This window comes from Salmo salar, chromosome ssa16 (assembly GCF_905237065.1).
Source record: "Salmo salar chromosome ssa16, Ssal_v3.1, whole genome shotgun sequence".
Lineage (NCBI taxonomy): Eukaryota > Metazoa > Chordata > Actinopteri > Salmoniformes > Salmonidae > Salmo > Salmo salar.
In genome coordinates this window covers 8,142,536-8,214,624 of record NC_059457.1, presented here as the reverse complement: position 1 = coordinate 8,214,624, position 72,089 = coordinate 8,142,536, and the positions used below count along the sequence as shown (strand labels likewise).

Below are 72,089 nucleotides of genomic sequence, written 5' to 3'. Positions count from 1 at the left end.
TTTTGTCAATTGTCTTTGCTTTATTATTGGTATGTTTGTTTATTTGTAATTTGGCTTATTTGACTATTTTAAAGTTAACTTGGGTTAGTTTAGTTCAGATTGCCAAATTTTGTTTGAGGGGATATTTTTGGTTGGGCATATATTGTTGGAGAGAGCATTGAGAGCCATGTGTTCTTTTGGTTCAGTTAGCTTGGTAGCTAAATTTGGTTAACAATTCACTCTGGGTTTTTGTTCAAGTGGGAGTCCTCTCCTGTTCAGGCTTATCAGCGAGTGTCAATAGGAGGCTCGTGGTGTTTTTGTTTTAGGTGGTAGTGAACATGGGTAGAGCTTCCCTTTTCCTTATCCCCTACATCGGCTCGGGAGCACCTCCGTGGTTATGGGGGGGCCGCCAGTTTCTGGTTGTCTTTTCCACTCCGCTGGTTTTGTGTGCATAAAACCCCACCACATGTGACTGCACGAAGACCAGGGCCAGTTGGTTAGTTGTTTTTGGAGGATAGTGGGGTGTGGCTCCTGTCCTTGAACCCAGACTGACAGCAGGTGAGTTGTGTTTTTTTTGAGCATTTGTAATAGTTGTATTGGTTGAGGAAAATGTCTTCCATTCTGAGTGGTTTTGTTCAAGCTCCTTCAGAGGTAGCCTTAGTGTACTAAGGAGCAGTTAATTGAAATTGCTGAACATTATCAGATTGAGATTGTTGATAAAAAAAATTAAAGAGACTGTTAAAGCTAAATTAACCTGTTGGGGATAGGGGGCAGTATTTGCACCCTAAAGTTTCTAAAACTGTTTGAATGGTGTCTGTGAGTATAACAGAACTCATATGGCAGGCAAAAACCTGAGAAGATTCCTTACAGGAAGTGGCCTGTCTGACCATTTAATTGGCTTCTACACTCTCTTTATTGAAAACTGAGGATCTCTGCTGTAACGTGACACTTCCTACGGCTCCCATAGGCTCTCAGAAGGCGGCAAACCAGTGAATGATGTCTTTGCAGGCCCTGACTGAAAAACATTAGAGCATTTGGATAGTGGTCGATCAGAGGACAATGAGGCTGAGGCGCGTGCACGAGGCGACACCATGTTTTTATTTTCTGTCTGAACGTAAACAGGGTTTCCCGGTCGGAATATTATCGCTTCTTTATGAGAAAAATAGCATAAAAATTGATTTTAAACAGCGGTTGACATGCTTCGAAGTACGGTAATGGAATATTTAGAATTTTTTTGTCACGAAGCGCGTCACCCTTCGGATAGTGTCTTGAACGCACGAACAAAACAGAGGATATTTGAACATAACTAAGGATTATTTTGAACCAAACCAACATTTGTTATTGAAGTAGAAGTCCTGGGAGTGCATTCTGACGAAGAACAGCAAAGCTAATCACATTTTTCTAATAGTAAATCAGAGTTTGGTGAGGGCCAAACTTGGTGGGGATCAAAATAGCTAGCCATGATGGCTGGGCTATCTACTCAGAATATTGCAAAATGTGCTTTTGCCAAAAAGCTATTTTAAAATCGGACATAGCGATTGCATAAAGGAGTTCTGTATCTATAATTCTTAAAATAATTGTTATGTTTTTTGTGAACGTTTATCGTGAGTAATTTAGTAAATTCACCGGAAGTGTTCAGTGGGAATGCTAGTTCTGAACGTCACATGCTAATGTAAAAAGCTGGTTTTTGATATAAATATGAACTTGATTGAACAAAACATGCATGTATTGTATAACATAATGTCCTAGGGGTGTCATCTGATGAAGATCATCAAAGGTTAGTGCTGCATTTAGCTGTGGTTTGGGTTCATGTGACATTATAAGCTAGCTTGAAAAATGGGTGTCTGATTATTTCTGGCTTGGTACTCTGCTGACATAATCTCATGTTTTGCTTTCGTTGTAAAGCCTTTTTGAAATCGGACAGTGTGGTCAGATTAACGAGAGTCTTGTCTTTAAAATGGTGTAAAATAGTCATATGTTTGAGAAATTGAAGTAATAGCATTTCTAAGGTATTTGAATAACGCGCCACGGCATTCCACTGGCTGTTGAGTAGGTGGGATGATTTCGTCCCACATACCCTAGAGAGGTTAAAGCAGAGTCTTATGGAAATGGGTGTTTTTTTTTCGGGTCAATCTGCTAGTAGTGAAGGTACAAGTTCAGTCTAGTACTTCATTAACTTTTGAGCAGCAGCGGGAGCTGTTGCGAATGCAGTTGTAGATAGAGCTATTGCGACATGCTAATAGACCAGAAGGACTACCACAGTTTGATGTTGCACGGAATCTTCGTTTGTTGCCTAATTTTGATGAGTCAGATCCAGACACATACTTTGTTTTATTTGAGCGTATTGCGGAAGCTAGAGCTTGGTCTGATTTGGACATGACTATGTTGTTGCAATGTGTACTTACAGGTAAAACACGTGAGGCTTTAGTATCCCTGGTAGATGGCAAACAAAATGTTTCGATCAAGATCTTAAGAGACACTGGAGCTTTAGATTCTTTTATTCTGGAATTTGTTTTGCCATTCTCTAAGGAGTTTGATACTGGCAGATGTGTAATGGTACGTGGTATGGGTTTAATTCCCTTCTCTTCTCCTTTACATGAAGTTACCTTAAAATGTGGTCTGGTAGAGGGTGATGTTGGGGTTAGACCCCAGTTGCCAGTAGAGGGAGTCCACATGATTTTGGGGAATGATTTGGCAGGTAGTAAGGTGTGGGCAGATGGAAAAGTAAACATCTTTACGAAGTAACCTTCAGTGTCCCCAGCAAGGGTATCTCCAGATAGCAACTGTGTATCTCCTGAGATATTACCAGTTTGTGCTGTTACCCGCGCTGCCTCTAGTAATAAGGTTGAGGGTAAGCCAGAAAGTCTTGAGTTGCCAGTCAAACTCCAGACAGAACAGTTGACTAGTTCTAGAGATTCATTGATAGCTAAGCAAAAGGCCGATACTACCTTGGCTGATCTGTTTGATAAAGTTGTTCCTGATTCAGTGGTGAGGAATAGTGCTCAGTGTTATTTTCTTCTTGATGGGCTGTTGGTTAGGAAATGTGTTCCACACTATGATCAGGGTCTAGGAGAACCAGTCTTCAAATAGTTGTACCTACTACTTAGCGAAATAAAGTGTTGCAACTTCACATGGTGATGTGGCAGGTCATATGGGTGTTCATAAAACTTATGATCGCATACTCCGTTATTTTTTTCTGGCCACGTTTAAAGCGGGATGTATCTCAGTTTATTAAAACTTGTGATACGTGTCAGCGCACAAGCAAGCCAAACCAGGTTGTAAAGCCAGCACCTTTGTATCCAATACCAGCCGTAGGGCAACCTTTTGAGCATCTTATTATCGATTGTGTTGGGCCTTTACCACGGTCCAAGTCAGGTCATAGCTACTTATTAACCTCTCTAGGGTCGGTGGGACGAAATCGTCCCACCTACGTAACAGCCAGTGGAATCCTGTGGCGCGTTATTCAAATACCTTACAAATGCTATTACTTCAATTTCTCAAACATATGACTATTTTACACCATTTTAACCTCTCTAGGGTCGGCGGGACGAAATCGTCCCACCTATGTAACAGCCAGTGGAATCCCGTGGCGCGTTATTCAAATACCTTAGAAATGCTATTACTTCAATTTCTCAAACATATGACTATTTTACACCATTTTAAAGACAAGACTCTCGTTAATCTGACCACACTGTCCGATTTCAAAAAGGCTTTACAGCGAAAGCAAAACATTAGATTATGTCAGCAGAGTACCCAGCCAGAAATAATCAGACACCCATTTTTCAAGCTAGCATATAATGTCACAAAAAACAAAACCACAGCTAAATGCAGCACTAACCTTTGATCTTCATCAGATGACACTCCTAGGACATTATGTTATACAATACATGCATGTTTTGTTCAATCAAGTTCATATTTATATCAAAAACCAGCTTTTTACATTAGCATGTGACGTTCAGAACTAGCATTCCCACCGAACACTTCTGGTGAATTTACTAAATTACTCACGATAAACGTTCACAAAAAAACATAACAATTATTTTAAGAATTATAGATACAGAACTCCTTTATGCAATCGCGGTGTCCGATTTTAAAATAGCTTTTCGGTGAAAGCACATTTTGCAATATTCTGAGTAGATAGCCCGGCCATCATGGCTAGCTATTTTGACACCCACCAAGTTTGGTACTCACCAAACTCAGATTTACTATAAGAAAAATTGGATTACCTTTGCTGTTCTTCGTCAGAATGCACTCCCAGGACTTCCACTTCAATAACAAATGTTGGTTTGGTTCCAAATAATCCATAGTTATATCCAAAATTTTGTTCGTGCGTTCAAGACACTATCCGAAGGGTAAAGAAGGGTGACGTGCCCGGCGCGTTTCGTGACAAAAAATTTAAAAATATTCCATTACCGTACTTCGAAGCATGTCAAACGCTGTTTAAAATCAATTTTTATGCGATTTTTCTCGTAAAAAGGCGATAATATTCCGACCGGGAGTCGTTGTTTTCGTTCAAAGACTGAAAATAAAAACATGGAGTTGTCTCGTGCACGCGCGGGCCAGTCTCATTGTTCTCAGATCGACCACTTACCAAATGCGCTACTGTTTTTCAGCCATGGCCTGCAAAGTCATCATTCAACGTTCTGGGGCCCTCTGAGAGCCTATGGGAGCGTTAGAAAATGTCACCTTACAGCAGAGATCCCCTGTTTTGGATCAAGAAGGCCAAGAAATGGTCAGAGAGGGCGCATCCTGTTTGGAATCTTCTCAGGTTTTGGCCTGCCAAATGAGTTCTGTTATACTCACAGACACCATTCAAACCGTTTTAGAAACTTTGGAGTGTGTTCTATCCAAAGCTAATAATTATATGCATATTCTAGTTTCTGGGCAGGAGTAATAATCAGATTAAATCGGGTACGTTTTTTATCCGGCCGTGAAAATACTGCCCCCTATCCGTAACAAGTTAACTTTGTGGAGGGGGGAGAAGAGGAGGTAGTTAGGGTTTCGGATGAGGTTTTAAGGTCGGTTGAAAAACTCCCAGACTTTGCAAAAACCTTGGGGTTTTGGTAGATCCTTTATCCTCTGAGAAACGTGATGATTTGGTAGCTCTTATTAGAAGCTACCCTGTTTTGTTTTCTGACACTCTATCGAAAACCCACTTAATTGAGCATGACAGACATCGGAGATGCTACGCCTATCAAACAGATTTTGTGTATCTGAGGAGAAGAGACTGCAATTGGACGACGTGGTCGTCTACTCAGACTCCTTGGAGGAGTATGTCTGGAGGGTGCAAGCCCTGTTCGAAAGACTGGTGTGGGCCGGGTTGACTATCAATTTGGAAAAATGTGAGTTTGCCAAAGCTACAGTCACATACCTAGGCAAGGTTGTTTGTCAGGGTGTTTTCTGTCCCGTGGAAGCCAAGGTTCAGGCTGTGAAGTTCCCACAGCCCTCCACAAAGAAAGAACTGATGCGCTTCCTGGGAATGGCGGGGTACTACCGTGCTTTTTGTAAACTTTTCGGTAGTAGTGTCCCCCCTGACCAATCTGTTGAATGCAAAGGCTGAATTTCTCTGGTCCACCCAGTGTCAAGTGGCATTTGATGCAGTTAAGGCTCTTTTGTGTTTGGCACCCGTGTTGGTAGCACCAAATTTTGGGAAACCTTTCAAATTGCAGGTAGACGCCAGTCAAATCGGTGCTGGGGCTGTGCTTCTCCAGGAAAATGATAACAATGTTGAGTGTCCAGTCAGTTTCTTTTCCTGGAAATTTAAGAAGTATCAGCAAAACTATTCTGTAATTGAAAAGGAGGCTTTAAGTCTCATTTGTGCTTTACAGCACTTCGAGGTCTGTTGGTTCTGGTTTAACCCCTTTAACTGTGTTCACTGACCACAACGATGCTCGGTCCCGTGCTCCTTTAGCCTAGTTTATATTTTCTTTCTGTTGACCCCTGCGGGCGGTCTGCGCCTCTTTCCTCTTAATTTGCTCCCCAGGTACCAGGGCTGCTGAGTTTGAGGACGGACAGTCAGCTAGGGGACACGGGGCTACTACTAGGAGCCGGGACTGGTATCTGTTTTTTTGTTCTTTTTTGGGAATTTTGGATTGTTTTGAGTATGTTGGGTCGTAATTTGGATTGAGGGTGGGACCCTCATTTTAAGGAGGGGGGTGTCACGGCTCCTCCTCTGCAGTGCAACGGCGGTTCCTCCTGCAGGCAGAGGAGGGTCATTAGTGATTGGAGCTGGCCTGATTGGAGCCACCTGGGTTCAGGGTATAAAACTGCTCCACTAATCGCTCTCTCGCTCTCTCGATCCTGTTTTGTTTGTTCCTTTGTAGGTTTATTTAGTTTCCACTCAGTCATGTTCACACCTAATTCCTTTTTCTTTGTTTAGAGTTAATACTTTTGTTTTACAATAAAGAACCTTTTGAATTGGCCTCTACCTGTTGATGTCCCCTCATTTTTGCCACAGGCTGAGTCGACCTGTGACAGTATGAATACTTTCCGAAGGCAATGTATTTTATACAATATTTTAAATGAACAGTTGAAGTCGGAAGTGTACAGTGAGGGAAAAAAGTATTTGATCCCCTGCTGATTTCGTACATTTGCCCACTGACAAAGAAATGATCAGTCTATAATTTTAATGGTCGGTTTATTTGAACAGTGAGACAGAATAACAACAAAAAATTCCAGAAACGCATGTCAAAAATGTTATAAATTGATTTGCATTTTAATGAGGGAAATGAGTATTTGACCCCATCTCAATCAGAAAGAATTCTGGCTCCCAGGTGTCTTTTATACAGGTAACGAGCAGCTTGTGACCTGTATAAAAGACACCTGTCCACAGAAGCAATCAATCAATCAGATTCCAAACTCTCCACCATGGCCAAGACCAAAGAGCTTTCCAAGGATGTCAGGGACAAGATTGTAGACCTACACAAGGCTAGAATGGGCTACAAGACCATCGCCAAGCAGCTTGGTGAGAAGTTAACAACAGTTGGTGCGATTATTCGCAAATGGAAGAAACACAAAAGAACTGTCAATATCCCTCGGTCTGGGGCTCCATGCAAGATCTCACCTCGTGGAGTTGCAGTGATCATGAGAACAGTGAGGAATCAGCCAAGAACTACACGGGAGGATCTTGTCAATGATCTCAAGGCAGCTGGGTCCATAGTCACCAAGAAAACAATTGGTAACACACTACGCCGTGAAGGACTGAAATCCTGCAGCGCCCGCAAGATCCCCCTGCTCAAGAATACATATACATGCCCATCTGAAGTTTGCCAATGAACATCTGAATGATTCAGAGGACAACTGGGTGAAAGTGTTGTGGTCAGATGAGACCAAAATGGAGCTCTTTGGCATCAACTCAACTCGCCGTGTTTGGAGGAGGAATGCTGCCTATGACCCCAAGAACACCATCCCCACCGTGAAACATGGAGGTGGAAACATTATGCTTTGGGGGTGTTTTTCTGCTAAGGGGACAGGACAACTTCACCGCATCAAAGGGACGATGGACGGGGCCATGTACCGTCAAATCTTGGGTGAGAACCTGCTTCCCTCAGCCAGGGCATTAAATGGGTCGTGGATGGGTATACCAGCTTAACAATGACCCAAAACACACGGCCAAGGCAACAAAGGAGTGGCACATTAAGGTCCTGGAGTGGCCTAGCCAGTCTCCAGATCTTAAACCTCTATGGGACCGGCGGGACGAATTCGTCCCACCTACGTAACAGCCACTGCCATCCTGTGGCGCGATTTTCAAAATCTTCAAAATCATATTACTTCAATTTCTCAAACATATGACTATTTTACAGCCATTTAAAGATAAGACTCTCGTTAATCTAACCACACTGTCCGATTTCAAAAAGGCTTTACAACGAAAGCAAAACATTAGATTATGTCAGCAGAGTACCAAGCCAGAAATAATCAGACACCCATTTTTCAAGCCAGCATATAATGTCACCAAAACCCAGAAGACAGCTAAATGCAGCACTCACCTTTGATGATCTTCATCAGATGACAACCCTAGGACATTATGTTATACAATACATGCATGTTTTGTTCAATCAAGTTCATATTTATATCAAAAACCAGCTTTTTACATTAGCATGTGACGTTCAGAACTAGCATACCCCCGCAAACTTACGGGGAATTCGCTAACATTTTACTAAATTACTCACGATAAACGTTCACAAAAAGCATAACAATTATTTTAAGAATTATAGATACAGACCTCCTCTATGCACTCGATATGTCCGATTTTAAAATAGCTTTTGGTGAAAGCACATTTTGCAATATTCTCAGTAGATAGCCCAGGCATCACGGGCTCGCTATTTAGACACCCGGCAAGTTTAGCACTCACCATAATCATATTTACTATTATAAAAATGTCATTACCTTTTGTTGTCTTCGTCAGAATGCACACCCAGGACGTCTACTTCAATAACAAATGTTGGTTTGGTCCAAAATAATCCATCGTTATATCCGAATAGCGGCGTTTTGTTCGATGCGTTCCAGACACTATCCGAAATAGTAAAGAAGTGTCGCGCGCTTGGCGCAATTCCTGACAATAAAATTCAAAGTATTCCATTGCCGTACGTGGAAGCATGTCAACCGCTGTTTAAAATCAATTTTTACGTCATTTTTCTCGTAGAAAAGCGATAAAATTCCGACAGGGAATCTCCTTTTCGGCAAACAGAGGAAAAAAATCCCAAAGGCGGGGGCGGTCGGGGTCACGCGCATAAGCTAGTGTCTCTTGATGGGCCACTTGAGAAAGGCGATAATGTGTTTCAGCCTGAGGCTGGAATGACGACATTCTCTTTTTTCCCGGGCTATGAGAGCCTATGGACGACGTGGGAAGTGTCACGTTAGAGCAGAGATCCTTAGTAAATGATAGAGATGGCAAAGAAGTTCCAGAAATGGTCAGACAGGCCACTTCCTGTAAAGGAATCTCTCAGGTTTTGACCTGCCATTTGAGTTCTGTTATACTCACAGACACCATTCAAACAGTTTTAGAAAATTTAGGGTGTTTTCTATCCATATGTAATAAGTATATGCATATTCTAGTTACTGAGTAGGAGTGGTAACCAGATTAAATCGGGTATGTTTTTTATCCAGCCGTGTCAATGCTGCCCCCTAGCCCTAACAGGTTTTAATACCATAGAAAATCTGGAGGGAGCTGAAGGTTTGAGTTGCCAAACGTCAGCCTCAACCTTAATGACTTGGAGAAGATCTGCAAAGAGGAGTGGGACAAAATCCCTCCTGAGATGTGTGCAAACCTGGTGGCCAACTACAAGAAATGTCTGACCTCTGTGATTGCCAACAAAGGTTTTGCCACCAAGTATTAAGTCATGTTTTGTTGAGGGGTAAATTACTTATTTCCCTCATTAAAATGCAAATCAATTTATAACATTTTTGACATGCGTTTTTCTGGATTTTTTGTTGTTGTTATTCTGCCTCTCACTGTTCAAAGAAACCTACCTTTAAAATTATAGACTGATCATTTCTTTGTCAGTGGGCAAACGTACAAAATCAGCAGGGGATCAAATACTTTTTTCCCCTCACTGTACATACACCTTAGCCAACTACATTTAAACTCAGTTTTTTCACAATTCCTGACATTTAATCACAGAAAAAATCCCTGTCTTAGGTCAGTTAGGATCACCACTTTATTTTAAGAATGTGAAATGTCAGAATAATAGATTTATTTCAGCTTTTATTTCTTTCATCACATTCCCAGTGGGTCAGAAGTTTACCTACACTCAATTAGTATTTGGTAGCATTGCCTTTAAATGTTTTAACTTCGGTCAAACGTTTCGGGTAGCCTTGCACTAGCTTCCCATAATAAGTTGTTTCAATTTTGGCCCACTCCTCCTGACAGAGCTTGTGTAACTGAGTCAGGTTTTCAGGCCTCCTTGCTCGCACATGCTTTTTCAGTTCTGCCCACAAATTCTCTATAGAATTGAGGTCAGGGCTTTGTGATGGCCACTCCAATACCTTGACTTTGTCGTCCTTAAGCCATTTTGCCACAACATTGGAAGTACGCTTGGGGTCATTGTCCATTTGGAAGACACATTTGCGACCCAGCTTTACCTTCCTGACTGATGTCTTGAGCTGTTGCTTCAATATATCCACATAATTTTCCCTTCCTCATGATGCCATCTATTTTGTGACGTGCACCAGTCCCTCCTGCAGCAAAGCACCCCCACAACATGATGCTGCCAACCCCATGCTTCACGGTTGGGATGGTGTTCTTCGGCTTGCCAGCATCAACCTTTTTCCTCCAAACATAACGATTGTCATTATGGCCGAACAGTTATATTTTTGTTTCGTCAGACCAGAGGTCATTTCTTCAAAAGTACGATCTTTGTCCACATGTGCAGTTGCAAACCGTAGGCTGGCTTTTTTTATGGCCGTTTTGGAGCAGTGGCTTCTTCCTTGCTGAGCGGCCTTTCAGGTTGTCGATATAGGACTTGTTTTACTGTGGGTATAGATACTTTTGCACCGGTTTCCTCCAGCATCTTCACAAGGTCCTTTGCTGTTGTTCTGGGATTGATTTGCACTTTTCGCACCAAGTACATTCATCTCTAGGAGACAGAATGTGTCTCCTTTCTGAGCAGTATGACGGCTGCGTGGTCCCATGGTGTTTATACTTGCATACTATTGTTTGAACAGATGAACGTGGTACCTTCAGGCGTTTGGAAATTACTCCCAAGGATGAACCTGACTTGTGGAGGTCTGCAATTTTTTTCTGAGGTCTTGACCGATTTCTTTAGATTTTCCCATGATGTCAAGCAAAGAGGCACTGAGTTTGAAGGTAGGCCTTGAAATACATTCCCAGGTACACCTCCAATTGACTCAAATTATGTGAATTAGCCTATCAGAAGCTTCTAAAGCCATGACATCATTTTCTGGAATTTTTCAAGCTGTTTAAAGGCACAGTCAACTTAGCCTCTGACCCACTGGATTTGCGATACAGTGAATTATAAGTGAAATCTGTCTGTAAACAATTGTTGGAAAAATTACTTGTGTCATGCACAAAGTAGATGTCCTAACCGACTTGCCACAGTGACAGCACCTGTACCTTAGACCGCTGTGCCACTCGGGAGCCCCAAAATGAGTGGAAAACAAGTGGTTGAAAAACGAGTTTTCATGACTCCAACCTAAGTGTATGTAAACTTCCGATTTCAACTGTTTATACAAACAAATTCTTGTTTACAGTGACGGCCTACCCTAGCCAAACCCTAAGCCGGACGACGCTTGGCCGATTGCACCTCCCCATGGGACTCCTCATCACGGTCGGTTTTAATACAGCCTGGAATCGAACCAGGATCTGTAGTGATGCCTCTAGCACTGAGGTGCTGTACCTTAGACTGCTGTGCCACTCGGGAATCCCAAAATGAGTGGAAAACAATTTATGAGGGGAAAATAATTGAATAAATTGTAGAAAACGGCTGAAATGTAACAAATTGTGGAAAAGTAAAGGGGTATGAATACTTTCCGAATGCACTGTAGCTAGACATGATCACCTCAATGACCAGATAGCCATTGAAGTCAGAAATGTAGCCTCAGCAACAGCAAACACTCCTCCATAAACATTCTTGTGTAAGCGGAAGGTGGTTTGATGATGACGATTATGTGGTTTCCTCTCTACCAAATACAACAAATATTGTTATTTGCGGGAAGTGTGCAGCTCATTTCACTGTTAAATGGATCAGGCCTTTGCTGACAAGCATCTGAAATAACATAACCTTGTATCACGCTCAGACAGCCTTGGATATAGGTGCAGGTTGATGGCACTATAATTTGCCATCCTCGCCACGTACATAGGCTTACGTTATGTGGCCCTCAGATTGCAGGCCTCTCTAAGAGTAGAGCAAAGCAACTGGTGAAGTACTGCTCATTTTAGCTGTTATGGGCAGCCTATCTGTGTGGAGAAATGTGATTTTTCTATCCTGTTCTTTTTCTTTTCATCCAAGACCTTTGAAATATTTTAATCAACCTGTCTGGGATACGGGGCAGTATTTTCACGGCCGGATAAAAAACGTACCCGATTTAAACTGGTTACTACTCTTGCCCAGAAATGAGAATATGCATATTATTAGTAGTTTTGATAGAAAACACTCTAAAGTTTCTAAAACTGTTTGAATGGTGTCTATGAGTATAACAGAACTCATATGGCAGGCAAAAACCTGAGAAGATTCCAAGCAGGAAGTGGCCTTTCTGCGAATTTGTAGTCCTTCTCTATCGAAACTACAGTATCTGAGCTGTTACGTGACACTTTCTAAGGCTTCCATTGGCTCTCTAAAGCCTTCAGAAACCGGATTGAGGCGTCTCCTGTCTCTGGGCAGATAACAGGAGCACAGTTTGTCAGTGGACTGCCTGGTGACAGAGAGATTGGAGATGCGCGTTCACGAGACTTCGTCATTTTTTCTCTTCCTTTTTGAATGAATACAGCATTGTCCGTTTGGAATATTATCGCTATTTTACGAGAAAAATAGCATCAATTGATTTTAAACAGCGTTTGACATGCTTCTAAGTACAGTAATGGAATATTTTGATTTTTTTTTGTCTGGATATGCGCTCGCGCATTACCCTTTGGATAGTGACCTGAACACACAAACAAAACGGGGGTATTTGGACATAACTATGGATTATTTGGAACAAAAACATTTGGTGTGGAAGTAGCAGTCCTGGGAGTGCATTCTGACAAAGTGCATTCTGATGTCAGCAGAGTACCCAGCCAGAAATAATCAGACACCCATTTTTCAAGCTAGCATATAATGTCACAAAAAACAAAACCACAGCTAAATGCAGCACTAACCTTTGATCTTCATCAGATGACACTCCTAGGACATTATGTTATACAATACATGCATGTTTTGTTCAATTAAGTTCATATTTATATCAAAAACCAGCTTTTTACATTAGCATGTGATGTTCAGAACTAGCATACCCACCGCAAACTTCCGGTGAATTTACTAAATTACACACGATAAACGTTGACAAAAAACAATTATTTTAAGAATTATAGATGCAGAACTCCTTTATGCAATTTCGGTGTCCGATTTTAAAATAGCTTTTCGGTGAAAGCACATTTTGCAATATTCTGAGTAGATAGCCCGGCCATCATGGCTAACTAATTTGACACCCACCAAGTTTGGCCCTCACCAAACTCAGATTTACTATAAGAAAAATTGGATTACCTTTGCTGTTCTTCGTCAGAATGCACTCCCAGGACTTCTACTTCAACAACAAATGTTGTTTTGGTTTGAAATAATCCATAGTTATATCCAAATAGCTCCGTTTTGTTCGTGCGTTCAAGTCACTATCCGAAGGGTGACGCGCCGGCGCATTTCGTGACAAAAAAATGCAAAATATTCCATTACCGTACTTCGAAGCATGTCAAACGCTGTTTAAAATACATTTTTATGCTATTTTTCTCATAAAATAGCGATAATATTCCAACGGGGCGACGTTGTATTCGTTCAAACACTGAAAGAAAAAAATGCAGTCGTCTCGTGCGCATGTGCTCCAGTGTCATTGTTCTCAGAAGGACCACTCACAAACTCCTGCTGTTTTTCGCCCAGAGACTGGAGAGCTCTCATTCTACTTTCTGGCGCCTTCTGAGAGCCAATGAAAGCCTTAGAAAATGTCACGTTACAGCAGAGATGCTGTATTTTTGATAGAGATGCCCTAGAAGGAGAACAAATTGTCAGACAGGGCACTTCCTGTATAGAATCTTCTCAGGTTTTGGCCTGCCATATGAGTTCTGTTATACTCACAGACACCATTCAAACAGTTTTAGAAACTTTAGAGTGTTTTCTATCCAAATCCACTAATTATATACATATTGTAGTTTCTAGGCAGGAGAATTAACCAGATTAAATCGGTTACGTTTTTTTATCCGGCCGTGAAAATACTGCCCTCTATCCCAAACAGGTTAACCCTTTAGTTACTCATTCTACATGCTATATAGACCATATCCCTACTAGTTAAGTTTCAGGGTAGAATTATTTAATCATTACATTCAAACATATAAATCCCTTAACAATAAATCACTTACCTTTGAAGATCTTCCTTTGTTTGCAATCCCAGCTACACAACAAATGTTTGTTTTGTTCGATAAAGTCCTTTATATCCCAAAAAAGTCAGTTTAGTTGGCGTGTTTGATTCAGTAATCCACCCGTTCAACATGCAGACAAAGGAATCCCAAAAGTTACCAATAAACTTTCTCCAAACAAGTCAAACAACCTTTATAATCAATCCTCAGGTACCCTAATATGTAAATAAACAATACGATTTAAGACGGAATATAGTATGTTCAATACCGGAGATAAATGACGAAGTGCGCGCCTTCATCCACGCACGCCACAAGACTACAGTCCAAATGAGAGCCACCTTGAAAACCTTCAACTACTAACTCATTTTTCAAAAAACAAGCCTGAAACCCTTTCTAAAGACTGTTGACATCTATTGGACGCGATAGGAACTACAATCTGGGAGGAATTCCTTTGAATATCCCATCGACAAGCATTTGAATGGCCTGTGACCTAAATTAAAAAGATTTCCGGATGAATTCTCCTCGGCTTTTCGCCTACCATATCAGTTCTGTTATACTCACAGACATTATTTTAACTGTTTTGAAAATTCAGTGTTTTCTATCCAATGCTACCAATTAAATGCATATCCTAGCTTCTGGGCCTGAGAAACAGGCAGTTTACTTTGGGCACGTCAGTCATCCGAACTTCCGAATACTGCCCCCTAGCCTTAAGAAGTTTTAACAGTTGTATGGTTTCTACATGATTCTGTGTGTTCTTTCATAGTTTTGATGTCTTCACTATTATCCTACAATGTAGAAAATAGTTAAAATAAAGAACAACCCTTGAATGAGTAGGTGTCCAAATTTGATTCCTACTGTATATATACACTGGAAAATATATATAAACACAACATGTGAAGTGTTGGTCCCATGTTTCATGAGCTGAAATAAAAGATCCCAGACAAATTTCTTCACAGCCCTGTTAGTGAGTATTTCTCCTTTGCCAAGGCAATCCATCCACCTGAAAGGTGTGGCATATCAACAAGCTGATTAAACAGCATGATCATTACACAGGTGCACCTTGGGCTGGGTACCATAAAAGGCTACTCTAAAATGTCAAACAACAATGCCACAGATGTCTCAAGTTTTGTTGTAGTGTGCAGTTGGCATACTGTCTAAAGGAATGTCCACCAGAGCTGTTTTCATATTAATTTCTGTACCATAAGCCATACAATGTCATTGTAGAGAATTTGGCAGCACTTCCAACCGACCATGACGACCACATATATGGCGTCATGTGGGCGAGCTGTTTGCTGTGAACAGAGTACCCAATGATGACACTATACATGGTCTGTGTAGAGTTCCTCCACAATGTCAGTGTAGAATAAATGGGATGTGGAAATACCCTGATCCGTCCTCTGCTGCCGCCTTAACAGTTTATAAAATTGTTTCTACAAAACATATTTTAATCCAGCCTTTGTGATTTGGAAAGTATAGTAACTATTATTGCTTTAATTTATCTATCAAACAAAAGGGGTTTTGGTAGGTACTTTTCTCAAAACAACTTCATCTGGTGGATGGAAAGTGTCATTAAAATGTGTTTTCATATGGACGAACAGCTTGATACTTAAGACAAGGAAAAATTATGGATAGCTAATTAAAATGTAAAAATATCAACTATAATCTTGGCATGGAGCATTAGAATTGCATTGTTGTCATCACCGGGAGTCTGTGTAGAGCTGTTATTCAGTCAGTCATTCATTAGTCAGCTAACAACTAGGACACTTTTATGATATCAATGACAGACTTTGTATTGCTCACATTATACAGACACTGAATGGATCCTGAATGAACAGCAGAAAAATGTATATAGAACACACTTAGAGCAAAATATGGACTACACAATGGGCAGTGCTTTATTATTTACATTTTAGCAGACGCTCTTATCCACAGCGACTTGCAGTAGTGAGTGCATACATTTTGATAGTGGTCCCCTCTGGGAATCGAACCCACAACCTTGGCAAGCACCATGCTTTACCAACTGAGCCACATAGGACCTTTGCTTTATTATCACATGGTACCCTAGATGATAACTACACCAACTTTCCCACAGAACAAGGCGACCCATTGGAAAAGGTTAATTGAGTCATCATAGATTTAGTGTAAAATCAGTCACAGCAGCCTATTTTCCAGTTGGCCTCCATTCATTTCAGTGTGGAGGAACTGAATTGATTTTTCAATGCAATAAATATTGGTGTAATAAGGCCAACAGGCTGAAAATGTGTGTTACTGTGAGGAAAATACTAAAAGATGGCGCAGAGATGTGAGTTATACGTATTTAGCTAAATTACTAAAATGTAATGATGGTAGTAAGGTATGAGGTTAAGACGGGCTTAGGAGATCTTATACCTTTTGTTCTGAGATATCAGTCATTTAACATGACCTTCATGAATTGTGAAGCCTTTGTGCTTTTTTTAAATACATAAATGCATAACAATTCACAAAATGTGACATTAGCTGATGAAGATGATCTCATTGAACAAAACATATAACATTTACCAAATAAGTTATTTCCAGTAATTATTTAAAAAACTACAAAAATGCTATTTATTATCCCATAGGCTGTTGAACGAACCATGGCGGAGTTAAGCTTACAAAAAGACGGCATTACTCTTTCTCTCTATAGCTGAGACAGGGAACTGTCGATGTAGTGGCGCCCCCTGGTGGCCTTGACTGAGGGTGGGGGTCGCCCCCTTACCCACACCCTTCCTTGGGTTGCCCCAGCCCATGCAGGGAGCTGGCTGAATGCGTGGCGCCCCCTGGTGGCCATGGGCGAGGGTTAGGACCCCTCCGGGGGTTGCCTCCCCGTCACTGGGCCCTCTCTCCTTGGGGCAGGGAGCTGGCTGGATGAAGTAGCACCTCCTGGTGGACGCAGGTGGGGGTCAAAAAAGACCATAACAAGCATTTGAAGAAAGCAAGTGAAAATTACAAGTGTTAATGCATGTTCCTGGTAAGACGATTTGAACCTTTTGGCATTCCATATAGTAGAGCAGCAGACGGGCGGGAACGGTTCCTGTGGGCGGCACTTGAAGCGCGCATAAAAGGTGTTGCCCTGTAAAAAAAAAAAGCCATCAACTCACAATGTTCTCGCAATGAACTTTCATGCGCACGCTATGATGTGTGCATTTGGATACCATACAACAGAGCTTATTGCAGCAGTTTTATGCGGTTTGATATTTTTTTCCCTGTTTGGATACTACTGACTGGGGCATTGGATATGTGCACGCGGGATGATGAAAACCCCTTTCCTCCCCGCAGAAGTAAGATAAAATAGGGTTTCGAATACATTGGATTTACTCCTCTCGTTCCATATGAAGAAGTCAAAAGTAAGTTAACATCGGAATTGAACATTTCTTACTCACTTTCTTGTTATAGGCTGTCTTATTTTCATGTCCTTTTACGCCTGGTGCGGTGCGCGTATTCGAGTGGCAGGTGAGAAAACGAAAGGTGTGAATTGTCCTATTTCTGTCCATAGATTTTGAGAAGTGTACATAAATATCATTGACATGAAGCCCGTTCCTTTAGTGGTCAGCGTCTTTGGAAACGTTTAAGTTAACCACCTCACTCCCCATTTTTCCAATCCGGCCAAACAGAATATGCCAACGGTAATTATGTGTGGGTGTCCGAACCGATCAGGCACCTAATCATCCTAGATTTTCTCATATCGTATCACAGTAACACACAAATGACATTTAGTGGCCTATTTGCCTGCACATATCCCATGATGTGTGCAATGAGTGCGCCCCTGTTGAATTGTGTGCAATGATGTACCATCTTTTCGCGTGTAGGGCCTAATCGTTTTCCTTTCATGAAATCACTGTAGTTTGTGGTTTAAGGTTATAACCTTAAATAATAAGCGGTGATAAACATACTGTAAGTTCATGTCAGTATATGTACAGTATTTTGATGTGCCATGCGCTATGCCTATTGGTTTTTGGTTTGGGGGTACATGAGATGAAAGTGTAATACAGGCTATTGGTTTTTGCACACTATATATACACTGCATTAGGAAAGTATTCAGACCCCTTGACTTTTTCCACATTTTGTTACGTTACAGCCTTAATTCTAATATTGATTAAATTACTAGTTTTCCTCAATCTACACACAATACCCAATAATGACAAAGAGAAAACAGGTTTTTAGAATTTTTAGCAAATTTCTAAAACAAAAAAATATTAATTACCTTATTTACATAAGCATTCAGACCCTTTGCTATGAGACTCGAAATTCAGCTCAGGTCAATTCTGTTTCCATTGATCATCCTTGAGATGTTTCTACAACTTGATTGGAGTCCACCTGTGGTAAATTCAATTGACTGGACATGATTTGGAAAGGCACACCTGTCTATATAAGGTCCCCCAGTTGACAATGCATGTCAGAGCAAAAAAGGAATGGTCTGTAGGGTACCGTAACATTTCTGCCGCATTGAAGGTCCCTCAAGAACACAGTGGCCTCCATCATTCTTAAATGGATTAAGTTTTAAACCACCAAGACTCTTCCTAGAGTGGGCTGCCCGGCCAAACTGAGCAATTGGGTGAGAAGGGCCTTGGTCAGGGAGGTGACCAAGAACCCAATGGTTACTCTGACAGAGATCCAGAGTTCCTCTGTGGAGATGGTTGTCCTTCTGGAAGGTTCTCCCATCTCTGCAGCACTCCACCAATCAGGCCTTTATGGTAGAGTGGCCAGATGGAAGCCACTTCTCAGTAAAAGGCACATGACAGGCCGCTTGGAGTTTTCTGAAAGGCACCTAAAGGACTCTGACCATGAGAAACAAGATTATCTGGTCTGATGAAAGCAAGATTGAACTCTTTGGCCAAGCTTGAACCCGATGCACCCCATCCAACCTGGCAGAGCTTGAGAGGATCTGCACAGAAGAATGGGAGAAACTCCCCAAATACAGGTGTGCCAAGCTTGTAGTGTCATATCCAAGAAGAATCGAGGCTGTAATCCCTGCCAAAGGTGCTTCAACAAAGTAAAGGGTCTGAATACTTATGTAAATGTGATATTTCCGTTTTATATATATATATATACATTTGCTAAAGTATCTAAAGTTTTTGTTTAGTCATTATGGGGTATTATGTGTATATTGATGGGAAGAAAAACAAAAACTATTTAATTAATGTTAAATTAAGGCTGTTATGGGGGAAAAGTCAAGGGTTCTGAATACTTTCCAAATGCTCATCTTTAGCAATGTTTATGTCATTTTTACATCAATGATGGGGAAAATTGTTGTACTTCAGTATTCTACACAGCCTCTCAACATCCTGTTTGTGAATAGCCTATCAATATTCAGGCCGTTTATTTATGTAGGTCTACAGTGGGGTCTGAAATTATTGACACCCTTGATAGAGATAATCAAATAATGACCATATAAAATAAATAATTCAAATCCTGAACTGTATTGTATGCTCAAATTGGGAAATAATTGTATACTAATACAATTGCGCCAGAGGGATTTTGTTTAACAAATAATAAAACATTCTCAAAGGTAGGGGTCAAAAATGACACCCACTAAAGATAAATTATCAATGAAATATTGAAGTTTAGTATTTGGTCCCATATTCCTAGCACACAATGACTAAATCAAACTTGTGACTATATAGACTTGTTGGATGCATTTCCAGTTAATTTTGGATGCGTTTCAGATTATTTTGTGCCCAATAGAAATTAATGGTAAATAATGTATTGTCATTTTGGAGTCACTTTTTTTTATTATAATTAAGAATACAATTTGTTTCTAAACACATCTACATTAGTGAAACCATCTCTTTCTCTGAGCAATTGTATAAAATAATACCATTTACCCTTTTTATTTGCATACAACACAGCTCAGTATTTGAATTATTTATTTTATACAGTCATTATTGCTCATCTTTATCAATGGTGTCAATAATTTCGGACCCCACTGGGTGTAGGCTTATGTATGGCAATGTATGTATTATGTCTAATGTACAGTCTCTTTTTTTGTTGTTGTAATTTCAACAGTGAAACAATAGAGTAAAATACTGTTATTAATGTAGATTGCACTGCATTATAGGTAACATTCGGGAAAAATACTGTTAACTTTAATTGGAAGCCAGCTGTAACAATTACTCAAACACTTTCTTTACAGTAATAGCTTATGCCTACTGTAGATTAAAATGATCCGTTTCAGGTGCCAACCTCATGCTGTCGAGTGAGACACATAAAGCTCAGACTATTTTAGTAAATATCTTCTTGAAGCGTCTGTGGTGGAAGAATATTTTCAGCAGCTGCTGGGTAGGTACCTTGACTTGTTTCTAAGTATCTTTATTGAATTGAATTACTGCATGTTTTCTTAGCTTAGCTAGCTAGCTCAAGTTGACACATGCCATTTTGGTCTGCTCTAAATTGCTCATAAATATCTTGCTGTGTGACCTAGAAAAGCATCACCTCCTAAATGACAATGAACCGGTATGTTTTCACCATTACTACAGAGAAATGGCATGTTTCTAGCAGTTCAAAAGATGTGACCCATATTACTGGCACAACGTTTTTTGGGGGGCTTGACGGGCCACATTTTGCACATAAACCGTGGGCTGTACTCTAAAGCCGCCGCTAATGACCAGCTGTAGCCTGTCATAGTGTCGCCGGCGGTAGCTAGTAACATGGACTCCAAAATTCCATGTAATGTTACAGTATTAGTAAACATTCACTTTATCAGTAGTATGTAAACATTTGGTGGAAAAGAAAGGAAAATGTGAGTCTGGTAAATAATCTGTGGGATTGTGTAGGCTACAGGAATGTTTTATTAGTTAGCAAGGGTTTGAACTATGTGTATCTAGCTCTCGATTTTGTTCAATGACTCCATTGATTTCATAAACTATACTGGATATATGCTGTAGGTTCGAATCAACCCAAGATGATGAACCCTGAAGATGGGACAAAGTTCATGAAAAGGTGGCCCAGAACAGCAGGCTTTTTCTCATCCCCTACATTGCCCCATTGTTCCAAGAGTTTACTGAGTTTGAATGAAGAACTTTAGCGAGGTAAATACACACACACACACACACACACAACACCAGTTTGATATGTCCCTTGTCACCTTTGTTTTTGCCCACAGATTAACTGCCATGGTGCCCTGCCTCTCATTATATTCTTTCATTTTTCTATACTTGTCCTAATTAAGGGTGAGAAGAACTAACAAATCAGAACTGAGGATGATTGTTAGAGTCCCATGAGGAACACCTGATGCTGCGCTGACTTCTCTCCTGGATGCTCTCCTGCCCAAACTGTCCCGTTGTGTGTTTCACCTCCTCGGAAACCCCTTACCCATAGTAGTTGCCCCTGATTATAGATCTAGGATTGTACCAAATCCCAATTGTTAACTCCTACTCCCTTTCCCTCTTTGTCTCTCTCTCCCCCACAGGCACACAATATCGTTTTTAGATTAGTGATGCTCTTATTTGGTTACATGCGTTAACTGTAACTTCTATTGTCAATTATGTTCATTTGTTAATGTTACCAGTATCAATAAATGTATTTTATGTTAAAATGTATTGTTTTTCTTACTTTTTGATTTTAGGGAAAATGTCACTGTAAATTTACAGCATTATCCTAGCATTAGAGTTGCCAGATTAATACGGTAATTTTGCTTCACAGCAGAGATGCTATAATATATTTCACAGTACTATTTTCCTTACTGTAAAACATTACAGCATCCATGTAAATTTACAGCAGGGATGCTGTATGTTTTTACAGTAAGGAAAATGGTACTGTGAAATATACTACACTATTAAGCAGGCAACTCTGGTGCTAGGATAATGCAGCAGCTTTACAGGGAAAGTTTATACAGTGTGTTTCTAAGACAATTTTCTGCTCTGGGACATTACAGTTGATCCTACCATATCAAGTTTTAATGTCACATGCACAAGTACAGTGAAATGCCTTTTTTTACAAACTCAAAACCCAACAATGCAATATTCAATGTATTACAAAAAAAACATGAAATGCACAATTAAGTAAGCATACTAAATACAGGAAATATTAACGTCAGTTCCAATAGCATATTTACATGTGCATGGATACTGGAGTGATGTAGATATGTATAGGGGTAGGGTGACTAAGCAACAGGATGTAAGATAAACAGAGTAGTAGCTTGCATGTGAGTGGGTTGTGTAGAGTCAGTATAAATGTGTGAGTGAGCAAATTATGGAGTGACATGTGTAAATACTTAAATAAAAGGTCAAAGATACCAGGTAAATTTGGTCCATGTAGCTATTTTGTTAGCTATTTATCAGTTGTATTGCTTGGGAATAGAAGCTGTTCAAGATCCTGTTGGTGTCAGACTTGATGCACCGGTACCTCTTGCCATGCGGCAGCACAGAAAATAGTCGATGGCTTGGGTGATTGGGGTCTTTGACCATTTTCCAGGCATTCTTTTCACACCACCTGTTAGAGGTCCTGGATTCGTGGTGTCATCAGCAAACTTGATAATGGTGTTGGAGTCGTGCGTGGCCACAATCGTGAGTGAACAGGGAGTACAGGAGGGGACTGAGCCAACACCCCTGTTGGGTACTTGTGTTAAGGGTCAGCGTGATGTTGCCTACCCTCACCACCTGGGGTCGGCCTGTCAACGTTCAGGATCTAGCTGCAGACCCAGAGTCCTTATCCTAACTTTCCTTGTATCCAGACTTGGAAAATGAGCCTAACTGAAATCAGGTGTTTCTCACTTTCACCATAGCCTACAGCATGAACTTTACTGTAGCCTAATCCTTTAGTCAGTAAAACTTTTCTCTGATTCAGTTAGTATAATTGAACTTATACTCACATCTAGACTTGCATTCCTGTTTCTTATTCACACAGAAACTTCAGCACAGAAACTGACAAATACATTATGCACGCTGTGAAACTTTGCACCCTTTGGTAGGCCTATGATGGACAGTCTATCCAGTGTTCTCTGGTTAAATTAAAGTATTATATAAATCCTGATAATTCATAGTAACACAAATGTTCTGCCTGTTCCATGTGTGGAAGCACTTATTGGCAATGTCCTGCTAAAACGGGTTATATCAATCTAGAGTACTGTATCGCTATCGTTTGGAACAAAACTTTATTGACTCCAATGAGCCACTCATAGTTTTGACATTTGTATGGTACCTCACAGAAAAGAGGGAACATTCCTCTCTTTCATTTCCCTTTTTCTTGTTTTTTATCAAGTGAGCTACAGTAATAACATATTTAAAAAAGAATCCCATTGTGCAATAGTCTGCAGCTGCTGCTGAAAAATAAATATAGCTTTTAAAGTATAATACGACACAGGATGTGTGAAATGTTTGGCTATCAAGAAAATAATGTGTGAGGTGCGTAACTTTGAGCATTTCTAAAAAGCAATGCACATCGACAGATATAAGCTACACATACTGTACCTCCTAGGTTGTTTTTTATGTCTGCTATTAAACATATCCATGACCACCTTCCTCGAAGGTCCCTCAGTAGTCAAGGTTTCCAAGACCACAATAAGGCTGGGTATATCAGTTTACTTTAATGCTCTTAACCCCCATTCACAGTCTTGACAGCAGACCGTAGGGGGCTCCAAGGTCTCCTTAGAAGTGAGGGTCCCAGGGCACCTGTGGAGACACCGGGGGGTGCAGAGAGGGGTCACACGCCGACAGCCCTGTTTGTATCTCTGCTTTACGATGTGCCCCCTGTGGAGAGCCGAGCACATTTAGGAAGAGTTTGTGATCTAGCGGAGGGGGTCAATGAGGCTATGAATTGAGTGAGATTTTCCCCTCAGATATACAACCTTTCGGTGGGTTAGAGACTGCGGAAGATGACACTACCCCCATGCCGCAATTAGGTCAACCTTCAAGGGGATGCTTTTTGTTGTTGTTGGTCAATGTCATAATTTACCAGGCAACAATTCAGAGGGCTAAGCGTCTGGAAAGTGTTAGGGGCAAGCCACAAAACATGGCCTGAGTGAAAGAAAGTGGTTCAACTAAACAGTCCAGGTGATTTTTGCATGATTGCCAGTGAAATGGAATGCTGCTGAGGCTGTCTGCATCCCAAATTACACTATATTCCCCATAAGAGGAAAGTAGTGCACTATAAAGGGAATAGGGTGCCATGTCTCCTGAACTCTAGACTCCACATGCCTGAGAATGCTAGTAAAATGGGTCAGACTGGATGATCTGTAAGCAGCTCAGGTATGCTAAATCAACAAGTGTCCCTGCTGAGACTAACAGCATTATTGTCAGTCATGACTTTTGACCATACATTCTACCCACAGACTGGTATTAGAGAGGCATATCACGATCGAGGAACTCTTCGACCAGACTTGAAATACTTGTGAAGCACCGAGTGGAATCTTTGTTGTCCCTTTGGCCTAAAGCAAAACAAAAGCCTGACTGACCAGCAGCATGTTTGTAGGAGCCTGTAATGCTCTGCCAAATACAGGGGATAGGCTCTAACAATCACCTGTAGGGCTATACAGTTGAAGTCGGAAGTTTACACACACCTTAGTCAAATACATTTAAACTCAGTTTTTCACAATTCCTGACGTTTAATCCTAGTAAAAATCCCTGTCTTAGGTCAGTTAGGATCACCACTTTATTTTAAGAATGTAAAATGTCAGAATAATAGTTGAGAGAATGATTTATTTCAGCTTTTATTTTTTCATCACATTCCCAGTGGGTCAGAAGTTTACATAAACTCAATTAGTATTGGTAGCATTCCCTTTAAATTGTTTAACTTGGATCAAACGTTTCGGGTAGCCTTCCACAAGCTTCCCACAAGAAGTTGGGTGAATTTTGTCCCATTCCTCCTGACAGAGCTGGTGTAACTGAGCCAGGTGGGTAGGCCTCATTCTCAGATTGCACCCAGCATTACAGATTGCTCTGAAATCATTTATGTAGTTAGAAACAGATAAGATTAGCATTCCTGCAACATTATTTTGTTTAAATATAATTTGATCTCTGAGATATTAAGTTAATTGATTGCACCCAAATTGGCCATTTTAATTTATACGATTCATATAATATCGGATAAATATAGTACCCAACATCCGATTTGGAACAAACTTTTTGCTAACTATGAGTAAGATATGGTCAAAAGCCAACCACGGACCCCCCCACACTCCACGTCAAACCCACCTGAACAACGAGTAGACAGTATCAGTACTCTGTCTGACTAGTATGGAGCTGCGGCTCTGAGTATTGTTTCTTCATCCTTTGTAATGTATTCTCAGTGAATTTGGTGATGTATTTTTCCCCTGTTCAGAGAAATTAAAGAAGTTGTTAGATTTATGTCCTATCCAACAGCCTGATATTACCAGGTTCTGACCACTAGGTGGTGTTGTTCCTGGCAGTAGGTGATTTCTTTTTTTGTAAAGGGATAGTTCACACAAATTACAAAATGACCAATTGGTTGCCTTACCCTGTAAGTAGTTTATGGACATGGGATGACAGCAAGCCATGCATTGGTTTTGTTTACCTGGCCACTGTTTCAAATGCAATGTTTTTTGCATTTGTGGCACAAATCCAATGCAAGTCAATGGTACAGTGCCTACAGAAAGTCTACAACCCCATTCTTCATATTTTATTGTGTTACAAAGTGGGATTAAAATAGATTTAATTGTAATTTTTTTGTCAAGGATCTACACAAAACTCAATTTTTATTAATGAAAAATAAAACACTCATATGCTGTACATTGATTAGATAGGTATTCACCCCCCTGAGTCAATAAAGCAATAAGGCCCGGGGGTGGGTACAGCTAAGGGCTGTTCTTAAGCACGATGCAAAGCGGAGTGCCTGGATACAGCCCTTAGCCGTGGTATATTGGCCATATACCACATACCCCCGAGGTGCCTTGTTGCTATTATAAACGGGTTACCAATGTAATTTGAGCAGTAAAAATAAATATGTTTTGTCATACCCATGGTATACTGTCTGAGATACCACGACTTTCTTCCAATCAGCATTCAGGGCTAGAACCACCCAGTTTATAATACATGTTAGAAACACATTTGACAGCGATTACAGCTGTAAGTCTCATAAGAGCTTTGCACATTTAATTATTAAAAAAATTATTCAAGCTCTGTCAAGGTGTTGATGATCATGGCTTAAGTACAATTTTCCAGTCTTGCCATAGATTTTCAATCAGATTTAAGTCAAAACTGTAACTTGGCCACTCAGGAACTTTCACTGTCTTCTTGGTAAGCAACTTCAGTGTAGATTTGGCTTTGTGTTGTAAGTTATTGTCCTGCTGAAAGGTGAATTCCTCTCCCAGTGTATGGTGTAAAGCAAACAGAAGCAGGTTTTCCTCTAGAATTTTGCCTGTGCTTAGCTCTATCCCACATTTTTTTCATCCTGAAAAACTCCCCAGTCTTTGCCAATGTCAAGCATGCCCATACCATGATGCAGCCACCACCATACTTGAAAATAAGGAGGCAGTTACTCAGTGATGTGTTGGATTTGATCCAATATAAATACATTCATCAAATAAAACTGTAGTATATACTATAGTAATTCATGTAGTGTTTTTGCAGATTGTAGTATACTGTAGTATTTACTGTAGTATTACTTGGCAGACATCACTGTAGTATTTGCTAGAGCGGTTTTGTTTTATTTTCTTTGACATAGAAGTGGAGGCTTTCTCCTTTAGGAAACCTGAAGCAAAAATAGCATATTTTTCATAACCTGTAGGTAGAACTGGGGTCTGATGGATAGTTATTTTCTATAACCTGAAGGGAACACAATATATGGTCTATACTTCGCATGTAGGTTTCTCACTTATAGGTGGCACAAATTGTAATATGGGGGAGGGGGATGTGCAATATATTTGTAATTAAATACTCTCGTGAATGTACCAGCCCCCTCATTATCTCAACCAATCATGGCTAGGAAAGATTCTGTATTTTCTCCATGGCTAAGCAGCTTCGTGATTTCCAGTGAAGTAGTAATGTCTGTCTTCCGCCTCATTTCCATTTGTAGGCGTGTGACCATCAATGCAAATTATGAGCCGAATCCAAACTCAGATGATTGTATTTACACTGCGTTTTCACATTAGACATGCATTGATGTCAACAGTAGATTTGCATTAGAAGTAGGCACATCTAAAGTTAGGGTGTGATTATATATATGTACGAGGCAGAGAACAAGCCGTTGGATGTATAGTTAATTATGTTTACTTTTCCCTTGTGGCTGTGGATAAATCCCCCACTGTCTATGACACTGCTACTGTAATTCATGAAATTTGATTTTCAAGGAAATGTTGGAGGGGGTGCCGCGTGTTGGATTTCACTTAGAAATTAGTCACTTAGAAATGTCCTTGTTTTTTAAAGAAAAGCTCATTTTTTGTCTATTAAAATAACATAAAATTGATCAGAAATACAGTGTACACATTGTTAATGTTGTAAACGACTATTGTAGCTGGGAACGGCAGATTTTTAATGGAATACCTACATAGGCGTACAGAGGCCCATTATCAGCAACCATCATTCCTGTGTTCCAATGGCACGTTGTGTTAGCTAATCCAAGTTCATAATTTTAAAAGGCTAATTGATCATTAGAAAACCCCTTTGCCATTATGTTAGCACAGTTGAAAACTGTGGCGACTCTGGGATGCTGGACTTCTAGGCAGAATTGCAAAGAAAAAGCCATATCTCAGACTGGACAATAAAATGAAAAGATTAAGATGGGCAAAAGAACACAGACACTGGACAGAGGAACTCTGCCTAGAAGGCCAGCATCCCGGAGTCACCTCTTCACTGTTAACTTTGAGACTGGCGTTTTGCGGGTACTATTTACCAGAGGTGTGGACTCGAGTCACATGACTTGGACTCGAGTCAGACTCGAGTCACAAATATGATGACTTGCAACTCGACTTTGACTTTAACACCAATGACTCCTGACTTGACTTGGACTTGAGCCTTATGACTCGACCTGACACGCTCCCCAAGCCCAAATATTAAAAATGATGCTATTAAAAAAAGTGTGCAGGGCATCAACTCTTCATTTAACGGATTACAGTTTGAATCGGACAGCAGCCAATCAAATTGTGCGTGGCAGTGCAGAGGAACGTTGGCAGGTGAATTCAGATGGAGCCCTTGGAAAGATGATATCCCAAATTATTATTTTAGGATATAAAGACGACGCTGTATCAACAAAAAACGGATTGCAACTTGCAAAACATGCAGGAAGAAAATTACAGATGGAGGCGCAACAATTTCCAACTTTGTTCGACATTTGAAGCTGCACAAAGAATGGTAAGTCGTGGCTAATATAGCCGACAGCTATCCATCACACGAGGTTGTGTGTTTATGAGTGTGTAACTTGTTTGTTTCATGGGTTTCTTTTTGCTGGCTTGTGATGTCTGGAGCCTGTATTGTTATGTGCTCTCCTCACTGCTTGCCTAGATTAGACTTGCAGATTGACTCGCCACCACGCTGTTTGGAGCTGGAAAAGATCAAATGAGCACATTTGTGGCAGAGTGCCTCCTTGAATGGTTGTGTACTCTTCCTAACCTGATGATTATGGAGAGTGCTTGAACCTGATTGTGTTTATGCTTCATACAAATCCCACCATCCCTCTCTCTGCTGTCCTCGGCAGTTTTGAGCTTTCTCCATTGAAATGAAGAACGAAGGCTTATTTCAGAGGATGTGAGGATGTGACATCTAGGAAGTCAAAATGCTGAATTTTTATTCATATAAGAAAATCTGATTTAAGTTTTCTATGTGGTCTATGTTAAAGGCTACTTCATTTAATATAACAGGCTTTAAAATGCAATATTTGTGCACAATTACTACTTCAAATATCAAAGGGACGCCAAAAGGCACTCATTTCTTGGAATGACCCAGTAGTAGTAGTAGAAGTACTTTATTGATCTGAAGAAATACTTCTCAATATGCTTTTTAGTTGCCAACGCAATGTACTTCCAGTACTCAATCTCTTCAGTTGACCACATGGCATTGAGTGAGCCTCTACATTTTAGACAGTATAATCCCCATGGCATCATATCCATTTGTGTTTATTCAGTTAACATGGGCCTTTAAGTGTACCTGAGTGGACAGAGGCAGGCAGAATGCAATTTGTAGATGCAGATTTGATTTATACACGTTTTGTGTGGGCGCTGGTTCGCTTTCTGAATCGCTGTGGGAATAGATCAATCGCATTTCCTGTTTTGTATCATAGACTTTACTTTTCCTGATGCTTTTCACTTTTACCCACTCTTGTAGGCCTTCTATTTTGGGTTACCATCAGATATGATGAAACCATTATTTTACACAAATGCCAATGTTCTAAATCTGTTTACACTGTCATTCTTAGACCAAAATTAGAAATGTTTCAGATTTCCATTACATATGATTTTAGCAATACCTGGGAAAACTGCAGAAATGTTTTTGTTTGTTGATGAGATGAACAAGACACAGTAGAAGCCTACCAAGACTGTGTCATTGTTGTTCCATTCCAGTCAGTAAACAATGCACTGGACAATAAAGCCTTGGTCATAGACCTCAAGTCCACTGAAAAACAATAGTCTGAAAACAGATTTTATCTGCAAACGTTTTACTCCTTTATAAAACATTTAGCGCACTGGCAGAGGTGTTGTATTGTCGCTAGACCAAAATCATTTAGGTGAGATTAGGAACAGGGTCTTGCCTGTGAAAAATGGATGTCCTAAATTAAAAGATGCCATGTGGCACTAATGATATGCATGGCCCTGTGTTTTTGTACAATGAGATTACTGTATGTTGTTGGAGAGGGCTGGAGAGGAAGGCACAGGCCTGGGTATCTGGAGGGCCTGTTGAGTCTATTTGGTTAATGATACCGCAGGATCAAAGTGGCTGTAGAATCAAAGTAGGTTGTAGACAATGAGGACATGGGTAATCATTATCAGGCAGGGCCGGCCCGAAAATTTTGGGGGCCCGAAACAACATTTTGTTGGGGGCCACTCCACGTCGCGGGCCAAACATTTTTGTGGCCCCCCCTCTTGATGGCAGATATTTGTTTTTGTTTATAGTACATTTCCTGCAATTCTACACATTTTGCCATTGGGAGTCGAGTAGATGTTGCAGTTTTAAAGCAAGCTTTCTGCAATTCTACACATTTTGCCATGGGGCAGAGAGAGGTTTAGACATTTTATAACAAATTTCATACAATTCTACTCATTTTGCCATGTTGCAGAGATAAAAATGGGCTGTTTTACAGCTAATTTCCTGCAATTCTGCCCATTTTACCATGGGGTGGAGACATTTTTGCGGTTTTAAAGCTAATTTCCTGCAATTCTACACATTTTGCCAATACTTATGCCATGTTAATGAAATCTGAGGAAGAGTGACTAACAAAATCCATGGGGGCCCCCAGGAGGTTAGGGCCCCTAGGCACATGCCCTGCATCGGTATTCGGCCATGATTACTACAAGTTTAGATAGCTGGCTAGACTAATTTACCAATCAAAAAAGGGTTTGCTGACATGGCTAATTTAATAAATGTCAGTGAATGACATAATGAGAGAAACTGCTGATGCGCAACCAAATTTCGAGTCCCTAACTGAGCTAAAAAAAAAAAAAGACCGCTTATGTCACTTATGCCTGTAGCTGGCCTTGTCATCAGGCAGTGCAGTGCAGCCAACACAACAGTAATGCACCCAACAAAGCGTGAATACAGGCCTTTTAAGAACTAGAAAAGTGTGCCTCTATTTTAATGTTAGTCTGGAGTTCAATCAAACCTGCACTGCAGAAACCTGGCTTTGTTCTTTTTCTACTAAAACGTGCTATGACTTACTGAAGCAAATAAGGAGGCATTCATTTAAGTTCTTTATGAAAATGTGTGTTCAATTTGTTAAAAAATGTAATTTAATCTCCAAATACTATTACTATTACTTCCCAATTTACCTTGTTTTCATTTTGAAGCACTGGTGTGTCAATCTAAGTAACACAATGCAAAAATCCCCTTCAAAATCTCTCAGTTTGTCTTTTTTGCATTGGAGGTTAAAGGTGACAGAGCTAGAGCGGTGTTTGAGACATCCGGAAAATCGGTCTTCTCACGAAAATGTCTTTAGCGTCCGAATGCTTTGACCCCTCTATGGAAAGATGACTCTCATGAACATGATGGTGTTCTCCGTTTCGCTCTACGACCCCCACAAGTGTCACGGGACTCATCTAAAAGTGAACGGTACTGGGGTTTTTTTATATGGAAGAATTAAGGTAGTTTTATGAGTACACAAAAAAAGGTTAAATATGTGTAGAAAAAAATATTATAATATATATATACTACCCACAAAACACCAGTCTCAACGTCAACAGTGAAGTGGCGACTCCGGGACGCTGGCCTTCTAGGCAGAGTTCCTCTGTCGAGTGTCAGTGTTCTTTTGCCTATCTTAATCTTTATTTTTATTGGCCAGTCTGAGAAATGGCTCTTTCTTTGCAACTCTGTCTAGAAGACCAGCATCCCGGAGTCACCTCTTCAGTGTTGATGTTGAGACTGGTGTTTTGCGGGTTCTATTTAATGAAGCTGCCATTTGAGGACTTGTGAGGTGTCTGTTTTTCAAACTAGACACTCTAATGTACTTGTCCTCTTGATCTGTTGTGCACCGGGGCCTCCCACTCCTCTTTCTATTCTGGTTAGAACCAGTTTGCGCTGTTCTGTGAAGGGAGTAGTACACAGCGTTGTACGAGATCTTCAGTTTCTTGGCAATTTCTCTCATGGAATGGCCTTCATTTCTCAGAACAACAATAGAATAACGTTTCGGAAGTTATTTGTTTCTGGACATTTTCAGCCTGTAATCGAACCCACATATGCTGATTCTCCAGATACTCAACTAGTCTGAAGAAGGACAGTTTTATTGCTTCTTTAATCGGAACAACAGTTTTCAGCTGTGCTAACATAATTGCAAAAGGGTTTTCGAGTGATCAATTCACCTTTTAAAATGATAAACTTTGATTAGCTAACACAACGTGCCATTGGAACACAGGAGTGATGTATGCTGATAATGGGCCTCTGTACGCCTATATAGATATTCCATTAAAAAAATCTGCCGTTTCCAGCTACAATAGTCATTTACAACATTATTAATGTCTCCATTGTATTTCTGATACATTTTATGTTATTTTAATGGACAAACAATGTGCTTTTCTTTCAAAAACAAGGACATTTCTAAGTGACCACAAACTGCATTCAGAAAGTATTCAGACCCCTTGCTTTTTTCCACATTTTGTTACGTTACAGCCTTATTCTAAAATGGATTAAATACATTATTACCTCATCAATATACACACTATTCCCCATAATGACAAAGCGGTAACAGGTTAATATATATTTTTGCAAATTTATTTAAAATAAACAGATACCTTATTTACATAAGTATTCAGACCCTTTGCTATGAGATTTGAAATTGAGATCAGGTGCATCCTGTTTACATTGATCTTCCTTGAGATGTTTCTACAACTTGATTGGAGTCCACCAGGGGAAAATGTAATTGATTGGACATGATTTTGAAAGGCACACACATCTGTCCATGTAAGGTCCCACAGTTGACAGTGCATGTCAGAGCAAAAACGAAGCCATGAGGTCGAAGGAATTGTCTGTAGAGCTCCGAGATAGGATTGTCAAGGCACAGATCGGGGGAAGGGTACCAAAACATTTCTGCAGCATTGAAGGTCCACAAGAACACATTTGCATCCATCATTCTTGGCCAAATTGCGCAATCGTGGGAGAAGGGCCTTGGTCGGGGAGGTGACAAAGAACCTGATTGTCACTCTGAGAGAGCTCCAGAGTCCCTCTGTAGAGATGGGAGAACCTTCCAGAAGGACAACCATCTCTGCAGCACTCCACCAATCATGCCTTTATGGTAGAGTAGCCAGACAGAAGCCACTCCTCAGTAAAAGGCACATGACAGCCCGCTTGGAGTTTTCCAAAAGGCACTTAAAGACTCTCAGACCATGAGAAACAAGATTCTCTCATCTATGAAACCAAGATCTAACTATTTGGCCTGAATACCAAGCGTCAAGTCTGGAGGAAACCTGGCACCATCCCTACTGTGAAGCATGATGGTAGAAGCATCATGCTATGGGGATGTTTTTCAGCGTCTGGGACTGGGAGATTAGTCAGGATCGAGGGAAAGGGAGCAAAGTATAGAGATCCTTGATGAAAACTTGCTCGAGAGCACTCAGGGCCTCAGACTGGGGCAAAAGTTAACCTTCCATCAAGACAACGACCCTAAGCACACAGCCAAGACAACGCAGAAGTGGCTTCGGGACAAGTCTCTGAATGTCCCAGCCAGATCCCAGACTTGAACATCTCTTAAGAGACCTGAAAATAGCTGTGCAGCGACATTCCCCATCCAAACTGACAGAGCTTGAGAGATCTGCAGAGAAGAATGAGGGAAACTCCCCAAATATAGGTGTGCCAAGCTTGTAGCGTCATACCCAAGAAGACTTGAGGCTGTAATCACTGACAAATGTGCTTCAACAAAGTACTTAGTAAAGGGTCTGAATACTTATGTACATTTCTGGGGGGGGGTTTGTTGATACATTTGCAAAGAAATTATACAAACCTGTTTTTGCTTTGTCATTATGGGGTATTGTGTGTAGATTGATGAAGGAGAAAATTATTTAATCCATTTTAGAAAAAGGCTGCAACGTAAAATAAATGTGGAAAAATTCAAGGGGTCTGAATACATTCCTGATATTGATTTGCAGCCCCTTTTGCCCTCGGAACAGACACAATTCTTCCAGGCATGGACTCTACAAGTTGTAGATTGATTCCAATGCTTTATACACACGGGAAAATGTTGAGATTGAAAAACCCAACAGCGTTGCAGTTCTTGACACACTCAACCGGTTCGCCAGATACCTACTACCATAACCCGTTCAAAGGCACTTAAATCTTTTGTCTTGCCCATTCACCCTCTGAATGGCACAAATACACAATCCATATCTCATTTGTCTCGAGGCTTAAACAGCCTTATTTAACCTGTTTCCTCCCCTTCATCTTTGCCTCTACTTACTACTCTCACTTATTACAGGAGATGACGTGGTGGCTGTGCAACAGTCTGAAGGCCTGGAGATAGAAGTAGTTTTTCAGTCTTTTGGCTTTGATGCACCTGTACTGTCTCTTTCCGCTAGATGGTAGCAGAGTGAACAGACCGTGACTTTGGTGTCTGAGGTTCCTTTGACACCAAGTTCGGTAAGTGTCCTGGAGGGCAGGAAGCCTGCCCCCGGTGATGCGTTGGGCTGACCGCACCACCCTGTGGAGAGCCATTCAGTTGACGGCGGTGTAGATTCCGTATCGGGCGGGGATGCAGCCCAACAGAATGCTCTCAATAGAACTTTGATGGTTTTAGTGGCTTTTTTGTTCAGGCATCTGAGGTTGTAGAGGCGCTGTTGCACCTTCACCATGGTGTCAGTGTGGTGGGACCATTTCAGGTCCTCCGCGTTGAGGATAAGCGTGGCGGAAGTGTTGTTGGCTACCCTCACCTGGAGTCGGCCCGTCAGGTAGTCTCAGACCCAGGGCCCTGAGCTTAGTGACAAGCTTGGGGGCACTATGGTGTTCAAAGCAGAGCTGAAGTCGATGAACAGCATTCTCACATAGGTATTTCTCTTGTCCAGGTGGGATAGGGTGGTGTGCAGTGCAACAGCAATTACGTTGTTTGTGGAGCTGTTGGGGCGGTATGCAAACTGTAGTGGGTCTAGGGTCCTCAAACTCAACTCTGGACCACAAAGACAGTTCCTCTGCGTTTTTCATTGTTCACCTCTAATCAGGGACTGATTTAGACCTGGTGGGTGCAATTAATTATCAGGTAGAACAGAAAACCAGCAGGCTCTGGACCTCATAGGATAAGAGTTGAATACCCCTGGTCTAGTGTGTCGGGCAAGGTGGAGGGGATATGGTCCTTGACCAGCCTCTCAAAGCACTTCATCATGACAGAGGTGAGTGCTACGGGTCGATAGTCACTTAGTTCAGTTACCTTAGCTTGCTTGGTTACATGAACAATCAATGGTGGACATCTAGAAGCAAGTGGGGACAACAGACTGGGATAGGGTGAGGTTGAATATGTCCGTAAACACTCCAGCCAAGCTAGTCTGCACATGCACTGAGGATGCGGCTTGGAATGCCGTCCGGCCTGGCAGCCTTGCGAGGGTTAACATACTTGAAAGTCCAACTCATCTTGGCTACAGCCAAGACAACAGTGTGTTTTCCTCAAAGCGGGCAAAGAATGTGTTAAGTTTGTCTGAGAGTGAGGCGTCGATGTCTGTCTGTGACGTGGCTGGTTTTCCCTTGATAATCCTTGATTGTCTGGAATCCCTGCCACATGCGTCTTGTGTCTGAGCCATTGAATTTTTCCCTATGATGTATTTTTGTCTCTGATTGACTTATCCTCTTACATCTAGATGTTCCGCTAGCGTAACGCCTCGCCAATATCCAATGATAGAGCGTGGCGCGAATTACAAACACCTCAAAAATCCAAAAACTTCAGTTTTTCAAACATATGACTATTTTACACCATTTTAAAGACAAGACTCTCCTTTATCTAACCACATTGTCCGATTTCAAAAAGGCTTTACAACGAAGCAAAACATTAGATTATGTCAGGAGAGTACCCAGCCAGAAATAATCACACACCCATTTTTCAAGCTAGCATATAATGTCACAAAAACCAAAACCACAGCTAAATGCAGCACTAACCTTTGATGATCTTCATCAGATGACACTCCTAGGACATTGTGTTATACAATACATGCATGTTTTGTTCAATCAAGTTCATATTTATATAAAAAAACAGCTTTTTACATTAGCATGTGACATTCAGAACTAGCATGCCCACCGAAAACTTCCGGTGAATTTACTAAATTACTCACGATAAACGTTCACAAAAAACATAACAATTATTTTAAGAATTATAGATACAGAACTCCTTTATGCAATCGTGTTGTCCGATTTTAAAATAGCTTTTCGGTGAAAGCACATTGTGCAATATTCAGAGTAGATAGCCCGGCACTCATGGCTAGCTATTTTGACACCCACCAAGTTTGGCACTCACCAAAAATTGGATTACCTTTGCTGTTCTTCGTCAGAATGCACTCCCAGGACTTCTACTTCAACACCCAATGTTGTTTTGGTTCCACATAACCCATATCCAAATAGCTGCGTTTTGTTCTTGCATTCAAGACACTATCCGAAGGGTGACGCGCCGGCGTGTTTCGTGACAAAAAAAATCAAAATATTCCATTACCGTACTTCGAAGCATGTCAAACGCTGTTTAAAATCAATTTTTATGCGATTTTTCTCGTAAAATAGCGATAATATTCCAACCGGGAGACCTTGTTTTCGTTCAAACACTGAAAATAGAAAATGAAGTCTTCACATGCACGCGCGTACCAGTGTCATTGTTCTCAGAACGACCACTTTCCAAAACCCCTACTGTTTTTCGCCCAGGGACTGCAGAGTTATCATTCAACGTTCTGGCGCCTTCTGAGAGCCTATGGGAGCCTTAGAAAATGTCACGTTACAGCAGAGATCCTCTATTTTTGATAAAGAGGCTACAGAAGGCCAAGAAATGGTCAGACAGGGCACTTCCCATATAGAATCTTCTCAGGTTTTGGCCTGCCATATGAGTTCTGTTATACTCACAGACAACATTCAAACAGTTTTAGAAACTTTAGGGTGTTTTCTATCCAAATCAAACAATTATATGCATATTCTACTTACTGGGCAGGAGTAGTAACCAGATTAAATCGGGTACGTTTTTTTATTCGGCCGTGCAAATACTGCCCCCTATACCCAACAGGTTAAAGAGGTAATGGAAGGTCTGTTTGTACTCGTCCATGTTTCCAGTCACCTTACTGTGGTTAAATGCGGTGGTTCACGCTTTCAGTTTTGCGTGCATGCTGCCATTCATCCACATTCTTTGGTTTGGATATGTTCTAATTGTCACTGTAGGAACAACATCCTCTATGCAATTCCTGACTTAAACCAGTGACAGAGTTGGAAAACGTGTTGACATTGTGCCAGTGCTTTTCTAGCTGCTACCTACTATTAGTGAAAAGAGGGGAAATGATAGCTAGCTTTACAACCCTGTGTGCATACGTTTTACTAACTAGTTATTTTGTTTTAATAATAGTTATTGCTTTGAGTCTGACATGGAAATTGAATAGTTTGAATATTAATCTTTTTCAAATCCATATTAGAAAAGTCAAATGGAAAAATGTTATTTTTCTGCTGGTTAGCCTGTTGCCTGCAAATGTTGTTACATTGTTACACAAGTAAGAAAAAATGAAACTTCACTTTAAGTTGCTTGCTCCTGGGTAAGTACATTGTCAATATATGTACACTGCTCAAAAAAATAAAGGGAACACTTAAACAACACAATGTAAATCCAAGTCAATCACACTTCTGTGAAATCAAACTGTCCACTTAGGAAGCAACAGTGATTGACAATAAATGTCACATGCTGTTGTGCAAATGGAATAGACAACAGGTGGAAATTATAGGCAATTAGCAAGACACCCCCAATCAAGGAGTGGTTCGGCAGGTGGTGACCACAGACCACTTCTCAGTTCCTATGCTTCCTGGCTGATGTTTTGGTCACTTTTGAATGCTGGTGGTGCTTTCACTCTAGTGGTAGCATGAGACGGAGTCTACAACCCACACAAGTGGCTCAGGTAGTGCAGCTCATCCAGGATGACACATCAATGCGGGCTGTGGCAAGAAGGTTTGCTGTGTCTGTCAGCGTAGTGTCCAGAGCATGGAGGCGCTACCAGGAGACAGACCAGTACATCAGGAGACGTGGAGGAGGCCGTGGGAGGGCAACAACCCAGCAGCAGGACCGCTACCTCCGCCTTTGTGCAAGGAGGAGCAGGAGGAGCACTGCCAGAGCCCTGCAAAATGACCTCCAGCAGGCATGTGTCTGCTCAAACGGTCAGAAACAGACTCCATGAGGGTGGTATGAGGGCCCGACGTCCACAGGTGGGGGTTGTGCTTACAGCCCAACACCGTGCAGGACGTTTGGCATTTGCCAGAGAACACCAAGATTGGCAAATTCGCCACTGGCGCCCTGTGCTCTTCACAGATGAAAGCAGGTTCACACTGAGCACATGTGACAGAGTCTGGAGACGCCGTGGAGAACGTTATGCTGCCTGCGACATCCTCCAGCATGACCGGTTTGGCGGTGGGTCAGTCATGGTGTGGGGTGGCATTTCTTTGGGGGGCCGCACAGCCCTCCATGTGCTCGCCAGAGGTAGCCTGACTGCCATTAGGTACCGAGATGAGATCCTCAGACCCCTTGTGAGACCATATGCTGGTGCGGTTGGCCCTGGGTTCCTCCTAATGCAAGACAATGCTAGACCTCATGTGGCTGGAGTGTGTCAGCAGTTCCTGCAAGAGGAAGGCATTGATGCTATGGACTGGCCCACCCATTCCCCAGACCTGAATCCAATTGAGCACATCTGGGACATCATGTCTCGCTCCATCCACCAACGCCACGTTGCACCACAGACTGTCCAGGAGTTGGCGGATGCTTTAGTCCAGGTCTGGGAGGAGATCCCTCAGGAGACCATCCGCCACCTCATCAGGAGCATTCCCAGGCGTTGTAGGGAGGTCATACAGGCACGTGGAGGCCACACACACTACTGAGCCTCATTTTGACTTGTTTTAAGGACATTACATCAAAGTTGGATCAGCCTGTAGTGTGGTTTTCCACTTTGATTTTGAGTGTGACTCCAAATCCAGACCTCCATCGGTTGATAAATTGGATTTCCATTGATTATTTTTGTGTGATTTTGTTGTCAGCACATTCAACTATGTAAAGAAGAAAGTATTTAATAAGATCCTTTTATTCATTCAGATCTAGGATGTGTTATTTTAGTGTTCCCTTTATTTTTTGAGCAGTGTATATCACTTGTAACAACATTGTAATTACAGAGTGGGTTGTTAAAGATTGTAACATTGTAAGTACAGTGTAACTAAACTGGTTATACCTAGTGCTCTCCTGTCTCCTAATTTGACCTGGTTAGGGTAGTGTCTGAAAAAGTTGTTACATTGTAACTACATAGTAATTATAAAGGTTATACACTACTGGATTAAGTTGCTAGGTTAATAACAAGTATATCATATGTAACTACCTTGTTTTTACATTACACTTGAATCGTGGTAACATAAAATAATTGAAAACGACCGGCCTAATTATAAACCCTGGTATTACATGTGGATTCGATGGTAGTGGCACATTGTAGTTACATGTGCAGTGCCTTCAGAAAGTATTTATACCTCTTGACTTATTCCACATTTAGTTGTTTTACAGCCTGAATTAAAAATTGATTACATTTTTTTTTTCTCACCCATTTACACACAATACCCCACAATGACAAAGTGAAAATATGTTTTTAGACATTTAAAAAATGCAGGCTGTAACACAACAAATGGTTGTGAAGACTTCCTGAAGGCACTGCAACAAAGTCATATTTTGGTTTAAGATGTTAAAGGGGAACTGCACCCACATATTTGGCCTTCGATTTTTGACTTGCATGACAGAAGCAAAACATGAGTTGGCTTGGGGGTGTGGTTTGATGTGGGTGTTTCCTGGGTGTGTCCTTTCCACCACCAAGACACACCCATCTGTCAGAACCTTGCCTGCAGCTGTTTTCACCCCACTCAATCCAAACAAACAAGTCTCCTGCAAGTTGAGTTCAATAACTACAGGCAGACGTATGGTGAGAAAATGAAAATACCAAAATGAACTGCAAAGCACACTGGGTATTATTATTGGCCTTGTTTCGGGGTCATGTCTAAATGGGATACAGCTTTACCTAATTCTCCTAACCTGCTGTGTAAGTTCTCCTAAACCTGCTACGAAAAGTCAATTTTGACAAAAGCTATATCCCTTCTAAACAAAACCTTGTTTTGGGGTGGAGCTCATTAGAATAATACTCTGCACGCTTTGCAATTGTCCATTTTTGCATACACATTTATATTTAGTTCATTTCGCAAACGCTCACTATGGTAAACAGAAACTTCTGGCAGTTTCTGAAGCCAATGTGGCATGTTGAATTAATTTTCTTCCAATGAATTTGGCTCTAGCTATTATGACCCCATTCCTCAAAGCTAAGACTCTCTGGAGCATGGACATGCCTTCTCTTCCCCTCTATGGTGATCAGGTTGCGTTAGAAGAAAAATGAAATGCCGTGTCATAGCCCTTCAAAGGATAGCTTTCCACTCCCTATTTAATCTTGCTCTTGTGACTGACTGTGTTCTAACCAGGTCTCCTGCATGTCACAAAACTGTGTTAGCACACTTAGTTAAAGCTGTGATCTTTGAGTATGAGGTCAAAGGGGGGTGGAATGTAACCAAGATGGTTTGATGAACCTTGCTGGAGACTTGAAGACTTGTGCTAGCTTCCTGAACTAATCCCTATGGGCTTTATCTAAGTGTAAAGGATGACACACTGCTTACTTAACAAGTACCACATCCTCCTAATTCAGCTCATACCAAGACTCGAACTCAGGACCTCTGCCTCGCAAACACACATAAACCTGTCAGGATATTGAAAAAGGCCTTCTTCAACTGAGCTAGGAGCGAAACTTCAGGCTGATGAGTGAGTTTCACAGCACCCCATCTGCTCCATTCACTGCTTTAACTCACTACACAGCAACCCCAGCAGTTGAACCAGCTCAACTATAGATCCGAGTCCAGTTGCACCATTGTAAATGACGTCACACTGCCTGCTTAGCGAGTACCACTTCCCCCTGATTCAGCTCGAAAACGCACGTGACTGCCCTCCTGAAGCATTCCAACCCATTGTGCTATTAAAAAAGGCCTTCTTCAATTGCGCAAGGGGTGACACTTCAGGCTGAGGAGTCGCCATCTGCTACACTAATACAATTCCTCATGATCCAGCAAGGTTAATCGTGTGATTTGGTGATCCATGCTTATGTGATGAGAACCTTGCCTGAGACCTGAAGATGTGTTAATTTGACATAGTCCATTTTTGATTCAGTTTCAAATCATAAAATACAAGTTCAATTTATGAATTCAATGATTCAAATTGTGCATTAAACATTCATAAATATTATATTAAAATTCATTATCCTAAAACAAATGATAAATTATAAAATTCTAATACAATTTATGTTGGCACTGAAATCACTCCATAAAAAGGGGGCCACAAAATGGTGAACCACTATAAACATTTTTTTATAGAAATGTATTTCGAAAATACAAATTACAGCTCTCGAAAGTATCTTGTTACAAAATACTTTGCAATTGCTGAATTTATGTAGATATTCTAAACTAACTGTTTTGATAGCTTCCACATGTAGTAACAGGTCCATGTAGAATAAACAACCCTTTACATAATACCATCGAATCAGTGATCTGCTAATATAACAATGTCCACCTTTCACCTTTCATTGTCATTCCCATACGATACAGATACTGTGCCTATCGACATTTTATCTGGAGGTAATGGGGGTACCTTGGCAAACATGTCAGGAGTTCTCTGATCCTGGTGGAGAATACACAGGGTTTCTCCCTCCCCGTATTGACTGATACAGCACCATCCAATAATTTAAAAAAAGACAATACAAGTAAAAGTTGTTTCTAGCTAAATTTGAATGCTGAGTGCCAGGTCTCTCTCCATTTAGAGACATCAGTATCAAGCCCGTCTGTCAGTCTGGACTTCATCACATCTTGCATGTCTCCATGTGCTAGCTCCATACATTTCTGTGTACACATAGCCACTGACTGTGCTATTACCAATGGCAGTTAGGTAATATCTAAGTTGAACAAGTCAGATAAAACCTACCAAATGATGGTCTCCCCATCAAACGACTGAGGCTGACGTCTGACAAAAGCATCTGCAGTCCTCTCCACCTGTACAAAATAGGCAGAGTTGAGGCAGAGTTCATCAGTGACACATGGAATGAAAAGGGTGTTGCAAATTCTGGACATTCTGCTCTACTGTATTATAAGAAATCACCTTCAGTCCCACATTGTGGATTTGTTGAGTGCCAGGTCTATCTCCATTCAGAGATGTCAGTATCAAGCCTGCTTGTCGGTCAGGACTCCATTACATCATCTTGCAAGTCTGCTGGCTCCATACATGCATGTGTGAACACATACACAGTCACTCTTCTATTATGTCATGACTTCCGCCGAAGTTGGTCCCTCTCCTTGTTCGGGCGGCATTCGGCGGTCGACGTCACCCGTCTTCTAGCCATCGCCGCTCCACCTTTCATTTTCCATTTATTTTGTCTTGTTTTCCGCACACCTGGTTTACATCTCCTCATGATTACTATGTGTATTTAGCCCTCTGTTCCCTCCATGTCTGTGTGGGGTATTGTTTATTGTCTAGGTTGGCACGCTTCCGGCTGGTTTGCGCCGGGTTTTATTTGTACCCATGATTTGTGGCAGCCGGTACTTTGTACTTGGTTGTTGTACTTTGTGCTGCCTCACTTGTTCTTTGGGCATTTGTTTTTGTGACACGGTTGCGTTCTGTTCTTACAATTGCCTCAGTAAAGTGCTTCTTTGTTCACTCATCTCTGCTCTCCTGCGCCTGACTTCCATGCACCGGCTACACCCACCGCATGACATATTACCAATGGCAGTTAAGATGTATGTTTGTCAGATATCACCTATTTCAAAGTTTGAACAGGTCAGACTAAACCTAACCAATTCTAAGGAGTATAATGACACCAAGATGTTGTCTGTATTATGTATGGTTCATGGATCATAGGGTTTTACATGAGGCATGTATAGGTCTAAAAAGGGCCTAAAATCTCCACTTTCATCATGATTTTCTAAAAATGAAGTTTCCAATTGAACATTTCCAGAACAATCAAAGATATCAAAAATATTTTTTACGATCTATGGATACCCATCCATGTTAGAACACATTGTATCTTATGTTCTTATTGGAACCATACTGTCTGTTTTGACTTAAAATACATAAACAGCTCAGGAAAGTGCTTATGGTCCTGCTTTGTTTTCTCTTTACTGTGGACAGGACTACACTACTATTTGCCAGACTCCCGTAGCGATTGGTAACTATCCCAGCGGTAACATCACCAGGGGAACTGTCCCAGTGAACTGATCTTACTTTAGTCTGTAGTCTGACAGCACAACATCCACTTCTAACCATACTTGTTAATAACAAGGTATTTCTTAAAGGTCATAGATTGGACATACACTACATGACTAAAAGTTTGTGGACACCTGCTCTTCAAACATCTCATTCCAAAATCATGGGCATTATTATGGATTTGGTCCCCCCTTTGCTGCTATAACAGCCTCCACTCTTCTGGGAATACTTTCCACTAGATGTTGGGACTTGCTTCCATTCAGCCACAAGAGCATATGTGAGATCGGGCACAGATGTTGAGCGACTAGGCCTGGCTCGCAGACAGCGTTCCAATTCATCCCAAATGTGTTTGATGGGTCAGGGCTCTGTGCAGGCCAGTCAAGTTCTTACACAATGATCTTGACAAACCATTTCTGTAGCGACCTCGCTTTGTAAACGGCGGCATTGTCATACTGAAACATGAAAGGGCCTTCTCCAAATGGTTGCTACAAAGTTGGATGCACAGAATCATCTAGATTGTCATTGTATGCTGTAACGTTACAATTTCCCTTCACTGGAACTAAGGGGCCTAGCCCGAACCATGAAAAACTGCCCCAGAACATTATTCCTCTCCTGCCGTGCTTATTAAATTGGTCAGTCTGACCCTGTTTGTGGCTGTAATCACTTTCACAAATCTGGCGTAAATTCAAAGGCAGTGTTTTGCGTGTTTGTGTGTGCGCACCGGATTCAAATTAGCCAATATTTATTTCAAAGAATAAATAGGCAGTGTTTTTGTTGACTTGATGCTCACTCTAGAGTTGAGGGAATTAGAATAGTTCTAAAAAAAACATTTTACAAGAATTAATGTTAAAAAATGAATTATTAAATAGGAATTTAATTTAATTGAGTCTGAAATGAGTCAATTATTTTAAGAGAATTGGATCCCACTTAAGGTGGGAAGTGAAATATGTTTTACCCTGTTTTTGCAGTACTTCCTGTTGCACCGGTTTGTGGCTTGCACACAAGTGAGTCAATTAGCATCTTAGACAATACATCTAGAGAGGTGTTTGCAGAATTGTATGCAAGGTCTCATTACAAATGCATTACAGGTTTTACGTGTAAGGAATGTGGTAAATGTATGGAACGCCGTTCAGCTCGCAGCTGTCTTGGTTATTTGACCCGTCAAATAGCACTATTTGAAATTTCAAATAAATTTATTGACCAATCTGGATTAACACATACATAAAATGTTTACATAGTGATTACACTATCACTTGTATTTCATATGTTACAGTGATTCACTGGTAAATATGCTATTATGCTGGTAAAGTTGTCTCACACACCTGCCGCATGAACTACACATTTCCCCAAGCTCTGGGACTGCTAGTCAGAAAAAAAACTAGTTAGCTGATGGAAGTTAAATGTTCTTTTCCCCAAAAAACTGCAAAAACATAGCAAAACGACATCTGTATTAGTAGTTACTGTATCTAGTTAGTTAGCTAACAATCTACATGTCATCATCTGAATACCCCGAATATATAAAACAGTATTTGATTGATGGTATTCAGATGATGACATGTAGATTGTTAGCTAACTAACTAGATACAGTAACTACTAATACAGATGTCATTTTGCTATGTTTTTGCAGTTTTTGAGGGAAGAACATCAACATTCCGGTCAAGCCATTAGTTAGAGTATGAAGAAAGCTAGCTACTATGGCTTGGTGCAACAGGTAACTGGCTAGCTTGTTTAGTTCACTAGCTAGCAAGTTATGAACTGAAGTTAGATTTAAATAGGAGAACATTAAGTGGCTGCCCAATAGTCACATGGATTCCTAAATCATTGCTAAGAATATGGAGAATGACTGTAGTTTCTGATCATTGTTTTCAGGTTGGTTGCATCGTTGCTAGCTAGGTAACATTATCAAGCTAGGTAGCTACCCCAGAAGTTGCTATTAACATTTGTATCAAAGATATTTTTGAGTGACTTTGTCATACTACAAACCGAAGTCAACGTAACGTTAGTAGTGAGACAGCATACCTCCAGTTTCCAAACTGTCATCGATGTTGACAAAATGCTTGATTATTATTCTGTATTTTGACAAAGATAAATCAGGTGCAACTTCTTGGGATGTGGCTGGTTGGCTTGCAGCAGCAGCATCAGGACCACTATCCTTTATCCCCTGCCTCTGGGATGATGGAATTTCTGAGAAAATGTTGACTACCAGTAGCTACATTTTTTATCCTGTCGATTTGCAGACAGCTTTGACAGTGCCACTGACTGTACTGGTGGCTTGTGTATGTAAATTCAGCACACACACACTATAATAGAATTTAGTTATTTGACATGTTAATTTTTACACGTAAAGACCTGAACGGTCTTCCATGTAAATGTAAGTTAAAATGTGCTATTCCTACACTGTAATTGTACTGCATCTGTCGAAGTCGCCAAGTGCATAGTTTGAATCTTTGTTTTTGGACCCATCCCTGTGGTGGGTGGGTTGGTGTGTGTTCGTGCGTGTGTGCATGTAAGGGAGAGAGAGAGTCCGTGTGTTTATTTTTATTTAACTAGGCAAGTCAGTTAAGAACATTCTTATTTTCAACGACAGCCTAGGAACAGTGGGTTAACTGCCTTGTTCAGGGGCAGAATGACAGATTTGTACCTTGTCAGCTCGGGATTCAAATCTGCAACCTTTCGGTTACTAGTCCAACGCTCTAGCCACTAGGCTACCCTGCCGCCCCCATATATAAAATGGTGTAGCATGGAGTTTCAAGCATGGCTTAGGTGTAGCTACTAACAGAGCTCTTAAAGGGGCACTAACATACTTTGTAATAGAAACAACAATTTTTTTTTATTATTTATATATTCACCTGTATGATAAAATTATTAACCTCTCTGGGCTAGGTGGCACCAAATCGTCCCACCTACGTAACAGCCAGTGCAATCCCGTGGTGCGTTATTCAAAAACCTTAGAAATGCAAAACCTTCAATTTTTCAAACATATTACTATTTTACACCATTTTAAAGATAAGACTCTCGTTAATCTAACCACACTGTCCGATTTCAAAAAGGCTTTACAACGAAAGCAAAACATTAGATTATGTCAGCAGAGTACCCAGACAGAAATAATCAGACACCCATTTTTCAAGCTAGCATATAATGTCACATAAACCCAAACCACAGCTAAATGTAGCACTAACCTTTGATGATCTTCATCAGATGACAACCCTAGGACATTATGTTATACAATACATGCATGTTTTGTTCAATCAAGTTCATATTTATATCAAAAACCAGCTTTTTACATTAGCATGTGACTAGCATTCCCACCGAACACTGCCGGTGAATTTACTAAATTACTCACGATAAACGTTCACAAAAAGCATAACAATTATTTTAAGAATTATAGATACAGAACTCCTCTATGCACTCGATATGTCCGATTTTAAAATAGCTTTTCGGTGAAAGCACATTTTGCAATATTCTGAGTAGATAGCCTGGCCAAGTCAGATTTACTATAAGAAAAATGTTATTAATGCACTCCCAGGACTTCTACTTCAATAACAAATGTTGGTTTGGTCCAAAATAATCCATCGTTATATCCAAACAGCGGCGTTTTGTTCGTGCGTTCAAGACACTATCCGAAAGGGTAAATAAGGGTTACGAGCATGGCGCAATTCGTGACAAAAAAAATCGAAATATTCCATTACCGTACTTCGAAGCATGTCAACCGCTGTTTAAAATCAATTTTTAGGCCATTTTTCTCGTAAAAAAGCGATAATATTCCGACCGGGAATCTGCATTTAGGTAAACGGACGAAAAAAAATAAAGCATTCGGTCGACTCGGCCACGCGCCTAAGCCCACAGTACTATGAGCGGCCACTTGCCAAATGCGATAAAAGTGGTTCAGCTTTTTCCCGGGCTCTGAGAGCCTATGGGAGCCGTAGGAAGTGTCACGTTAGTGCAAAGATCCTAAATCTTCAATAAAAACAGCCTAGATGAAACACATCTTGTCAGACAGGCCACTTCCTGCATGGAATCTTCTCAGGTTTTGGCCTGCCATATGAGTTCTGTTATACTCACAGACACCATTCAAACAGTTTTAGAAACTTTAGGGTGTTTCTATCCAAAGCCAATAATTATATGCATATTCTAGTTACTGGGCAGGAGTAGTAACCAGATTAAATCGGGCACGTTTTTTATCCGGCTGTGTCAATACTGCCCCCTAGCCCTAACAGGTTAATAATAACAATCAGGAGTTTGTGTCCAATGGGTAAATGCAGATGTATAAACCCCATGCTTTTGCCTGTCTACATTTTATAGGGTTGGGTTACAGGTGATAATGCGTTTTACTAATAGCACATCTGCGTAAATAAGTTGGTCTTAAATGCTAGATCGGGCGTAGCTATGTCCGACTTCGGGATCAGAATTTACACCTGTTGCAACAATCAAAATGAGACTAATTGTTGCTAAGTCCGGCATAAGCAATGCACATTCATACCATCCTTGTGGCATTTCTAAACTTTGCGTTGCATGGTACTTCGCAAAGCCCACCACTATGCATGCACGTTTGCTTAACCACAACTGGATGGATCAATTAATTATAGGGGGAACGATTATCACTGAATGTCGAAAAAATTGTAATAAAGTAGGTTAATGCAATTGAAGGCATGTATCAAATTGTTGCTTACCGAAACTCCCAAAGTCATCCAACTGTTTTAAATAATTTAAAACAATAGCCGTGTGTGGTCAACACAAAAGTATGTGGACAACCCTTGAAATTAGTGGATTCGGCTATTTCAGCCACACCCGTTGCTGACTGGTGTATTAAATCGAGCACACAACCATGCAATCTCCATAGACAAACATTGGCAGCAGAATGGCCTTACTGAAGAGCTCAGTGACATTCAACGTGGCACCGTCATAGGATGCTACCTTTCCAAGAACTCAGTTCATACATTTTCTTCCCTACTAGAGCTCCCCCGGTCAACTGTAAGTGCTGTTATTGTGAAGTGGAAACGTCTAGGAGCAACAACGGCTCAGCTGAGAAGTGGTAGGCCACGCAAGCTCATAGAATGGGACTACCGAGTGCTGAAGCACATAAGTCATAAATATTGTTCCCTGAACTATTATATTGTCTTGATCATTTTTCATTCCAATCTGATTTTCTTGGATACAAACAGAATCTCAATTAATGCGTCTCTGAAGTAGCCCTCATAACATCCCTCACAAGACCCTGACACCATTGTGTTCTCTCAGTTTAACCAAAGCCAGATGTCAAAGCCACTGTATGATGCTATTATATCCATTTCCTAATCTTGAAGTGGGTTACCAGTGACAGTTTATCACTGTCCAAACGTGCAGTGGTAACGCATTCTCTGGAATGATGAATCATGCTTCACCATCTGGCGGTTCAACGGACAAATCTGGGTTTGGAAGATGCCAGGAGAACGCTACCTGCTCCAATGCATAGTGCCAGCTGTAAAGTTTGTGGAGGAGGAATAATGGTCTGGGGAGGTTTTTCATGTTTCGGGCTAGGCCCCTTAATTCCAGTGAAGGGAGATCTTAATGCTACAGCATACTATGACATTCTAGACGGTTCTGTGCATCCAACTTTATGGCAACAATTTGGGGAAGGCCCTTTTCTGTTTCAGCATAACAATGCCCCCGTGCACAAAGCGAGGTCCATACAGAAATGGTTTGTTGAGATCGGTGTGGAAGAACTTGACTTGTCTGCACAGATCCCTGACCTCAACCCCATCGAACACCTTTTGGATGAATTGGAATGCCGACTGCGAGCCAGGCCTAATCACCCAACATCAGTGCCCGACTTCACCAATGCTCTTGTGGCTGAATGGAAGCAAGTCCCCACAGCAATGTTCCAACATCTAGTGGAAAGCCTTCCCAGAAGTGTGGAGGCTGTTATAGCATAAAAGGGGGGACCAACTCCATATCAACGCCATGATTTTGGAATGAGATGTTTGACAAGCAGGTTTCCACATACTTTTGGTCATGTAGTGTATCATTTCACCACCGTTTTTGATTGTTTGAGACAAGTGTGGGGACTCATCTTAATAAATCAATCAATGTCAAATGTTTTTCACTGAATCTCTGCTTGGATATTTGGTTACAATTAGCTATATTGAGGTGAGTGCTCATGATCATAATCTTTAGTCTACCTTGTTTAGCACTGGTCAGAAAACTTTGCTACAAGTTGATTATTTTGCTCTTCACACGCGTAGTAGCCTATATCCCAACCAAAAGCCCTTGACTTGTCGGATAATCAAAAACTTTGATTTTGTTTTACTGAATCTCCGTCTGTAGCATATATTTGGTTATTTTATCTCTGGCTGGACTAATAAATAGTGGTGGTAGCTAATCTATTTGCTAATCTATCACTGATCAGAAAAGGGTAGAATGCTGTAATATAGAATAAATCAGGTGTAACTCAAAAACTATGTGGAGGTTGTGAAATATGAACACGAGACTCACATCCTTTTGAAAATATAGATTGCTATTATTTTATGTGCATATCATGATGACAATAGTCCCAATTTAAAAACCTACGCCTGCTCTCTACTAGGCGTACAATCTACGCCCAGTCATACCTCTAGAAGGGCTTACGCCCAGGTGTTGCCACACGTCAAATTTTTAGGTCCGGCATTGAGCGCATTTTACGTTGGCTGTAGAGATATGAACCACTTACAACCAACTGGTGCAACCGGCCCTTGATAATATACACAGTGCTCAAAACATTCAGAACACCTTCCTAATATTGAGTTCCTATCTGGGCTATGAGGGGGTAAGGTGTGGGTCAGGTCGGTCTGTTGCATAAGGGAATTTCCATCGAAAAGGACCCATGAGCACCAACATCTGAAGTTCATAGGAGCATATCAAATTGGGTGTCAAATGAAAGCTAAGAGTCTATAATTTGGGGAAATGGCATAGATACATTTTCCATGTAAAAAAGTGGCATAAGTTAAAACCTCTATGGGCTAGGTGGGACGCTAGCGTGCCACCCGTGGTGCACTCCATCAACAGCAGGTGCATTTCAAGAGCGGCAAATTTGAATCCAAATAAATGTCAAAATTCAAATTTTTCAAACATACAACTATTTTACACCCTTTGAAAGATAAACATCTCCTTAATCTAACCACGTTTTACGATTTCAAAAAGGTTTTACGGCGAAAGCATAAATTTAGAGTATGTTAGGACAGTATATTTACAAGAGTTGTGTGTAATGTTTTGTCAATTCAAAGACAGGGTCACCAAAACCATAAAACCAGCTAAAATGATGCACTAACCTTTTACAATCTCCATCAGATGACACTCCTAGGACATTATGTTAGACAATGCATGCATTTTTAGTTCTATCAAGTTCATATTTATATCCAAAAACAGCGTTTTACTATGGCATTGATGTTGAGGAAATCGTTTCCCTCCAATAACCGGCAGTCAAGTCAGCGTCACAAATTAAATAATTAAAATTAGAAAACATTGGTAAAATATTATATTGTCATTTAAAGAATTATAGATTTACATCTCTTGAACGCAATCAACTTGCCAGATTTAAAAATAACCTTACTGGGAAATCACACTTTGCAATAATCTGAGCACTGCGCCCAGAAAAATACGCGTTGCGATACAGACTAGACGTCATGTTGGGGAGATCTAAAATCGAAAATACTATGTAAATAATCCATTACCTTTGATTCTCTTCATCAGATGTCACTTCCAGGTATCACAGGTCCATAACGAATGTAGTTTTGTTCAAAAAAGCTCATAATTTATGTCCAAAAATCTCCGTCTTGTTAGCACATGATCTAAGCCAGCCGGACTTCTCGTCATGAACGAGGGGAAAAAATATATTTACGTTCGTTCAAACATGTCAAACGTTGTATAGCATAAATCATTAGGGCCTTTTTTAACCAGAACATGAATAATATTCAAGGTGGACGAATGCATACTCTTTTATAACGTATTGGAACGAGGGTACCCAACATGAACTCGCCTGCCAGGTGTCTAATGGGCCATCATCGTTCCATGGCTCTTGTTCGGTCAGATCTCCCTCCAGAAGACTCAAAACACTTTGTAAAGGCTGGTGACATCTAGTGGAAGCAATAGGAAGTGCCAAAATATTCCTCAGCCCCTGTGTTTTTCAATGGGATAGGTTTAAAGGTAACACAACACATCAGGTATCCGCTTCCTGTCAGAAAATGTCTCAGGGTTTTGCCTGCCAAATGAGTTCTGTTATACTCACAGACACCATTCAAACAGTTGTAGAAAATTTAGGGTGTTTTCTATCCATATGTAATAAGTATATGCATATTCTAGTTACTGGGTAGGAGTGGTAACCAGATTAAATCGGGTATGTTTTTTTATCCAGCCGTGTCAATACTGCCCCCTAGCTTAACCTCTTGAGCATCTGATCCCGTTAGCGGGATCAAAATCCAGCGAAAAATCATATCGCCAATTAGCATTAAAAAAAATATCATAATTTTTTTTTAAAATAAAAAATATATATATTTTTTTTTTTATAGATACACCTCTCCTGAATCGACCCACGTCGTCCGATTTCAAAAAGGTTTTACAGGAAAAGCAAATCATTAGATTATATTAGATGAGTCCATCGTAAAAAGCAGCTTCATAGCCATTTTCCGACCAACCACTTGCATCACATTTAATCAATAAACAGCTAAATGTAGCACTAACCTTTTACAAACTTCATCAGATGGCACCCCTAGGACATCATGTTATACAATGCATGCATTCTTTTGTTCAATAAAGGTCATATTTATATAAAAAAACAGCATTTTACATCTCTGTCTGACGTTGACTACCTAATTTCCCCTCAAAAGCGTCCCGGTAAACAATGCTACGTTTCAATAAATTGCTATACTATAACGATTTTTTAAATGTATATTGTCAATCTAACATTTATAGATGAATATCTCTTGAGAACACCCGTCATACCAGATTTTAAATTAACTTTACTGGGTAATCACACTTTGCGATAAAAGGAGATGCGATACTCAGAAAATGAGCTAATATACAGTGCTCGGCGCCATCTTGGACGCAACACCATGAACCATCTCATCTTCTATAATATTGTCAATAATCGCCTACCTTTAGTTGTCTTCATCAGAAAGCATCCCAGGTCCACAACAGATGTATTTTCGGTCAAAAAGTCCATACTTCACGTTCCATTAGCCTGATGTTGGTAGCGCGTCCTATGGCTCTCTCCAAGCGCAGCTCTGAAGTTCATAATGAAAGCAATCCTCGCGCATGTAGGTTCGTTCAAACATGTCAAACGTTGTATAAAATAAATCTTCAGGGCCTCTAACACCAAGAGAGCCAATAAGATTCGAGGGGGATGATGTCATGGCCTTTAAAACCGTTTCCAAAGGTGGGGGCAGACATGGCCGCCGGCGTCATAATGGTGATGGCCCATCCCCTGTGACCAATTTCAAACTAGTGTCATTCACTCAGTTTTGACTCTATAAGGCTCAAACCACTGTGAAAGGACTGGCGACATCTAGTGGAAGCAATAGGAAGTGCTCACTGAACCATGTTTAACGGTGTGATTAATAAGGAAAGATGAGAAGTCAAGTCCACAATTCAGAATTCCACTTCTTGTTTCAATCGGTCTCGGGGTTTTGACTGCCATTTGAGTTCTGTTATACTCACAGACACCATTCAAACAGTTTTAGAAACTTTAGAGTGTTTTCTATCCATATATAATAAGTATATGCATGCCCTATCTTCTGAGTTTGATTAGTAGGCCGTTGAAAATGGGAACGATTTTTTTTCAAAATGCGCTGTGGCGCCCCCTATCCTAGGGTATCCTCAAGAGGTTTTAAGGCTTCCGGAAGCGCTATCCAAGTGGGAGGATAAACACACTAGTACACCACAGAGTACATGTAATATCTGTATAAGTACAATGCAATTAATGTGTTACACCGGATTTAGCTTGTTAAAATTGAGGATATCTTGAGGGGTACTTACTTTTATTTATTATGTACCTACAAAGTACGTTACCTTTTCTGACAATCTAATCGTCAGCTTCTGAGTGCGCCATCCAAGTAAGGAAATAAACACAGTAATATACCATGGAGTACATATCTGTAATATCGGAATAAGTACAAGGCTATTGCTAGTTACACAGGATTTAGCTATTTAAAGTAAGTGTAACTTTATAGTGAGCTATGATCAATATCTATATAATTACTTATTTATTACTCATTACCAAGTGAAAATACCTACAAACAAAAGATGAGCTTCTACTTATTCAACATGTTAAAATACCTTACATTTCTTACAAGATGATTAACATTTGTATTTATTAAACAAAGATATAGGCCTATAACCTGTTGGGGCTACAGGTTAGCAATGAACCCCGAGTCGGGATTGCTAACAAGGCTGGAAATTCAAAACATCAAAAATCTAATAATTTCAATTTCTCAAACCATCAACTATTTTACACAATTTAAAAGATAAACATCTCCTTAATCTAACCACATTGTTCGATTTTCAAAGAGGCTTTACGGCAAAAGCATAAAGTTAGATTATGTTAGGACAGTACATAGCCACAAAAGTACAAACATCCATTTTCAATTCAAGGTCAGGCGTCACCAAAAGCAGAAACCAGCTAGAATTATGCACTAACCTTTGTCAATCTCCATCAGATGACACTCCTAGGACATTATGTTATACAATACATGCATTTTTTGTTCCATCAAGTTCATATTTATATCCAAAAACAGCATTTTACAGTAGCGTGAAATTCAGATTTTTTTCTTCTCTGAAATGCTTCCGGTGAACATAACAAAATTACTATTCGACAACATTGGTAAATTATAATATTGTCATTCAAAGAATAATATATTATCATCTCGTAATTGCTACCGAATGGCCAGATCTCAAAATAACTTTACTGGGAAATCACATTTTGCAATAAACGGGGTGCTATGCTAAGAACAACAGGCTATGCTATACAGTTAGCATCATCTAAAATCGATAATAACATTGTAAATACCCCCTTACCTTTGATTATCTCCATCAGAAGGCAGGATCCCAGGTCCGGAAGGCATTCCAGGTCCGGAACAAATGTGGTTTCTTTTGACAAAGTTCATAATTTATGTCCAAATAACACCAAGTACTTAGCGTTCATTATGCTCCCATAAAACGTGGTGTGGGGCTGGTAAAATCACGCCGAAAAGGTAAAAAAAACCTAGTAAATAATCTATTTATGTTCGTTCAAACATGTCAAATGTTGTTTAGCATTAATCTTTTGGTCCATTTTTAACGTTAAACATCAGTAATATTTTCACACAACCTATCCTATGTCTAGATAAAAAATGATGACAAACTCACGTTTCTCAGATTTATGCGCAGGCGCAAAAAAATGAAGTGAGGACATGTCAACTTCCTTGGATTCTAATTTGCTCTCTGTTTATCATAGACGCTTCAAACAACTTTATAAAGATCGTTGACATCTAGTGGAAGCCGTAGGTGTTGCGAAATGAATCCTTTCTCACTATGGTATCTATAAAACAATGACACTAAATAGTACAGTCACAAAATTCACATTTTTTTGGATCTATTTTTCACAGGTTTTTGCCTGCAATATGAGTTTTGTTATACTTACAGACACCATTCAAACTGTTTTAGAAAATTCAGAGTGTTTTCTATCCGAATATGCATATCCTAGCTTCTGAGTTGGTGTAGGAGGCAGTTAAAAATGGGCACATATTTTTTTCAAAATGTCTCAATACTGCCCCCGAGCCCCAACAGGATAACATAAAAACAACTATTCTAGTGGTGACTCAAATCTTTAGCCTAAATTATGCTGAGTAGCCTAGATAGCTAGCTAATTTAGAAATATGGGATTGTCTTTTTCTTCCCTTTTTAACATTACAAGTAACAATGGACAATTCTGTCTCTGACCTCATCTGTTTCTTTCTTGTTAGCATTTTCCCATCCTGGAGTCTGAGACCTTGTGGGAATCTGTGGTAGAGAAGATGTAGAATGTATGACAATTTAGTATAGACACTATTCATTACCCCTAGTTATCATCATCATGATTTCTGTAGTTTATGCATATAGCTAGCCAGGCCTAACTAGCATCTTAGCTAGTTCTCACGTTATCCAGCTAGCAACAATAGTGTTTGTGTTGACACAAGTAACTAGCTAACAGATACCCTTGGGAAGAGCCCAGCTAACGTTAGCTAGTGACTAGCAACCATAGCATATTTGCCAACTTTAGGTAGCTAGCTAGCAAGCCAAGGTTAGAAAACTAGCTAGCTAGCATGCTAGCTTATCCAAAAAAACAACAGATTGCATGGAAAGTCTATTCTTTAACTAACTAGCTAGCCTAGTTGGTAGGCCCAACAAAAACTAGCTAACATTTGCTAGCTATCTAGCTGCAGTTAACTAGCAAACGCTAGCTTACTACCTATGCTAAATCATCAAGGAAGAATTCATGTATCCAAAAAAGCTAAACAAATTGCATGAAAAATGTACTTTCTGTCTCATGTGTTGACATTTTTGAAATACAACACCTTGTTTGTTTTTTTTAAGCAATCTTTCATTTCTGGAATTTGCACAATGACCTTCTCGATCTCGTTCTTTACACACTGTTACATGAAGTCAGTGTCGCCGTTATTTCGAACATGTTGCACAGATGGGCAGACCTTGACATGATTCCTTGGATAAATCAATAATTGCACCAATGTATCCCATCCAAAAGTGAGAATGTTCCAACAGTGAAAACCCTTTCAAGGTTACATGATCGACAGTTTGTCTAATGACATTTTTAAGTGCATTTATAAACCATTATTCAACCAAGCTTCATAGGGTTACAATTTGGCAAGCACGAATGACTCTCTCACAATTTGACCATAACTGTTTATTAATGTATCTAAAAAAATGTAATCGATGGTTAAAATAACTGACCCATTTTCAAATGAACATTAAATGATTTAACGTATTTTTTTATGTCAACCATTTGAACCCATTTTTTCCAGACCTTTATTGCAGAGTTGTCTCAATGAGGTGGTCGGTTTTCAATTGGCTAACACTTATAACGTGGTTTGTGCAGGCTGAAATATGGTGCGTTGGGATGGTATTGGAAACTTTTACATTTAACAAGCATTCGTTGTTACACCCCTGTAATTACAGACTGCAATTACCACCAGTTACAGTTATTACAGTGTAACTCTGAAGTATTAAACTTCATTACAATACTTGTTACAGTGTATTTACACATGTAACTGCACTGTAATAAGGACCCCTTAATGAAGTGTTACCGAGATTATTTCAAACTCAAGGTCACAGCTGACACCCCATTCTTTCTGCAGACATCGTTGAATCTTAATTCGGAGCAGATATTTAACAGATAATCACCTGAGGGAAATTTGACCATAATTCCATTACCAAAGTTTGCATCTGCAACTTTATATCACTAAATTAGTTTTTTGTAAATTTTTCAGTGGAGATTGTTAAAAGTAGTCCTTGTTCAGAGTTTTATGGTTTGTTAAATTTTAAAATCAATGTTTTTTTTTGGCATACATTTAAAAGTGAAAATACTGGGTCAAAGTGTAATTCCGTTACTGTGGAATTGCCCATAACATGCTCAGACTGTCATGGGGAAAAGGGTGGAAGTGGTGACAGGGGCGAGGGAATGCCCCAGGGGCAAGGTGTAGGCACTGTCACACAGGCCTCCCTGAAACACTACAGGCATTAGTCATTAGACAGTGAAAGGCCTGGTCTGGATACCAAGGCTGCAATTCAGAAGATTGAAGTGGGCCAATTAGCTGAAGACAGCCACATAATGGCAAGCTGTGTCTAGAAAGGACTAGAGCGTTAATGGTCTGTCACCGTCTATTTTACAGAGCCTAGTGTTTGAAGACAGACTTCTAAGGGAACATTATCATCACTATGGTGAAAATAAAGTTGCGTGGATATGTGCTCTTCTCTTCTCATGCCTGGCATGTTTTTTAAGTGTCAGGTTGCTACCTTTGATCAACTAAGATCGGCCAAGGGTTAACTTTAGTGGATTATGTCTAATTAAATTATTTATTTCCAAAATGCTATATCCACATTTTTTAATGTTTTTTTTCTATCGAAATTCTTGTTTATCAGATATTTTATTCATAGATTGTAGATGTGTATGAGAATGTGTTTTTTTGCAAAACGCTATATATTCATTGTTTAGCTGGAATTAAATGTTGGTATCCTGTATATTTTACTGTGATATGTGGTTGTCTTACCCAATTATCTAAAGATGAATGCACTTACTGTAAGTTGCTCTGGATAAGAACATCTGCTAAATTACTCAAATGTAAAATGTTTTACATACAAATCTCGTATTACTGTATTGAATTATAAAAAAGTATAATATTTGTCACAAATGTATCCTTTGTACTGTTCTTTATAAAACAATTATCAGAGAGTGAGGTGGAAAAGTAGCATTTTGCCCCAAAAAATACGATTGTCTCTCTGAAATGAAACCATCAAGTGACAGATTTTTTAAAAATACAGTACGTCTGTCATTGAACAACCTCATGCCATAATTAGATAGTGAAAAAGCACACCAATCTATTTAAGAATGTCTTTAAAACAATAAAAGTTAATATACCAACATTTCTGAAAAGAAACTCTTCAATTGTAGGCAACAGCTAGTTACGCTAATAGAATATTTATCTGTAGACATTTCTCATGATGCTGTGTGTTTGTCTTTCTTGGTTTTCAGATTTGGATACGCATCTGTGTCCATTTATTGCTGTGCACCACATTTGGAGTTCACTCAAGTGAATTTGGAGATGCTGTAACAGATGACATCACAAGCATTTCACTATTGGTAAGGTCCTCTGACGTACTTACTTCTTCAAGCCACCAAAACTGCAAATGAAAGCTCTTCGGCTAATGCTCTTATTGTATTTAGCTGTCTCGATCCAGTTACTGGCAGCATGTAGTCTTATTCTCAACCAGGGATCCTTTCGAAATCAACCTTTTGGCTTAGTCGTAACATTGTTGCAATGCCAGTTGCACACAATTCATTTGTAAACTTTATACTTTGATACATTGATCCATTTAGATTCAGTCATTGTTTCCTAATACCACTTATTATCCGAATGAGTATTGTAATGCAGTAGGACTTCCTGCATTAGCATTGTCACGATACCGGAATTTTTACTTCGATACTGATACCAGGTTTAATATCGCGATACTCGATACCATCATGATACTCAATACCAAAACGATACCACAGCAAAACAGGCGTATTAGCCAAAGTCACAGAATGGCACTTGATCCAGACAGATAAACTCCACTACTGCTCTCTTCAATAGTTGGAAATCTTTTGAATTCAATATCATTACATTTGAAATTTGATGTCGACATGTTTCAGGGACAGCTATGTTTGCATTAATGAATCAATTATAAAATCATACAATTCATTTGGCTTTGTTTTTACCAATCATTTATTTGAATAGTAAATCTCTATTGATAAACTGGGAAATCAAGATGTACTAGGCGGTCTATCCACAATACAGGTGAATGCATATTCAATAGGAGTGTGTACATGCATTGAGTTTTGAGCTTGTTTTCGCTGCTTTCATATGGCTACAGATAAGACAATCTGTTTCCCTTCCATTTGGGACTTATTTTATTGTACTGATCAACAAAATGTTCATAGAAGTAGCAATCTCTTCTTTTATAAAGTGCCCGCTGTCTCTTTAAACCCAGTAATGACGTCATTCATGATGAGTCATACGCCCACACGGTCAGTTTAGTTCGGTGAGGAAGAGACGTGACAGATGAAGGGGGAAAGTATCTTTGGATGGAGATGATTAAGTGAATTAATGACGTTTTTGGAGACAATTAGCTTTGAAATCATCATATTTTGCATCACAAACCATGTACTAGGATATTGAATTGATGTCAGCGTCATCTGTAAGCTAGCAAGGAAAGTTAGCCTACAAAGCTGGAAGCTACCGGTATCATCTTGTATTGTAAAGTTTTCTAGCCTGTATGAACATTGTTTTACAATAAATAATTAACAATATCAACATTTCAACATGCCTTGTTGCATTATTCAAGTGTGTTAACTTCGGTGCAGCATGAGTGGGGAGCCAACATGTTGCATGAACTGTGCGCTCGTGCTAAGGGGACTTCGGCTGCACTGATAGGCAGACTTGATCCTCTCAATCAGTATACGACATGAGACACATTTGGGAAAAGTGATGACAGACACAACAGTTGTTCATGTTCTAGTATCAAAAAAGTACAGATGTTTTGATATACTGTGCAACACTAATTAGCATTAATGTAAATCAGTAGTTTGGTAACAAACATTTCTGGTAAAATGTTTTGATATTGTCTGTTTTTGAACAGAAACAAAATATACCTAAAGATTACAAGATTCCTGTGACATACATTCCAAAAGAAGTGGTAAGATTTTGTTTTCTTCGCAATAGCATTATTACACTATTATTATAACTTCAAATGTTTGTATTTCTTAGAAAATATAATCGAATGACTGTGATGCCTCACCTTTTTAGAGGGTGGACTATAATTTTTAAATGTCAAAACTGTCCAGTAGCCATGATTATTATGTCCTGATTATTGTTTACTTTTTCAGGGTGGAATGTGTTGGGTCACGCTAAATGTTTTCCACTTGGAACTCAGTTTACGAGGATTAGCAGACAAGTTTGGAAACATTTCGTCCAACAAATATAATATCAGCATATTGATCGAAATGCTGAAAGAGACGCGATATCACATGAAGAACTTGGTACGTTTGGAGCTTTGGTTCTAATACTAATAATGTAACTGCGATAGCTACTATGACAGGTTTATTTTGATGAGGACACATGTTTAAGGCTATTCAAAAATGCACCTTTGAAGTGCATTACCATACATATAATATTTATGATACCAATATGTCATTACCAATTACAATTATCGCAATAAGCATACCACCCATAGTGCAATGCGTTAGTTGCACGTGTCAACTGCTTCAAAACATTGAAGACTGAATTGGCAAAGGACTTGTTGGATAGAGGCTTTGACTGGGATGACTACCTAGCTGCTTCTAGTGGAGCTGGCCAATAACACATACATTCATGCTATTCTTTCTGGCCCATTGACATGAAATAGAGAAATACAAGCGACTAGAATAAATTAATAAACAGGTTTACAAAAGTTCTTAGCACAAATATCCCAGTGACCACATCAGGTCACATCTTGTCAGTTGTCAGCAATAATGTCTTGTGAGGACTGGATCATCTGTCAGGTAGATCAGGTATTCACAAAGGGACCTGGGGATCTCTTGTAGTCTCATGAGAGTGAAGAAATATGTTGATAATGCAGATGTAATAAATTGTTAAAACATATTACTCATTAACTTTGCTCATAATCCAATAGGGATAATTAAGTCCCCCTTGTCCTATATGTCTTAATTTTGGCCTCAAACATCTCTGTCCAGTTGTGTTCTTTGAACTATTTGCTGCATCGCTATATGAGAATGCCATTGGGTGGAATAAGTTAAAGCTAACATGTTTATGTTTTGAATTTCACATCGTTGAGATTATTATTTCCCTTTTGTATCCTTAGGAGGTGATCACGTCTGATTTTGAGTGCCACTACAGAGACGAGAAATGGCAGACAGGACACTATTTTCAGTTTGTTGAAGATTTTCTAAAAACGGCCCGTTCGAATAGAGATTCGCCAGAAGGATGCGATCCACCTCCCTGTCCAACAACAACAAAGGCACCAGCAACTACAATAGCAACAAAATACCCCACATCAGGTAAATGTTGAAGTGTTTTTGTTTAAGTGTAAATATTATCTTACATCATTGTTGCATTCGCTAATATTCAGATAGTGGTCAATGCTGATACGGTCATAGGAGTCAGCTCTCAGTTTCGATCTTGTTAAGTCTTCTAAAATATAATGTGGTGGTTATCATATACCGGAATTAAAAACGACTATTTGTCTTCTTTGGTGGATGGGCACCAGTACCTCTCCATTAACCCTCCTGCTGTGTTCCTGTCGATTTGACCGATTTACAAGTTCTCTCTCTGAAAAATGGTATATACATTTTTTTTGAGGCCTTGCTCACAATTCATTCTGTGGCAGCACAATGACCAAACGATATACTGTATGTGAGGCTCTTGATAATATCTTTGATCATGACACTGGTGAGGAGAGAGTCCTTGTTAAACTTTGACACAAACTAGTCTGTGATAAATAGCACAATATGTTTCATCTGAGTATTTGTTATTGTCAAAATAATCCATACATTCTGCTTTTTTTAACTCATAAATGAGTTTTATGAGCTCAGGTCATTGAGGCCTACAGGTCATAAATAGAAGTTCAAAATGTGTAATGTTCACAAGAATTTAAGTTGATAAAAAAGATCTAACACAACATTAGGTGATAATATATGTATTATTATGGATTTATAATCAGCTATAATGGGGCGGTCATTTTGGACTGGGAACAGAATTAATTAACATGAAAAGAACACAACAGGAGGGTTAAATGATTCCTCTTGTGAATATTTTTTTTGCGTTAGATCTCTTCTTCACATGACAAAACATGAAACGTACCAAGTGCTTGGAAGGTCCATTGTGACATTAGTGCTAATATTTTTATTTATTTAACTAGGCAAGTCAATTAAGAACACATTTTTATTTACAATGATGGCCTACCGGAGAACAGTGGGCTAACTGCCTTGTTTAGAGGCAGAACGACAGATTTGTACCCTGTCAGCTCAGGGATTCGATCCAGCAACCTTTCATTTACTGGCCCAACGCTCTAACCACTAGGCTATCTGCCGCCCCTTCAGCTGAGTCACAGAACCAGAGGAAGATTAGGGCAGCGCACAATTGGCCCAGTGTCATCCGGGTTTGGCCTGTGTAGGCCGTCATTATAAATAAGAATTTGCTCTTAACTGACTTGCCTAGTTAAAGAAAGGTTACATTTGAAAAATTAAGTGCAGTCGCAAAAACCATCAAGCCCTATTATGAAACTGTGTCTCATGAGGACAGCCACGGGAATGGAAGACCCAGAGTTACCACTGCTGCAGAGAATAAGTTCATTAGAGTTACCAGCCGCAGGAAATGCAGCCCAAATAAATGCTTCACAGAGTTCAAGTAACAGACACATCTCAACATCAACTGTTCAGGGGAGACTGTGAATCAGGCCTTCTTGGTCGAATTGCTGCAAAGAAACCACTACCAAAGGACACAAATAATAAGAAGAGACTTGCTTGGGCCAAGAAACATGAGCAATGGACATTACATCAGTGGAAATTTGTCCTGTGATGAGTCCAAATTGGAGATTTTTGGTTCCAACCGCCGTGTCTTCGTGAGACGCGGTGTGGATGAACAGATGATCTCAGTATGTGTACAGGACAATGACCCAACACACCTCCAGGCTGTGTAAGGGCTATTTTACCAAGAAGGAGAGTGATGGAGTGCTGCATTAGATGACCTGGCCTCAACAATCCCCAGACCTCAACCAAATTGAGATGGATTGGGATGAGTCGGACCACAAAGTGAAGGAAAAGCAGCCAACAAGTGCTCAGCATATGTGGGAACTCCTTCAAGAATGTTTGAAAGCATTCCAGGTGAAGCTGGTTGAGAGAATGCCAAGAGTGCAAAGCTGTCATCAAGGCAAAAGGTGGCTATTTGAAGAATCTCAAATATAAAATGTATTTTGATTTGTTTAACACTTTTTTGGTTACTACATGATTCCGTGTGTTATTTCATAGTTTTGATGTCTTCACTATTATTCTACAATGTAGAAAATGGTAAAAATAAAGAAGAACCCTTGAATGAGTAGGTGTTCTAAAACTTTTGACCAGCAGTGTATATAGACACAGAACTTACACAATCCACATACAGTATGTACACTATAAAACTGAAGCTAAAAACTACAGAATACACTAAACACTATAAACAACATTATAACGGATGCATGTAGAGATGTATGAATTAAAAAAAATTACAGGATGATGTGCAATGGGGGAAATATATATGTAACCGGTGGCAGAGCGCAGAAGAAAGTGAAATGTGCAGTTGTAGGATAAAAGTACAGGGTGGATAGTCCGTGGATTAAATTGCAGAGTGGAAAGTCCATGAGTGAGAAGATCATTGTGTACCAGGTGGCCACGGTAAGGGCCAAGGTGTGGGGGAAGAAGCTGTTCAGGTGATGCAAGGTTTTGTTCGTGATTTACTTGAACAGTTTGCCAGAGTTGACTCTTTGGAATAGTGTGTGACCAGAGTGGAAGGGGTCGACGAAGATCTTTCTGCACGCTTCCTCGCCCTGGAGTCGTGCAGGAACTCGATGGAGGGCAGTGTGGAGTGTGATTGCGTCATCTGTGGATCTATTGGAGTGGGTATAGGGTTTCCAGCATGACTACATACTCAATTTACATCACAAATAATATTGTTAGTGCGGTTAGTATGAGTATTTCGAACACAGCTTCACTAGTTACTGTGCCTCATAAGAAAATGATTGACATCGGGAAAGGAGGGTGGGCTATCATTGATTTACATCAATCAGGCGCAACCAATCAGGCGCAACCAACGGATGGGATGGAGGGTGGCGACGACTTGCGGGCAGTGGGTTTCGAACAACAATGACAAATTATAATCATATTATATTATATATATATATATATTATAATAATATATTATAATATATAAAAAGGGCACTTTTGAGACAGGAAATGCAAAAGGACATGTGCTCTGCACAGGTAGAGCACTCTAGTCAGTAAGAATTTGAGGAGGTTACAATCTAAGATAGATGCCCTCAATCTCACACAAATTATCAAGGAACCTACCAGGTACAACCCGAAATCCGTAAACATGGGCATCCTCATAGATATCATCCTGACCAATTTACACTCTAAATAGACCTCAGCTATCACTGCCTCATTGCCTGCGTCTGTTATGGGTCCGCGGTCAAACGACCACCCCATCATCACTGCCAAACACTCCCTAAAATACTTCTGCAAGCAGGCCTTTTTAATCGACCTGGCCCAGGTATCCTGGAAGGATAGTGACCTCATCCCGTCAGTACAGAATGCCTGGTTGTTCTTTAAAAGTGCTTTCCTCACGGTCTTAAATAAGCATGCCCCTTTCAAAAAATGGAGATCTAAGAACAGATATAGCCCTTGGTTCACTCCAGACTTGACTGCCCTTGACCAGCACAAAAACATCCTGTGGCGTACTGCACTAGCATCGAATAGTCCCCGTGATATGCAACTTTTCAGGGAAGTCAGGAACCAATACACACAGTCAGATAGGAAAGCAAAGGCTAGCTTTTTCAAACAGAAATTTGCATCCTGCAGCACTAATTCCAAAAGGTGTTGGGACACTGTACAGTCCATGGAGAATAAGAGCATCTCCTCCCAGCTGTCCACTGCACTGTGGCTAGGAAACACTGTCACCACTGATAAATCCACGATAATCGAGAATTTCAGAAATAATATCTCTACGGCTGGCCATGCTTTCCACCTGGCTACCCCAACCTCAGCCAACAGCTCTGCACCCCCCGCAGCAACTGGCCCAAGCCTGCACGCTTCTCCTTCACCCAAATCCCAACAGCGGATGTTCTGAAAGAGCTGCAAAATCTGGATCCCTACAAATTAGCTGGGCTAGACAATCTGGACCCTCGCTTCCTAGAATTACCCTCCACCATTGTTGCAACCCCTATTACTAGTCTGTTCAACCTCTCTTTCGTATCGTCTGAGATTCCTAAAGATTGGAAAGTGGCCGCGGTCATCCCCCTCTTCAAAGGGGGAGACACTCTAGACCCAAACTGTTACAGACCTATATCCATCTAATGTCTTCGAAAGCCAAGTTAACAAACAGATCACCAACCATTTCCAATCCCACCGTACCTTGTCCACTATGCAATCTGGTTTCCGAGCTGGTCGCGGGTGCACCTCAGCCACGCTCAAGGTCCTAAACGATATCGTAACTGCCATCGATAAAAGACAGTACAGTGCAGCCGTCTTCGTCGACCTGGCCAAGGCTTTCTACTCTGTCAACCAGCGTATTCTTATCGGCAGACTCAACAGCTTTGGTTTCTCTAATGACTGCCTCACCTGGTTAACTAACTACTTCTCAGATAGAGTTCAGTGTGTCAATTCGAAGGGCCTGTTGTCCGGACCTCTGGCAGTCTCTAAGGGGGTGCCACAGGGTTCAATTCTCGAGCTGACTCTTTTCTTCTTTGATCCCCCCTCTACGCAGACAACACCATTCTGTATACATCTGGCCCTTCTTTGGACACTGTGTTAACAAACCTCCAAACAAGCTTCAATACCATACAACACTCCTTCCGTGGCCTCCAACTGCTCTTAAACGCTAGTAAAACTAAATGCATGCTCTTCAACCGATCGCTGCCCGCACCCACCCGCCCAACTAGCATCACTACTCTGGACAGTTCTGGCTTAGAATATGTGGACAACTATAAATACCTAGGTGTCTGGCTAGACTGTAAACTCTCCTTCCAGAATCATATTAAGCATCTCCAATACAAAATTAAATCTAGAATCAGCTTCCTATTTCACAACAAAGCCTCCTTCACTCATACTGCCAAACATACCCTCAAAACTGACCATCCTACCGATCCTTGATTTTGGCGATGTCATTTACAAAATAGCCTCCAACACTCTACTCAGCAAATTGGATGCAGTCTATCACAGTGCCATCCATTTTGTCACCAAAGACCCATATACTACCCACCACTGTGACCTGTATGCTCTCGTTGTCTGGCCCTCGCTACATAGTCGTCACCAAACCCACGCGCTCCAGGTCATCTATAAGTTTTGCTAGGTAAAGCCCTGCCTTATCTCAGCTCACTGGTCACCATAGCAACACCCACCTGTAGCACGCGCTCCAGCAGGTATATTTCACTTGTCATCCCCAAAGCCAACACCCCCTTTGGCCGCCTTTCCTTCCAGTTTTCTGCTGCCAATGACTGGAACAAATTGCCGAAATCACTGAAGTTGGAGACTTATATCTCCCTCACTAACTTTAAGTGTCAGCTGTCAGAGCAGCTTACCGATTGCTGCAGCTGTAAATAGCCCATCCTACTACCTACCTTATCCCCATATTTGTTTTTGTTTTTCTGCTCTTTTGCACACCAGTATTTCTACTTACACATCCTCATCTGCACATCTATCACTCCAGTGTTAATTGCTAAATTGTAATTACTTCGCCACTATGGCCTATTTATTGCCTTACCTCCTTACTTCATTTGCACACACTGTATACAGATTTTTCTATTGTGTTATTGACTGTACGTTTGTTTATCCCATGTGTAACTCTGTTGTTGTTTTTGTCGCACTGCTTTACTTTATCTTGGTCAGGTCGCAGTTGTAAATGAGAACTTGTTCTCAACTGGCCTACCTGGTTAAATAAAGGTGAAATAATACAAACAAAATATTACAATTGTTTGAATGGTTCGATTTTGTATGATTTCTTTGCTTGCACCTTTTCGAGAATCTTACAGACTAGAAACATTTCTGTCCCTACAGGGAAAGAGTCTCTGAGGTTCCTGCCAGAAGTAGTGGAGAGAAGCCTCCTGTCACTACTTGTAATTCCAATTGCAGCCATCGTGTTTCTCTTTGTGTGGAAGGTGAGCTGTTCTTTGACCCTAAGGACCTGCAACTTAAAACCTGACTGTTAGCAATTGTCAATTTCTTTGATTGCAAGTACATTTTTTGGTCTTTGATGGTTATTTTGTCTGTGACTGTCTGGGTGTTTCTTTCCCAGTAACTGCTACTTTGACTTCTCTTTTGAATTTTTGTTAGGGAATTTTACTTTGTTTGTGGGTTAACATGGGTTTCCTTGGTGTTTTAAGGTCCAACGCAGACTTTTTTAAATATGAAATCATTTCTGGGTAACAATTAAGTACGTTACTGTGATTGTTTTAAATTAAAATTGCAAAAAAGGAACTGTAGTGGCTAATTTCCGCATTACCAAATGAGGATTTACAAACACACCGGTCCGAGTTAAAACTACATCTTCAATACTTAAGATACTTTTGCAAAAGTTCTTGACCCCCAATAATGCATTCTCTCAAATGAATCATTTAATGAGGTGATTGCAGAATGGCTACAGGGATCTTTTATAGCAACGATACAGCCCCTTCAATGTACATTGACAAACCACAGATACTTAGTAACAGTTCACAAAGGTTACGTTTTGTATGACAGATATCCATAAAACACATCAGACAGTAACTGCTATGTCAACAGGATTAATGGTATAGCCCAGTATCTGGTCTCCTTAGAACTGTCCCTCCCTGGTACGGTATTGAACAGAACTATTTCATCCAATGGCATATATCAATTGTCAACTCTAGATACTCCCATCTCAAGCAAACCCCCTCTTGACCCCACTCCTGGACAGGCTCACTGGAGGGAGTGAGCCTCTAGGCCATATATTATCACAGGATAAGTGTGAGATCTAAGAGAGGACATACAAGGGTCCATTTACTGCCATAATCCTCCCCACAATAAAGAAAAGGAGGGTGTGACTTGCTCACAGACATTGTGGAGACAAGTCATTGGTTCCCCATTCATCACGCCATCCCTTCACATGGTTTAAGAAATAGGTAAAGACACATTCCCATGATGACAAGTCTGACCTCTCCCCTCTCTGGGCCCCAAGTGTCTGAGCCCCAGCTAAGGTAGACGTGCAACTGAAAAGACACCAGAGTCCAATGGACACTTTCTAATGACAAGTACCTCAAATAAGCATATTATACTAATAAAACATCTTAATTATCTATGTTACCCAACTAATTCTGATTCGTCCATGACAGAACAAAAATTGATTTTTAGCAAAGAGTAATTTCTCAAGCAAGAATTTAGCTAGGACTGTCTGGGAGTGGTCTGAGTGGGGAGGGGAAAACTGAAAACTATCTGTTGTTGGCAGAGAGGATTGGATCTCTTATCAATTTATTAACTAATTTACATCATGGCGATGTCACCAGGCAGGCCAAAACTACATCCCACCATAACAAGTAGACATTTCAGGTGGTCTTTTCAAACAACTATCATAATTTTCACAATTGCACAGTATTATTCCAACTTCAGTGTGGAAAAACATATACAACACAGAAAAATAACGTTTTTGAATGCACTGGGCCTTTAACAAAGTGTTACTCTTATCTAACAGGTGAAATCAAGGAGCAACCAACATCAATCAGATGAACTGAAATCAGTGGAAGGAGGCCTCTTTACAGGAACAGAAGAGAGTTTGGCACCTCCACTAGACGACATTTCTGAAAAGTAAAGACATTCACTCATCTGTTTAATCTATCAATTCACTAATCTTAATATCTGACAGGTTTGTGTGTGCCAAAATCATTTTGTAGTTTTGTGGTGAGGTGAATTTGTATCTACATATCTCAATAGATTTATGGTACATTTTTTGTCCGCTACAGGAACAGATTGAACATCATTGAGACAGTGTAATTGTTCAATCCTTGGAAATTGGTGAGATTTTTCATATCAATATGTGACCTCAGAGTTGGAAAGCCATCTTAGCCAACTCCTGACATTTATGGCTTGACAACAAAGAGTATGGAACCAGGATAATTATTCTTAGCTCGCTGTATGTAAAGATTAACACTAATTTACTATACATCCACTTCTTTCTCTCTCTCTTAGGTGTACAGAGGAGTCATCTAAGAAAGAGCAAGCAAACAAAAGTAAACAAAAAACTGCATTTCTTACGGTGAAAGACAGTCTTCTCATATCAGAACCAGAAAATGGCACACAATTTATCACTCCTGCAATAAGCTGGGAGTTGTTCTTGCGAGAATATATTAACCTGTCATCTATCATCAAATTTCATCATATGAAACTGAAAAGGAGAGTGGGATTCTCATGGAAACATCAATAACTGTTGAAAACACAGTGAACTTCACAGGACAAAGTTGGTTTCACAAGCACCCCCCCGTTTGCACTTTTTGTGGGTTTGGCTGGAGCGTGGACACTGGTTCTACTCAAGAACGCAGCATAGAACAAACGCCTATAAATAGCTTTCTTTCATTAGGACTGAAGCATAAATGACTACCTCTAGTCGCCCTCACTTTCCTCAACTTCTTCTCAGCAGCATTCCACTCCACTTCCTTCTCCATCTTGGTTTCCATTGGACATTCCCTGAGAATCTATTTTGAAATGAGTTAGCTAGAAATATTCTCAAATTTAACCATCTGTTTTATTTGATGTTTTTGGCCATGTACGTACGGAAGGGATGAGGTTGTGTGATGTATTTATTTATTTACTCGGAATGCTGACAGCATAATATTGCTGCAGTTGGAGAAAAAAAACTGTCAGTGATTCAGCTCATCTATAGAAATACTAAATGAGCAGGAAAAGGTCTACGAGGGTGGTTTATAAAGACTACATAACCCATTATTCTGCAATGCATAAAGCCTACTTAAACAGCACACTGGAATCCATAAACACATGCGTTATCTATATTAAGACAGCCATAGAGTGATGTACTTACGTATGTATGATGGTGTTGTTAATTGCTTATGAATGGATTGTATGAAAGGCATTTGTTGGAGTTGTAAATGTAAAAATAATTGCTACTTTGACTAACTTTCATTTATCCCATTATATACAGTAAAAATGATTGTCCATATAGCAATCAATAGTAGATCAAGGGTAAATCTTACATATCCATATTGATTTAGATCAGAAAGGTTTTTCTATGCCCTCAATGCACAAGAAAGAGGTGGTCTAGCCTCAAGTAAACCAGTTTTGCATCAGATTCTGCATTATAACTCCGCTCTGGTATATTGCAGCCTAACCACCCATAAGGTATATTATGTATGTTGCATGTACACAGCTGTACAGTTTAACAATGTGTTAAAGTGGTTCAAAGCTATTTATTGAAATTGAGCCAAAAAAAAACGTTTTTACTTGAACAATACACTTGTCACTCCAGTAACCAAGTACCCTAATGAATTGTGTTCCAAATAACCTTCAGTAACCTATACAGAAAGTGAGATAAAATGTTTATTTCTGAGGTAACAATATTAGAAAATGTTCTTAACACGCACGTCAAAAGCCAGAATATAGCAAACTTTGGAGAGGACCAGACTCTAAAATTCACCATTATTCAGTAAAGTGATATGATCTGTGTGGACAGTGTCTATCAGTTTATCCACTGTCTATCAAATCGTGTGGTACTCTTGTTGTACTCAGCAACTCAGGCTACGATATTGCAGCATAATTATGAAGATTAGTCTGATAAAAGTTGGGTCCGCAGTCATGGCCATCATTCTATTATACCCAAAATGTTGTGTATGACATTTCACCAACTCATCAGGAGACTACTAAGAATTGAGGCAAACCGTTGAAAAAAACAGCAACATGGAGGACCTGAGACCAAGAACCCATCTCATTGATAGGTGTTGGTTGTCTCTCAGTGACCATGAACCAATGGGATAGAAAGTGCTAGAAAGTGTTGTGGACAATACCTAGAGAGTGTTGAATCAATGCCCAACTGGTTGTAATGATCTCACACCAATAGAAACAACTTGTTACTTGTGTTGTCATTGTGGCCCTTATATGTTCACCCATTACCCTCATTTCAATACACAATTTTGATACTCATCCAAACAAATGGACCCTAAGCCTAAGTGGAAGCCATATTAAATATCAGGACACAGTCAGAGCAATAACCCTCTTCATTTGAACACTTATACTCCACAACACGCAATTCTACACTAAATAACACGACAGAAAAATGCATTAAACTCCAGTGTCACGTTCTTGAAAATGATCGGACCAAGGTGCAGCATGAGTATAGTTCCACATATTTATTTAAGTGAAACTAACAAAACAAAATAACAAACCTTACAAAGACCGTGAGGACGTAGTGCCCAAACACACTAACAATCAATCAATATCCCACAAAACACAGGTGGGGAAATAGCTACCTAAATATGATCCCCAATCAGAGGCAACGATAAACAGCTGCCTCTAATTGGGAACCATATTAGCACCACCATAGAAATAGACATATTAGATCACCCCCTAGTCACGCCCTGACCTACTACACCATAGAGAACCAAGGGCGTGACATCCAGTTTGCATTAATTTAGACAATCCTGTCCGCATGTAATGTTTTAGCTGTTGTACTCTTTATTGGAAACGGTTCAAATGGTAAAACCTGTGTATTTGGGAAATTTTCCTCTTGGACCTTTCTGTTAGGAGAGTGTTTTTATCATGCAAAATGGAGTGTAGGTAAAAATAAAAAAACATTGGTGTTATAGTTCTCAGCAAAAGTGACAGTTTCAGCATGAGAAGCTGAAAATGCTTGGTGTGAGTAAGTGTTGTTTTGTTAAAGATACAAGAGTATTCTTTTTCATCCCCCTCGATGCAATGAAAAACGTAAAAAATTGCCACAACAAAACAATCATGTAAGCTTTTAAAGAGTTAACTTTACATATTGTATGAATATTGCGATGAGTTGAAATAATGGTTTAAGCTGTGAACAGAAATCTGGTGGCATCACCCATGTTCTTGTCCGTCTTAGAGCCTATGAACACAGAGATATAGCACCCAAATAGCACACTATTCCCTATGTACAGTGCATTTGGAAAGTATTCAGACCCCTTGACTTTTCCACATTTTGTTACATTACAACCTTATTATAAAATTGATTAAATATATTTTTCCCCTTATCAATCGACACACAATACCCCATAATGACTAAGCAAAACAGATTTTTATACAAAATGCATACAAAACATTTACATAAGTATTGACCCCTTACTCAGTACTTTGTTGAAGCACCTTTGGCAGCGATTACAGCCTTGAGTCTTCTTGGGTATGACTCTTCAAGCTTGGCACACCTGTATTTGGCGAGTTTCTCATATTCTTCTCTGCAGATCCTCTCAAGCTCTGTCAGGTTGGATGGGGAGCTTCGCTGCACAGTTTTTTTCAGGTCTCTCCAGAGATCTT

The 72,089-nt window shown here is 40.2% G+C and overlaps 1 protein-coding gene across 1 annotated transcript; it reads left to right on the top strand.

The window, feature by feature from the left end:
• Positions 1 to 17,124: 17,124 nt before the first annotated feature.
• On the top strand, positions 17,125 to 71,637 carry LOC106573113 (kit ligand). The gene is made up of 9 exons (XM_014147823.2): positions 17,125 to 17,394; positions 57,828 to 57,935; positions 59,471 to 59,527; positions 59,718 to 59,870; positions 60,692 to 60,887; positions 66,633 to 66,733; positions 68,281 to 68,393; positions 68,549 to 68,600; positions 68,775 to 71,637. Exons 1-8 carry the CDS (start codon positions 17,380 to 17,382, stop codon positions 68,577 to 68,579), a joined length of 774 nt encoding a protein of 257 aa, XP_014003298.1. The 5' UTR covers positions 17,125 to 17,379; the 3' UTR covers positions 68,580 to 68,600; positions 68,775 to 71,637.
• Positions 71,638 to 72,089: the final 452 nt, after the last annotated feature.

What these genes read in the sequence shown, in the direction of transcription:
- LOC106573113 (XM_014147823.2), top strand. An exon ending in AACAAAATACCCCACATCAG is followed by an intron (nt 60,888 to 66,632) that starts GTAAATGTTGAA and finishes CTGTCCCTACAG; the next exon opens with GGAAAGAGTCTCTGAGGTTC. An exon ending in TGTTTCTCTTTGTGTGGAAG is followed by an intron (nt 66,734 to 68,280) that starts GTGAGCTGTTCT and finishes CTTATCTAACAG; the next exon opens with GTGAAATCAAGGAGCAACCA.